This window comes from Solanum lycopersicum, chromosome 12 (genome assembly GCF_036512215.1).
Source record: "Solanum lycopersicum chromosome 12, SLM_r2.1".
NCBI lineage: Eukaryota > Viridiplantae > Streptophyta > Magnoliopsida > Solanales > Solanaceae > Solanum > Solanum lycopersicum.
Genome location: NC_090811.1, coordinates 35,114,466 through 35,186,554, shown reverse-complemented (window position 1 = coordinate 35,186,554; position 72,089 = coordinate 35,114,466). Strand labels below are relative to the sequence as shown.

Genomic DNA, 72,089 nt, shown 5'->3' with positions numbered 1-72,089 from the left:
AATGTAATAACCCGACTGTACAAGGAATAGTGAAAGCACCCATATCTTCTTTCTTTTATTCTAGAAATCTTGTAACAATGGCACTACAGTGTTGCATTCTATCATCATCCTCAAAAGTGACTGATCTTTTCTTCGTAACCAAATCTTTCATAAACTTGGCATAACCGGGCATTTGTTCAAGAGCTTCTACCAAACGGACTGATAGAAAGTTGTTTCCACATCGTTATAAAATGTTGGTATTTACCATCCTCGGTCTTTTTTACTAGCCTTCGTGGGAAAGCAGGTGGTGGTCTAGGCATGGGGGTAACCTTTTGGGGCACCTCAACATCTTTTACTACTTTATATTGTAACTCACCACTAACCTCCACCACTGTATTATCATCTCTTTTCACCTTTTCTACACCAGACGGATTAGGTGGATCAATAATTTGTTTACCACCCCGAGTAGTGATTATCATACAATGCCCATCATGTTTTTGATTTTGGACAGTGTTGCTAGGAAGAGTGCCCGGTAAAGTTGCGGACAATTGGGCTATTTGCAACTCATGATTCTTAATCGAGATTGCATGTGTATCAACTTTCTTCCCTATACCTGCTAAGTCATTCATTAACTTTTTAGTGTGCTCATCACTAGCATCGAACCTCCTCATCATATTTGGCATCATATCTACATCCACCATCCCTAGGAACAACTTCACGATTTTGAGGTGGAATATGGGGTCCACTCCTATCATTTCTCTTACTATAGTTACCCAGGTTGTAGTTTTTGTCGCGGTGGTAATTCCCATCTCGGACATAATAACCCTTGCGGTTATAATTACAATAGTTCCGACCTTGGTTCCTTGACCATGGCGCCAGTTATCCTGATCGGAGCCTTGGGCATTGGGTTGGATACCCCCCGTCTGATCATTCACAGCATATGAGTCCTCCTCATAGTAATATTCATCATTTGGCGGTTGTGGTTTAGACAACTAGTTTACCGCATTTACCTTTTTTGCACCCCCAACAACATGTTTCAACACTATTCCAAACTCAGTTCTTATTTGAGCCATCTCCTCACGGAGATCATCTGTGATTGAGTTGTGTGCGGATTGGACTATGAAGTTGTTTCTTCCAGTATCTAACTTTCTAATAGTCCAAGCTTTATTATTTCGGGAGATTTTCTCCAACTGTTCAGCAATCTCGACATAAGGACACTCCCCATAAGAACCACCTGCTATTGTATCCAACCCCTCTTTGTTATTATCATCTTGTTCCAGATAGAAATACTCTTTCAGAGACTCATCATTTATGCAGTGATTTGGAACACTTCGCAAGAATGAAGTGAACCTATCCCAAGAACTGCTAACTGACTCTCTCAGTAGTGCCACAAAGTTGTTCACTCTATCTTTGTGGTTTAGTTTCTTAGACACTGGGTAGTAGCGTGCTAAGAAAGCATCCCTCAGTTGATTCAAAGTGAAGATTGAGTTATAGGGGAACTCAGTAAACAAGATAGCTGCCTCTTCTGTCGGTGATAGAGGAAAACCTCTTATCTTGATTATATCCATATTCAAATCGGGCCTCTCTACACAACTTTTGCACACTGCCCTTACCTTAGCGATGTGGGCATGTGTATGCTCAAAAGGTACCCTTGAAAAAAAACCTCTTGCAGTGAGCATTTGCATAAGACTACTAGTTACCACAAAATTGTGTCCGTGTGGTAGAGGGGGCAAGACGAGTGGCACACCAGAGTCTGCGTTATTTTCATAGCCCCTATAGTAAACTTAAGGGAGTGGAGCGGGAGGTTGTATCCGTATTTCACCTTCCCCACAAATACCAGGTAATCCAGGGTCACGAGTGTCGACCAATGGTGCCATTTGCGGGTTGACCTCATCACCTTGGATGCCCAAATTCTGATTCATTATTCTTAAAGTATGCTCTAGTTCGGGGTCAAGTTCAAGTACGGGTATTTCTCTACTCCAATTGTTTGGCATGTAAAAAATTTAGACCTCCAAGAGACAAAAACAAAAAGAAAAAGTAAAATTAGGAAAATGTTGACTAAATTTAGTAATAAGCTTAAAGTTAATCTCAAACCCACATTACCCGGCAGCGGCGTCAAAATTTGATACGCTCAAATTTACTTCTCAAAATGAAGTAAAAGCGGTCGCATCAAGTAATGAACCCAACTAGTGAGGTTGGGTTCGTTCTCACGAGGAAAATGGTTCACAATTAACTTTATTCTGTTATTACTTCTATTTAGTCAATTATTTCCCGAAAACAAATAACTAAAGGGGGGTTTTGATAAATAAAAGCAATTAGCTATATTAATGTAAACAAGTGACATGTTCAAGTATTGGATTTTAATCAAGTAATGAGAGTAACTAGGGCGTAAGTGTTCTTCACAGACTCCTAACTTGCTAATTCTAGCTATAACAATCCTTTCCTAGAATCTTGCATGCAAAGTGATAAGTTAGGTATGTCTAAATCCTTGTTCCGGCATCTAGAGAATTTCACTCCGCACCTTGTTCCGTCTATGTGTGTTGCTTTCCTAAACCTTATATTTACCTTATATTAAGCATCATATTCGATATTTGACTAAGTTGTTACTTCGTACCAACCGACACTGGCCCATTAGATAGTATACACTAAATATATGTTGATAATTCTTTTCCTATTATCTACCTCCTTGGTCCGGCAAGTAGTAATAAGGAGAGTTCTAACGTTGGCCATCCGTTAAAAAGATTTCTAAGCAAAAGAATAGTAATACATGCAAGACGCTATTCTAGGATTGTTATTTAATGGACTCAAGCTCAAATTCACAATTAGAGAACTGTGCAACAACTCTCTTTCTTTCGAAGTCTTAAGGACTATTCTAAGAAGACGATAACAAATGTATCTAAATAATTTTTGAAGACTCGATTCATAAGGTCCGCTGTAACAACCCGTATCCTAGATAGACCAGAATTCATATTTTTAAGAAGTGCAAGTGCCATCTACGGAGGCCACCTACGGGCTGTAGGTGGACCAAGTTTGTCGATTTTGATCCATTGAAAATCCAATGATCTCAAATGATGACAAAGACCTACTTACCATAGGTTAGACCATGGTCCATGGACCAATTCCGTCGACCTTGGTCCTTAGAACCCATTATCTGAATAAAACAACAAGGGAACAGGACATACCGTAGACTGGACCATGGTCTGTGGACCAGGATCATTGATCTTAGTCCTCAGAACCCATTCTCTGAGTCAAACAACAAAGGAACATGACAGACTGTAGGTGTGACCACGATCCGTGGACAAGGTCCACTGATCTTGGTCCACAGAACCATTCTCTAAACCAAACGATAGGAAGGACCATAGGTAGAACCATAGTGTATGGACCAGGTCCATCAATCTTGTTATACAGACGGTGGATAGGACCTATGGACCGTGGACCAGGTCTGTCGATCACTCCGATAACAGTTAAGTTAGGGGTCTTTTGGTATTTCCCAACATCATTGGACCCCTAATATGCGTCGCTTAGACTCTAAATCATGAGATTTTAGTTAGTTCAACCCTGAAAACATAACCAGAACTTAATTACTATGTTAAATCATTAATTAAAACTTATAAAATTAGAAGCAAGAGAGGTGAAAAAGGTCAAGAACCCTAGTTCAAGAACATAACAAGGTTCCATTAGTTCCAGCCCCGTAATCTAAATATTTGTCTGTGGAATTCATCACTAGGTATGTGGGATTTCACTAGTGGGTTCCTTTCACCCATTAGGTCCCTAGTTTTAAGTCAGTTTCTTGATTCCCATATCATGACTAGACTTAGTGTTTCTTGAATTTTAGAATTATTTAGCTTTTAAAAATTAGAATAATCATAATCAAATTAATAAGGTAATATTCAGTTTATCGCATGAATTTCAGAACCCTAGCCATGTATTTATTTACTTCTTGAATTAGACATGTTGTGTCAGATATTTTAGTAACTTCAGATACACATGCCTCAATTATTAATGCATCATTATCAGATTTATTTTTTTGTTATCTGTTTGCATATTTAGTTTGAGCTATCCAGCATTTACAAAAATTTAGTCACTATCAGTTAAACACAAAATTAGTTGGGAGTAGCATAATACCTAGTTGGACTATGAAAGCATACATAAATAGTCTCAAAACTACTAGCCAAGTTGGTTGTAAGTCCACTCTATGGGTATTAGTTTAGTGTCACGCAATCATACCTTTATACCTTTGGCATGGTATATTGGGTCCTCTCGATGAGGCGTATACATCGGATTCCACATTTAGCTCATGTGGTTTTACTATAATTTATTAGTAGCTCTCATAGTTTAGTCAGACTCAATTTCATTGACCGTATGTATAGTTCAGTTAGTAATCAGTCTCAATATGTTATAAATTTTTTTCATTGCATCTAATTAGCTCAACATTAAGTATATTATGTTCAGAATATTATACTTGTTTTTGTTCTAGTTCAGTTATGTTTTATTGCATTTGTACTCTATATGCATGCTCAATAACATTTAAGTACTGACTCATACATGCGCTACAGATTTTCATGATGTAGGTTCAGGTTCTTAGGATCTAAATCACGCTTAGATTGGTTCCTGATCTCTAGTTCAGCAAAATTAGTGGTGACGCCTCATTCTCCGAGGATAATAATCATGAGTTTCTTTTCAATATTTTATTCATTTAGTCTCAGTTTTGCTAGACTTAGTTGGGCCTTTCCTAGCATTTCTAGTCATCTAGAGGCTTTTTTTCAGACATAGTTAGATTCAGCTTGGTATTGAGTGAATATCTTTTTTGTATTAAACTCATCAAGTTTCATTTATCTCGGTTATAGTATATGGGTATTCCCTATCTTTTCATTTTATTTATGATTTATCTTTCGCATAAGTTTACTATCTTTAGTATGGTCATGATCATACGAATAGGGTTAGCTTGGGATCAATTGTGGTCCTAGGTACACTGTCCTCATCTCGGGGGTAGGTCGAGGCATGACAAACTTTGTATCATAGAACTAGTTTTAAGAGTCATAGGATATCTGAAATATCGCACTAAGTAGAGTCATGATCATTGGTGTGAAGTGCACCACATCTACAAAGTGTTTTAGGAAAGCTTCATTTTCTTATTACTCTTATCGTGTGTAAGGTATGATCTAATTCCATTCTAACTCAATGTTCTACATTTCAGATCCTTCCTCCTTGTAGAGCTAACGCCAGGAATGCAAACGCACATCCTCATGTTCCAGATCAGGAAGTCTCCAATGCTGAGATCAGGATTGCTATTCAGATGGTGTACTTCGCTACGAGGGTAGATTCTTTTTTTCTTGATGTAGGCAAGTTGAGCCAACATATTCTTGTAGAAGCCCATAACTCCAGATTTTCTACTCATCCAGGGTGCCACTAAGATGTACCATGATCTAAAGGAAGTCTATTGATTGAATTTCATGAAGAGAGATATAGTAGATTTTGTGAGTAAGTGCCCCAATCGCAAGCAAGTTAAGGTAGAACATCTGAAACCAGGGGGTATGACTCAAGAGATCGATATTCCTACATGGAGGTGATCAATATAGATTATATTATAGGGTTACCTTGTACTCTCAGACAACATGACTCTATTTGGGTGATAGTTGAAAGGATGACTAAGTCTTCTTGCTTTTTGGAGGTAAAGACTACGAATTCGGTGGAGGACTATGCAAAACTTTACACTAGTGAAATTGTGAGTTTGCATGGGATTCCTTTTTCTATTATCTCAGATAATGTCCTCAATTTACCTCTCATTATTGGAAGTCATTTCAGAAGGGTCTTGGTACTCAGTTTTACCTTAGCACATCATTTCATTCGTAGACGGATGGACAGACAAAGCATACCATTAAGACCCTAGAGGATATGTTTGCTATGAAAAAATTGCAACTCATTAAAGATAGACTTCATACCACCCAAACTCGTCAGAAATCTTAAGCAGATGCAAGGAGAAGGGAACTAGAGTTTCAAGTTGATGGTAGAGTTTTCCTGAAAGTATTACCTATAAAGGGGCTGATGAGATGTGGCAAGAAAGGGAAGCTCAGTCCTATATATGTATGCCCTTAGAACATCTTAAAAAGGGTAGGCAAAGTGTCATGTGAGTCAGAGTTGCCAACAGAATAAGCAGTAGTGAATCCAATTTTTCACATCTCGTTCTTGAAGAAGTGTGTGGGTGATCAATCCTCTATAGTGCCCTTAGAGAGTGTAACTGTGAAAGATAGTCTTTCTTAGGAAGATGTACCAGTTGAGATTATTGACCCACAGGTTAGAAGGTTGAGAAACAAAAAAGTCGCTTTAGTCAAGGTTTTGTGGTGGAGTAAATCTGTCAAGGGAATTACCTGGGGAAGAAGAAGGAGCCATGAATGTCATGTATCATCACCTTTTTCCTTCCGATTCCACTCCAGATTGAGGTTATAGTTCCTCTTCAGTTTTTGAGGCATTCATGTGTGATTTCAGCCTTAGAATAATGTTCCCTCAATTTGTACTTGTATTTTCATCGTATTTGACTGTTTTTGGAACTTAGTTCAGTCAAAAATTTAGTTCTCAATGTTTAGTTGTAGGGATTAAAGCCCTCTCTCTCCATCTCATCTAGTTTATTCTTCATTTTAGGATGAATGTTCTCAAGGGAGAAAAAATGTAACAATTCGTATCCTAGATAAACCAGATATTAGATTTTTCAAAAGTGTAGGTGCCATCTACAAACCATAGGTAGAACCATGGTCCATGGACAAGGTCCATCAATGCTGGTCCACAAAAAATCAAAAGATCCCAAATAACGACCAGGACCTACGCACAGCAGGTTGGACCACAATCTGTGGACCAGGTACGTCGATCTTGGTCCTCAAAACATATTTTTTGAATCAAACGACAAAGGAACAGGATGGGTCGTAGCTTTGACCACATTCAATGGAAAAGGTTCATCGATCATAGTCCTCATAAACCATTCTCTGAATCAAACGATGATGTAACTAGATGAACTGTAATTGGGACCACGGTCGATGGACCAGGTTCATCTATATTTGTCCACAACCCATTCTTCGAACCAAACGAAGTCCAAGACCTATGGCCGTAAGTAGAAGCATGGTCTGTGGACTAGGTCCCTCGATCTGGGTCCACAGACGACGACCTAGACTTATTGGATCATAGGTAATACCAGACTCGATGGACCAGGTCCGTTGGTAATTTTGATAGCACTTAAGTCAGGGTTTTTTAGTCTTTTTCTACATTGTTGGATCCCTAAGATACATCGTTTAGATCCTAAATCATGAGGCTTTAGTCTATAACCCTAGAAACATAACTAGAACTTACTTAAGTCAAATAATTAATCCAAACTTAGTAAATTAGAAGTAAGAGGGGAGAAAAAGGTCAAAAACTCTAGTTCAAAAACAAAATAAGGTTCCATCAATTCCAACCCCGTAATCTAAAGATTTTTCTATGAAATTCATCACCAGGCATGTGAGATTTCACTAATGAGATCCTTTCTCCCATTAGGTCCCTAGTTATTATTCTGTTTCTTGATTCCCGTATCATGACTAGACTTAGGGTTTCTGGAATGGTAGAATTATTGGGTTCTTGATATAGAATGATCCAAATCATATTATAATGTTAATATTTAGTTTATCGCATAAATTTCAAAACCCTAGCTATATATAGGTCATACATTTTAGATACTTCAGATATACATTCCTCATTTATTAATGCATCATTATTGGATTAATTGTTGGATTCTCAGTTTGCATGTTCAGTTTGAGCTATCCAATATTTACATAAATTTGTCATAATCAATTTAACACAAAATTCATTCGAAGTAGCATAATATCCAGTTGGACTAGGGTTCAGCTACCCAAATTGTCCCATAACTACTAGTCAAGTAGGTTGTAAGTCCCGTCTATGGGCATCAGTTTAGTGATCAGATCAGCATGTCTTTATACCTTTGGCAGGGTAGATTGGGTCCTCGATATGGGGTGTATACATCGGACTTCACATTTAGCTAATGTTGTTTTATTATCGCTTATTAGTAGCTCCCACAGTAAAGTAAGACTTTATTGCATTAACCATATTTATAGTTCAGTTAGTAATCAGTCTCGGCATGTTATAAATTTTGTCATTGCATCATGTTAGCTCAACATTGAGTATATCATGTTCAAAACATTATACTTGCTTTTGTGCTTGTTCAGTTATGTTTTATTTTAGATTTACTCTATCGTACGTGATCAATACCTTTCAAGTATTGTAGCATACGTGTGCTATATCTTCGTGTTATGTTGGTTCAGGTTCTCATCATACAGATCACGCTTAGATCGGTTCCCGATCTCCAATTCAGCAAAATTAGTAGTGACTCCTCATTATTTGAGGACAATAGTGATGATTTTAGTTTCATTATTTTAGTTTTTTAGTTTCAGTTTTTCTAGAATTGGCTGGGGCTTGTCCTAGCATTTCTAGTCAGTTAGAGGTCATTTTCAGAGATAGTAAGTTTCATCTCGGTATTAAGTTAATATCTTCTTTGTATGAAACTCATAGATTTTCATATATCTCAGTTATATTATATGAGTATTCCCCATCTTTTAATTTTATTTATCATTTACTTTTCGTATCAATTTATTATCTTTAGTATGTTCATGATCATGCTAACAAGGTTATCGTGGGATTACCTATGGGCCTAGTTCCCGTGTCTGCGTTTCGGGATAGCTCGGGGCGTGACATCTAGAACGCCGCTGGTGCATTTGTCAAACCAAAGGACATGAAAAAAAACTCATAATGACCATATCGGATTTTTAAAGTTTTCTTTGGAATATCAATTTCCCTAACTTTCAACTGATGTAGCCCAACCTGAGGTCAGTTTTTGAGAACGAACAAGCACCTTCAAGCTGATGAAAAAGATCATTAATCCTCGAAAGGGATACTTATTCTTTATGGTAACCTTGTTTAACAAACAATAGTCTATACACATTGTAAGTGAACCATTTTTCTTTCTCAGAAATAGGACAGAAGGGAGCCAAGGTGAGACACTTGGTTGAATAAAGCCTTTCTCTAAAAGGTCTTTCAACTACTCTGTTAACTCTTTAAACTCTATTTGGCTATTCTATATGGCGGAATATATAAAAGACGAGTATCTCAAACCAAATCTATACTGAGTCTATCTCTCTCTTTATATGGACTCTTGGAAGATAATCAGGAAAGACTTCTTGAAACGCTTTTACTACTGGGACTCACTAAATATGAGGTACCTCAACGCTTGAGTCATTAACTCAAACTAAGTGATAGAAACACCTCTTAGAAACGAACTTCCTTTCCTTAAGGTACGAAATGAAATGATCCTTAGGCACTATTGAACTGTTTTTCCACTGTAAGACTGGCTCATTTTGAAACATAAACTTGACTACTCAAGTTCTACAATCAAGTGAGGCATAACAAATGTGAAACCAGTCCATACTAAGAATGACATCAAAATCTACTATGTCTAACTCAATTGATCAGCCATGGTACCTTGTAATTGACAAAAATGTGACAATCACGATAGACTCTCTCTACTAAAATTGAATAACCAACAGGTGTAGAAACACTGAATGGTTAACTAAGTTACTCAGGAATAATATTAAAGTCATAGCAACATATGGAGTTACAAGAGATAAACTCACTCCTAAGTCTAGAAAAGCATAAAAAGTAAGGTCAAACACTTGAATCATACCATGGAAAACATCATGTAAATCCTCTTTCAATTGGCGATTGTTGAGAGCATACAAGCGGTTTGTTCCTCCGCCAGCACTGGAAGTAGCTCCTCTAGGTGCAACCCTATATGGAAGAGCAACTAATTATGACTGGGATCTATTGCCCCCATTACCATTTCTCTTCTTATTCTTTGGACATTCTCAAATGAAATGTCATGTTTGACCATACTTGAAACAAGCATTGAAGCCCTCATGACAAATACCTTAGTTGTTTCTACCACACTTTGTGCAGGCAGGAGGCTTACTACCCCCTTGCGCCACGCTACCCAGTGAATATGAAGGTTTAACAATGGAATTATAACCATAGTACTCACCCTTCTTCTTAAGTGCAGGTGCACTAGAAGATGAGCGAACAGGACCCTTCTGTGCTTTTTTTGGGGGGGGGAGGATTACCTATTGGCATTTCTCTTTTGCTGCCCGAACTCATTTTGTATCTTAGCCCTTTTGTTCTTGAGCTCCTTTCTATCTCTCATCTTTCTTCCTCTACCTGCTTCACATATATCATAAATCTCATAATGTACATGTCCCCGATAAGCATGGATGTTCGGTCCTCTTTGCTTTATAGACGACCCAACTCAGCAACAAATAAAATCATTCTACTTATCATGTCCTTAACTATTTTTGGAGCAAAACGAGACAGTTGGGTGAACTTCAACCCAAAATTACGCACACTTAGAGTATACTTCTTAAGTGTGAGGAACTCATGTACCTTGGCCTCTTTCAGTTCTCAGGGAAAGAAACGCCCCAAGAAAGCTTCCTCAAAATAGGACCAACACGCCAATGATGCATTCCCATCCCTACCCTCTTTCAACAGATCAATCATAGTTCTAGCAACACCCTTGATGTACGAGTAATTGAGTTGGAATTCTAATACAACATAGGCTTGAAAGATATTTGAAAAACTTACCTGGCTCAACTTAATTCAATATAACTGGACTTATTTCAATATAAAAGATTTTAAAAGTATGTGCAATATAAAGAAAAGTTCATTAAAATATTATGTCAACACTGTGTCTATACAAGAATACAACATAACCCTTAAATGTATATAAAAATATAATAAAATGATGTATATAAAAATAGGATTAACTTCTGTGGAGTTTCTCTAAATGACAATCATCACATTAGTGTAATATAGATGGTACAACGATCTACCTCATGCTGCCAACGCATCCTATATTGTGCCAAAGGTATAATACTTGAACTGCCTAATAGATATACTAGTCTACTTTTAAAAGGATTCATCCAAAAAGTATGAACTTTTTCTACCCATGATGACTACATGGTTTTACAGAGACGTGAGTTATCTGAACTCATGCTAGTCCCCAGTTCGGTGCTCAATACTACTCCCAAAATATATTGTCTCTTATTTTTTTTAAACATACTTCTTCTGTGATTTGAGATTAGAGCTCAGAAACTTATCTCGAAGCCTATCTTTGACTTTTATGTTTTCTTGCTTTCTTCATTTAGAAAGATATTACTCTTTTTTTTAAAACTAGCCCAAAGGCTCTTTGGAAATCTCATTTCTTTCTTATCTAAATGTGAAAACATTTTTATAAATCTTTGTGAATGTCATATACTTCTTTGAAGAAAAGACACCGACTTTACTTTGTAGTGAACTTAAAACTTAAGACTTAAAATAGTTTAATTGTTTGTGAAAGACTTAGGAAAACTTGAAATGAACTTATTTTACTTGAATCTTGACTTCTCTTTACCTCGATATTAGCTGTTCTTGACATGACTCTCAATTAATTTTTGACTTGAATAATGGATTTAAGGATTAAGATTTGTGTCTTCAAAGATCTCATGTTTTTTAGGAATTATTTTAGATAGCTACACATGAGAAAAGACTTCAAATCAAGACATAGAGGTGGGTCCGCGACGCGTAGGAACAACTAATATTTGGTTTCAGAAACTTCTTTTTAAGGCAGAACAGCCTGTGTCAGCTCCGTGACGTAGAGTAAAATTTTCATTTCATGGAACAGGTCGTGCGACACGCTCCCACATTCAAATCTCACCCCCTCAAAATTTTGTTCTTTGTTTTCCTTTCCCAATCCACCCAAACACGATTCATTTTCTTAAATAATTTTTAGATATAGATACCCAATAAATATACATAAGAGTCTAACTTGAAACGACTCTATAACACAACGTAACAAACTCAGAATGTTCTCAACTCGGGCAAATTAGAGAATAACATGTGAATTCAAGAAAATAGGCATCAAGATCATCAATATTCAAACACTTTTTGGATGAATCCAAACTGAAATAATATGCTTGGCACGTGGGAGAACGATCCCAACATTCTGAGAGCCTCACATAGGGAGTCAACCAAATTTCATTATGTTTTTTAACTATTTTTTTTCTAAAAATATAATAAATTGTTATATTGCGTTCTTAAGCTTCTTTTTTATGTAATTTTAAAATATATAACAAATTACAAATTAAAATGAAGAATTAAAGTTTTCAAATCATTATATTTCTATATTAAAATGTTCAAATCATTAAACCTCCACATATATGCACAAATTAATAGAAGGAAGCCAAACAATTTTCAAAAAAAATAATAATATATTAAAGTTCATTTCAATAATAACCCACATATTTTATTTTTAATATATGACTCCCTCCTTTTCGATTTATATGGACTTATTTTTATTTCATTTTTAAAAGAAAACAACTTCTGAATTTTAATTTTTTTTATATAGCATATTTAAGATCATAAAATTAAAAAAAATATCAATACAGAAAATATATGTATACATATAAATTTTAATTTTAATTTCGATAGATTCCACCTAATGTTATACTTGATACATAATTATTAAGAGCTAGGTGTAATCATTATTTATTCACTTTCATATAATAAATAGATATCCAATAACTCATAAAAAATGAAGAAATAACAAAAATAAGGTAATATTAATAATAATAACTAAAGATGTTTCTAGAACTATTTAAGTTTCTTGTTATCATTCTTGGTAGATTTTTTCTTGCATGAAGTTAAATTTTTACCTTTGATCATCATTAATTTTATATATAGAAAGACGTTTCTAGAATTATTTATTCTTGATAGATTTGTTAAAATTACATTTTATTCTTGGTCATCTTTAATACAAATTTATCATCCTATTCATTTTTATTTGTAAAGTTACTTTTTAACATCTTTTTCTTTAATTTCAATCTAATGTATACTATTAATTTGATCACAATATTTTATTTTCAAGTATATTAATAAGAGTCAAAATAAAGATTGAAATAAGTAATTTATTTTTTATATATAAAAAGTAGGGTTTTTTTATAAGCATAATGACTATCACTATAACTCACAAAAGATAAGAAAAAGAAAGTGAACTAATAACCAAATAAGTTAATGGTAATAATAATTAGTTAAGATGTTTCTAGAACTATTTTATTTTTTTGTTATCATTCTTGATAAATTTTTGTTAGCATGAAATTACATTTTTTCCCTTGATCAATATTCACTTTATATATATAAAGATAATTCTAAAATTATTTATATTTGTCGTCCTAATTCATCACTCTTTGGTGGTCCTAATTCATCACTCTTCTATATAGTAGTAAAAAGAATCCATGCGTATAAATTGGGTATCAAAGAGAAAATAGGACTAAATAATATTTTTTTACACAAACAAATAAAATTGTATATATAAATTGTGGTCCAAAAATTGAAAAATACTCAATTTATGGGGAAAAAAAGAAAGAAAAGCACTGAAGATAAAAAAAAATCAAACGAGAAAAAGAAACTTACTTGAGAAGAAATTGAGAAAACAATGAAGAGTGAGCAGTGACGAAAAGAGAGAAGGTCTCTTTATTTGTGTCTAAAGTGTAATTCTAGAAAATTCTTATTTATAGTCATATAGGTAGATATTATTTAGTGGTAAAAGCTACTTTTACCCTTGGTCATTCTTGGGCTTCTCTTTCTAGAAAATTCCCTTTTAGTGTCTGATGTATAGTTAGTAGAGATTAATAGTAAAAGACTATTTTACCCTTGGTCGTCCTAATTCATCACTCTTCTATATAGTAATAGTAAGATACTATTTTACCCTTGGTCATCCTAATTCATCATTCTTTTATATAGTAGTAATTTGTTTTTAGTGTGTGTGATATATAGTTAATAGATATTATTTAATAGTAAAAGATTATTTTCCCTTGGTCGTGTCACGACCCAAATCGAGCCGCGACTGGCACCCACACTTACCCTCCTATGTGAGCGAACCAATCAATCTGAACCCCAACATTTCAAACATAATTAACATAATATAATGCGGAAGACTTAAACTCATTAATGAAAATCAATAATCAACTTCTAAAACTGAAACTTATCATTATCCCCAAAATCTGGAAGTCATCATCACAAGAACATCTATCCTCAAATTACTAATCTAAGAGTATCTAAGAAGCTAAAATACATAAAAAGCTAGTCCATGCCGGAACTTCAAGGCATCAAGACATGAAGAGGAAGATCCAGTCAAAGCTAGAAGCATTAGCTCACCCTGAAATCCGGAGTAATGAAGACTGGCTAGAGTTGCGGTTGAGTTGAAGACGACGGCACGTTTGCTGCACTCCACAAATAACAAGGAAAGAAACATACAAGTAGGGGTCAGTACAAAACACGGGTACTGAGTAGATATCATCGGCCAACTCAAAATAGAAAACAATATATATCAGATCATATCATAAATCAACTACAATACTCAATCTGTAGCAACAACATGTACAAGAATCTTTGATAAATAACGTCAAGTACACTCATGAGGACTCAAGCCTCCATATCATACTCATTTGGGAAATAAGTTCTTTTCACACTAATTTATTAACTTAATTCCAAGATTCATTATCTTTATTCCTCTTGTGTCGGCACGTGACACTCCGCTCCCCTACTACTATGTGTCGGAATGTGACACTCTGATCCCCTAATTCTACGTGTCGGTTCGTGACACCCGATCCCCTAGTTCTACGTGTCGGTTCATGACACCCGATCTCCTAGTTCTACGTGTCAGTTCGTGACACCCGATACCCTAATTCTACGTGTCGGTTCGTGACACCCGATCCCCTAATTCTACGTGTCGGTTCGTGACACCCGATCCCCTAGTTCTACGTGTCGGTTCGTGACACCCGATCCCCTAGTTCTACGTGTCGGTTCGTGACACCCGATCCCCTAATCTCATTCTGTAATTAATCAAGCCTTCTTTTATACCAAAGTATCATCAATCTCATTACTTAAGTTCATCAAGCCTTCTTTTATACCAAGGCATCATCAATCCCATTACTTTAGTTCATCAAGCCTTCTTTTATACCAAGGCATCATCAATCTCATTACTTTAGTTCATCAAGCCTTCTTTTATACCAAGGCATCATCATTAACAAGGGGTTTTCAAGGTTGGAGTTTTCAAGATTTGGGATTCAATAGCTTCATCATGCTTATTTAATCAAAATTATATAATCATATTCATGCAAGCATACAATTAAGCATATACAAGACTTTATAATTCAACCCAACACATATCATTGCTATTAAGAGTTAACTACGAATAGTATAAAAACCATAACCTACCTCCACCGAAGAATTGTGATCCAGCAAGCTAATCCTCAAAATCTTTGCTTTCTTCTACGTTTCTCCTCTCTCTCGATCGTTTCTCCCTCTCTTTCTGTTCTTTTCTTTTTCTTATTCAAACTCTCTTTCTTTTACCCTAATTAGCATATAATTAAGTATTAAATATGGTGAATTAACCCATTAATTAATTCAAGGTTACCTCTTTTAATCCTCAAGTAGTTAAATTATTAACATTAACCCACTAAATTTATAATTTTAGCAGGAATAGTCCAAAACGTCCCTTAAAACATTTAAAAAAATCTGACCCCGCCCGGGATTACGCAGCCTGTGACGGGCCGTCGTGCCTGCGACGGTCCGTCCTGCTGCTCCGTCACAGAGTTCAGAGACTTCATTCCATTAAAAGGTCTGTGACGGTCCGTCGTGCCCACGACGGTCTGTCCTGCCATTCCGTTACGAAGTTCAGAGAGTCGATTTCAGTACCCAATTTTTAGAATTCTAAGTATTTTGGAACAAGACACCCTCGACGGTCCGTCGTGCCCATGACGGTACGTCGTGGGTTCCGTCGTCTCAGCCAGTTTTTCCAGAAATAAAATCTGCTGCTCAAAACGAATAAACAGGTCGTTACAATAGATACCAATTTACCCATCGTTCATCCCCGAACGATCGTAAGAAGAAAAACAAGGGCGAAAAGGAGTACCTGAAGCTGTAAACAGGTGTGGGTATCTTTCTTGCATGTCAGCCTCTTTCTCCCAAGTGGCTTCTTCAACGGGTTGATTCTTCCATTGAACTTTGATGGATGCAATCTCCCTTGACCTCAACTTGCGAACTTCTCTATCAAAAATAGCAACAGGCTCCTCATTATAAGACAAATTTTCATCAAGCAGCACTGAATCCCAACGAATGATGTAGTTTCCATCCCCATGGTATTTTTTTAACATAGACACATGAAATACCGGATGTACTCCGGACAGCCCTGGAGGCAAGGCTAATTCATAAGCCACCTCCCCTACTCGCTTAAGTACTTCGAATGGTCCAATATACCTTGGTCTTAGCTTACCTCTTTTCCCAAACCGCATCACCCCTTTCATGGGCGAAACCTTCAGCAAGACTTGCTCACCCTCCATGAACTCCAAGTCTCTAACCTTTCGATCTGCATATTCCTTTTGCCTGCTTTGAGCCACTAAAAGCTTTTCTTGAATAGATTTCACCTTCTCTAATGAATCCCTCAGAAGGTCAATACCCCAAGGTCTAACCTCGAATGCATTAAACCAACCAATGGGAGACCTACATATCCTCCCATACAATGCTTCAAATGGGGCCATATCAATACTTGAGTGATAGCTATTGTTGTAGGAGAACTCTGCTAAGGGTAAGAAGTTATCCCAATGACCACCAAATTCTATCACACATGCACGAAGCATATCCTCCAACACTTGAATCGTTCGCTCAAACTGACCATCGGTCTGAGGATGGAACGCAGTACTAAGGTCCAACCTAGTACCTAATTCAGCATGCAATGTTCTCCAAAACTTAGAAGTAAACTGCGTACCTCTATCTGATATGATGGAGAGTGGAACTCCATGCAATCGAACGATTTCTGAGATATAGATTCTGGCTAACTTCTCTGCATTGTAGGTTACCTTGACCGGAATGAAGTGAGCAGACTTAGTTAACCTATCAACGATTACCCAAATGGAGTCAAACTTCCCCAATGTCTTTGGAAGACCAACCACGAAGTCCATTGCAATTCTCCTCCACTTCCATTCAGGAATGGTCATTCTCTGAAGTGTTCCTCTGGTGTTCATACTTTACTTGCTGACAATTTGGACATTTGGCAACAAAATCAACAATGTCGCACTTCATTCTACTCCACCAAAAAAGTTGCTTTAGGTCACGGTACATCTTGGTTGCACCAGGATGTATAGAATATCCGGAACTATGAGCCTCTGTAAGAATAGTGTTGATCAAATCATCAACACGGGGCACACATACCCTTCCCTTAATTCTCAAAACACCTTCCTCATCCATTATTGCCTCTTTAGCCTCTCCTCGCAACATCATATCCCGAATTCAGCTTAGTTTCTCATCATCAAACTTTTTCCCCTTGATCGTGTCAAGAAAAGAAGATCTCGCCTCCACACAAGACAACAATCCTCCCTTCTCATTTACTTCTAACCTCATCAAGTCGTTAGCCAGAGTCTGAACCTCTCTAGCCAATAGACGTCTAGAAACTTGCAAGTGAGCTAGACTTCCCATGCTCCCTGCCTTTCTACTTAAGGCGTCTGCCACAACATTAGCCTTTCCCGGATGATACAAGATAGTGATATCGTAGTCCTTCAGTAGTTCCATCCATCTCCTCTGTCTCAAATTCAAATCTTTTTGAGTAAAGACATACTGTAGGCTACGATGATCCGTGTATACTTCACACTTAACCCCATATAGATAGTGTCTCCATTGCTTTAAGGCAAACACTACCGCAGCCAATTCCAAATCATGGGTCGGATAATTACGTTCGTGCACATTTAATTGCCTTGAAGCATAAGAAATTACGTTCTTCTCTTGCATTAGCACTGCACCCAAACCCGAATAGGATGCATCACAATCGACAATGAAATTCTTACCTTCCGCTGGCAGGGTAAGGATTAGTGCAGTAGTCAACAAGGTCTTGAGTTTCTGAAAGCTTTCCTCACATTCGTCCGACCATCCAAATGGAACATTCTATTTAGTCAAGTTCGTCAATTGGGAAGCAATAGAGAAGAATCCCTTGACAAATCGACGGTAATAGCTAGCTAAACCAACAAAGCTCCTTATTTCTGACAAATTAGTAGGTCTTACCCAATTCTTCACTGTCTCAATCTTAGAAGGATCCACCATCACCCCATCCTTAGAAACCACATGTCCCAAGAAGGACACTGCATCTAGCCAAAACTCACACTTGGAGAATTTGGCATAAAGTTTTTTCTCCCTCAACATTTCCAATACAATTCTCAAGTGCTCCTCATGTTCCTTCTTGCTCTTTGAGTATACCAATATATCATCAATAAATACGATCACAAAGAGATCCAGATATGGCTTAAAAATCTCGTTCATCAAGCTCATGAAAGCAGCAGGGGCATTCGTAAGACCAAAAGACATCACTACAAATTCGTAATGCCCATACCTGGTCCGAAAAGCAGTCTTTGGCACATCCGTTGCCCATATTTTCAATTGATGATAACCGGATCTCAAGTCAATCTTAGAGAAGACACAAGCACCTTGTAACTGATCGAACAAATCATCAACGCGAGGAAGAGGATACTTGTTCCTAACCGTTACCTTATTTAGTTGTCTGTACTCTATACACATCCTAAAACTTCCATCCTTCTTCTTCAAAAACAAAACCGGAGCACCCCAAAGGGATGCACTTGGTCTAATGAAGTCTTTGCTCAACAACTCTGGTAGTTGGGCCTTCAACTCTCTTAACTCCACGGGAGCCATTCTATAAGTGGGTATAGAAATGGGGCGAGTACCCGGTTCAAGGTCAATGCAGAAGTCAATATCTCTATCCGGTGGCATACCGGGAAGGTCTGCAGGAAACACATCTAAAAACTCACGAACTATCGAAACCGACTCAATTGGAGGTACTTGGGTAGTATCATCCCTGAGATGTGCCAAGAACGCTAAACAACCCTTACTAACCATTTTCTTAGCACGAAGAAAGGAGATGACATGAACCGGATTGGAAGTGTAGTCACCCTCCCACACTAACGGATCTGTCCCAGGCTTGGCTAACGTCACAGTTTTAGCATTACAATCCAAGATCGCAAAATTCGAAGAAAGCCAAGTCATACCTAGAATTACATCAAAATCAACCATTTCTAAGATAACCAAGTCTACATAAGTATTTCTCCCCACAAAAGTCACCAGACCAAACCTATATACTTTTTCAACTATCACAGACTCACCCACCGGAGTAGAAACACGAATAGGCATGTCAAGCAATTGACAATGTAAATTAAGACCATTAGCAAATGCGAAAGATACATATGAAAATGTAGAGCCAGGGTCAAATAATACAGAAGCCATACAATCACAAACCAAAAGATTACCTGTGATGACAGCATCTGATGTCTCCGCTTCCGACCGCCCAAGGAAAGCGTAACAATGGGCCCTATTACCAGTCTGTCCGTTGCCTCTAACAGGTTGCGTTGCAGTAGTTCCCATTTGTCCGTCACCCCGGCCGTTTTGATGACCACCATTACCTCGGCCACCACGTCCTCCAGAATAACGGCCTCTACCATGACCACCTCTACCTCTAGCTATTGGGGGTCTATAACTCTGTTTTGGACAATTCCTCCTAATATGTCCAGTCTCCCCACATCCATAACACTCTCTGGAATCAGGTGTAGGTCTCTCAAAGAAGTGTTGACCGGTCTGAGGTGGACCCCCAGCTACATTCTGTAGTGAAGACTTAATTGGTCGGACTGAGTAACCTCCTGAACCCTTTCCTCTAGAGTAAGAACCATTAAACTCACCTCCCTTTCGAAATCTTTTTGATGTCGATGCCATGATGAAGTCATATGGCTTCACTCCTTCCACCTCTATCACTAAGTCTACCACTTCTTGAAAGGATTTTGCCGTAGCCGCTACTTGTAAGGCTGAAATCCGCAGTTCTGACCTCAACCCCTTCACAAAACAGCGAATCCGCTCTTGTGGACTGAAACAAAGTTGGGTGGCATACCTGGATAATGCACGAAACTTAGCCTCATATGCGGTAATCGACATCCTACCTTGCTCTAAGCTCAAGAACTCATCTCTTTTCCTATCCCTCAAAGTACGGGGGATATACTTCTCCATAAACAAGCTAGAGAATGATGCCCAAGTCATAGGTGGTGCCTCTGTTGGTTGACACTCAACATGTGACCGCCACCACATTTTGGTGTTCCCTTGAAACTGATAAGTCACAAACTCAACACCAAACCGTTCTACTATACCCATCTTGTGTAGTAGCTCATGACAGTCAACCAAAAAATCATAAGCATCCTCAGATTCAGCACCCTTGAAGACTGGAGGTTTCAATTTCAAGAACTTACTGAAAAGTTCATGCTGATCATTTGTCATTATAGGCCCTGTAGTCAGATGAGGAAACATGTCTATTTCCAATGAGGCACCCATGCGGGGAGCCACAGTAGCCGCATGTTGTACCTCCGGAGCCTGAGGTGCTGGTTTAGGAAACACTGGAGGCGCTTGGCCTTGATCAGATAACCCGCTAAGATAAGCAAGAACCTGATTGATCATCTCAGAGGTAGGTTGGGGTGGTAATTCCTCATTCTGTGCTTGTTCATTTTCCCCATCCTCCCCTTCTCTTACTACTTCCTCGGTCGGTGGAGGAGTCACCGCCCTAGTACCAGATGGGCTAGATGCTTGTCCTCTTCCACTAGAGGACATCCTCCCACGACCTCCTCCACGGCCTCTTGCCACTACTCCTCTTCGAGCTACAGCCTCAGTGGCTGGCTCAGATGCATCTTGTCTTGCTAATGTTGATGTTGGCGTGGTTGTTGCTCTAGTTCTAACCATCTGCGAAATAGAGTGAAGATGGTCAAATACCAATTTGTATCACCTAAATACCAATTGGATCCAAGTAATAGCATGAAAGAAAGAAAGAAAGAATGGAATTTTCCTAAAGTCTTATAGCCTCTCAAAGAAAAGTAAAGGCGTCCCCCTACCGTTCCTTAAGACTCTACTAGACTCGTTCTTGTGTGATGAGACCAACGAACCTAATGCTTTGATACCAAGTTTGTCACGACCCAAATCGAGCCGCGACTGGCACCCACACTTACCCTCCTATGTAAGCGAACCAATCAATCTGAACCCCAACATTTCAAACATAATTAACATAATATAATGCGGAAGACTTAAACTCATTAATGAAAATCAATAATCAACTTCTAAAACTCAAACTTATCATTATCCCCAAAATCTGGAAGTCATCATCACAAGAACATCTATCCTCAAATTACTAATCTAAGAGTATCTAAGAAGCTAAAATACATAAAAAGCTAGTCCATGCCGGAACTTCAAGGCATCAAGACATGAAGAGGAAGATCCAGTCCAAGCTAGAAGCATTAGCTCACCCTGAAATTCGGAGTAATGGACTGGCTAGAGTTGCGGTTGAGTTGAAGACGACGGCACGTTTGCTGCACTCCACAAATAACAAGGAAAGAAACATACAAGTAGGGGTCACTACAAAACACGGGTACTGAGTAGATATCATCGGCCAACTCAAAATAGAAAACAATATATATCAGATCATATCATAAATCAACTACAATACTCAATCTGTAGCAACAACATGTACAAGAATCTTTGATAAATAACGTCAAGTACACTCATGAGGACTCAAGCCTCCATATCATACTCATTTGGGATATAAGTTCTTTTCATTCGAATTTATTAACATAATTCTAAGAGTCATTATCTTTATTCCTCTTCTGTCGACACGTGACACTCCGCTCCCCTACTACTATGTGTCAGAACGTGACACTCCGATCCCCTAATTTTACGTGTCGGTTCGTGACACCCGATCCCCTAGTTCTACGTGTCGGTTTGTGACACCCGATCCCCTAGTTCTACGTGTCAGTTCGTGACACCCGATCCCCTAATTCTACGTGTCGATTCGTGACACCCGATCCCCTAATTCTACGTGTTGGTTCGTGACACCCAATCCCCTAGTTCTACGTGTCGGTTCGTGACACCCGATCCCCTAGTTCTATGTGTCGGTTCGTGACACCCGATCCCCTAATCTCATTTTGTAATTCATCAAGCCTTCTTTTATACCAAAGCTTCATCAATCTCATTACTTTAGTTCATCAAGCCTTCTTTTATACCAAGGCATCATCAATCTCATTACTTTAGTTCATCAAGCCTTCTTTTATACCAAGGAATCATCAATCTCATTACTTTAGTTCATCAAGCCTTCTTTTATACCAAGGCATCATCATTAACAAGGGGTTTTCAAGGTTGGAGTTTTCAAGATTTGGGATTCAATAGCTTCATCATGCTTTTTTCATCACAATTATATAATCATATTCATGCAAGCATACAATTAAGCATATAGAAGACTTTACAATACAACCCAACACATATCATTCGCTATTAAGAGTTAACTACGAATAGTATAAAAACCATAACCTACGTCCACCGAAGAATTGTGATCAAGCAAGCTAATCCTCAAAATCTTTGCTTTCTTCTTCGTTTCTCCTCTCTCTCTCGATCGTTTCTCCCTCTCTTTCTGTTCTTTTCTTTTTCTTATTCAAACCCTCTTTCTTTTACCCTAATTAGCATATAATTAAGTATAAAAGATGGTGAATTAACCCATTAATTAATTCAAGGTTATCTCTTTTAACCCTCAAGTAGTTAAATTATTAATATTAACCCACTAAATTTATAATTTTAGCAGGAATAGTCCAAAACGTCCCTTAAAACATTTAAAGAAATCTGACCCCGACTGGGATTATGCAGCCTGTGACGGGCCGTCGTGCCTACGACGGTTCGTCCTGCTGCTCCGTCACAGAGTTCAGAGACTTCATTCCATTAAAGGGTCTGTGACGGTCCGTCGTGCCCACGACATTCCATCCTGCTATTCCGTTACGAAGTTCAGAGAGTTGATTTCAGTACCCAATTTTCAGAATTCTAAGTATTTTGGAACGAGACACCCTCGACGGTCCGTCGTGCCCATGACGGTCCGTCGTGGGTTCCGTCGTCTCAGCCAGTTTTTCCAGAAATAAAATTTGCTGCTCAAAACGACTAAACAGGTCGTTACAGGTCGTTCTAATTCATCACTCTTCTATATAGTAGTAAAAAGAATCCATACATATAAATTAGGTATCAAAGAGAAAATAGAACTAAATAATAGTTTTTACACAAACAAGTCAAATTGTATGTATAAATTGTGGTCTAAAAGTTGAAAATTATTCAATTTATGAAAAAATATGAAAGAAGAGCATAGAAGATAAAAAAATCAGAAGAGAAAAAGACACTTACTGGAGAAGAAACTGAGACAACAATGAAGAGTGAACATTGATGGAAAGAGAGAAGGTCTCTTTATTTGTTTCTAAAGTGTAATTCTAGAAAATTCCTATTTATAGTCATATAGGTAGATATTATTAAGTGGTAAAAGACACTTTTACCCTTGGTCATTCTTGGGCTTCTCATTCTAAAAAAATTTCTTTTAGTGTGTGATAGAAAATTCTTGGGCGTACCATAGACTCTGTCCTTCAAGAACTATTTATTGGATCATTTGCATCTTAATTAAAATAATGGGTCAGCAAATATTTCTGGCAAATTACTTGCAATATTTTGAAAATGAATTATCTTTTGAATTTCAAGTTCACATTTTTTTAATGAGAATCTAGATAATTCACCCACACATAATCTTCAGCTGCTACACATATCTCCCCATAGTGTTAGGAAATCTAACATTCACCCTTAACCTCATTTGGGGATCCATCTTGGTGCGTGGAGCAATAAAATCATATGTACACACATCAAATTTTGAGATGGAAATTATTAGGTTCCTAATCGTGAACCAATTTGTTGGGAGAACCTTGTTGGCTTGATGCATACATGCTAAATGAATTCATCTCATACCAAATTTTATTTGAGAGATATGTACTCATCATCAGTGATCTAGCTATAATTGGAGGCATACAATTTCCACTAAATCAACCGGCATTAACAACATGACTTTATAGTTTGGAACTATGCTCTTAATTTTGTAATTGAAGTAAACAACCTTATAAAAACCAAATTGTAAGTTAATATAAATGCACATTTGACCATACCATAGATGCATCTATTATTTAAAACAGCAAGCGGTTACATGGAAGGTAAACGGACCCATATTCACCTTTTTATATGTTTCAAATAATTTTACGGATACGATCCCAACCTTAGCTGGTACAATGATCATTTTATCATGAGGACAAGCTACAAAAGAGAATTCTTGAAGAATCTTTTATTTCTTCAACATATAACCATGTGAATTCTCAATTTCTTTTGCATCACATTTGAATCTGAATGGCCAACCGATTATGTCAACTTATATTTAATCAAGTAAACTTCTAGTTTACTTTTGCATGTGATTCCATCACCATGCCCGTATTTGTATACAACAAACAACGGAACAAAATAGGATAATCTTATACGTAAATATTTATTTACCCACTTTGATTGTAGTAATTTGAAAATATTAAATCTTCCCATAATTTATAGTCTCAATATAATATTTTTTTCATTCTTCTGAAACTTGAAAATCTTCTTTTGAGACTTACTACAACCACAATATTATGAAGAATTTCATTCCTTCAAGTAGTAACAATTAGCCCTTTCGAAACTATTAATGAATTTTGTGTACGACTACAATTTTCACAATGTCATTCTTATGGTAACCATCTCCTTCAAGGAGAAAATTTTTATATTGTAATGATTAATATTATTACATTCAACACTTATTTCTTGATAACTAATGACAAATTTGTGTTGCCACACAACAATATTTATATTTATAATGGTCACAACATTTACAGAAAAAAGTTTTTCTTTCTTTTGTTCTCCTATAGTTCATTTTAAAATATACCACAATATTTGTGTAATACTCAAAATATATATATGACCAAAATAACTATTTATGTCAAAAGATTTTCTTTCAATCTCCCAAACCTCCCGTAGATGTGAGATGTGACATTTATCCAACAATACATGAACATGTTCTTATCCATACGAACACAAGTCACATTTTCTTCAAAAAATGGACCATAACCATTTGTACATTTTTCATAAGTTTTTATTAGAAAATCATTATCATGTTTTGACATTATGTAACTCACCTCAACATCACTTTAAGAGGTCAAATGTACCTAATGTACTACCACTTTGTATTCATTTATTTTGATGGAGGATTTATAGAACTTTTTAAATTAGGTTGCACCAACAACAACGTGCCCAACTTCTCATACCACTTTGATGGATAAAAATTACCTTTGACAATTACCTTCACATTTGAAGGACCATCTTAAGTACAATGTGTCCAATAACCTTTTATAAAATTTTAATGGACAAAATTGTCTTCACATTTGAAGGAACGTCTTAAGAACCCATATTGTTCTTCCTTTTAATTACCACAGTGATGACCATTAACTTTTTACCATACCTATATTCATACAATCAACCACTTGTCATTTTTCAGACATATATGCATTGCTATCACATTCACAGAAGAGAATGGAGCAAATTAATGGGTAAATTTCATGACTTTCAATCAAAAGTATAGAACTTTATGTTAGTCATCATCATATAAACATTATAGTGAATTAGGACTTAAATTCAATATATTGCCCATATAAAGACGCATTTGGTCATAAATCGACGAGACTTGAACCCAACTTCTAATTATCTTGGTGCACCGAGACTTTACTCGATGTCTTACCCACTTGGTGCGGTGAAACCTGAATTTACCATTTTACCCTCAACCAATGTCTTATAAATCAAATACATTACCAAAAATAAATAAATATTATATATCATAAATATAACCTAAATTTGACATAAATTATTGAACAAAACTATTAATTAGAAGAACATGTTAGAATCATAACTCCCAGGTAAAGTAAATTAAAATATTGTACCTCACAATATTGTTGTGAAGATTATCATAATTTATTAACCATTATCGAATAACCACAAAACAAACTCTATTAGTACAAATAATATATTAAATATGAAGTATACTTTGTATGAAAAATTACTAGGACAATTCATTAAAGAAAAATAAAGAAATACCTACCATTGATTTTTGTACGGAGAATGAAAAACTCGTGATGATAACGTGTTGTAAAACTAAAGAACAATATAGGATGAAGAGAAGAAGAATATAAGACAAGAGGAACAATATAAGATCACTTTCTTTCTTTAAAGTATTCGCCAAATCTTCATGTGTATACAATATGAAATCTTATGCCTCTATTTATAGTGTAACATAGATTACAAAAGGTTAGTCATAAACATGACATTAACATGGATATAATGCAGAGGTTATGAAAGTTATGATCATCTTCATAATGAGGAAAATAGTGGGATAATGGATGAGTAACTTCTTGGTGTAGTGGACATCCACACTATATATTTTATAACAGTTTCTAGAATAATCATGTAACTTATGCAGGAAATTTAGCCACTTGAAAAAATATTTTGACAAAATTAAAAATACAATTTATAGAATTTTAATATATGAAATGACAATATTATCCTTGATTTCCCTCAACTTCATAGTTTTATATAATAGAAAAGTATAAAATTTTGACCCGCCAACTTTAAATTTAAATTAAACTTACATTACTCTTCAGGTTAATATATATGAAATCAAATAAAAGTAAAATTTTGATTATATATTTTAATGAAGAACTGCTCATTTTTAATCTAGTAAACATATTTAGTTTACTTTAATGCAAATATATCATCATATTAATTTTATTTGTAAAGCTGCTCTTAGACAGTTTTTAAAATATTATTTTTTAATACCACAACTAATTTTATTTATTCTTTAATATCAATCTAATATTATTATTAATTTATTACATTTAATTATTTCTTTTTAGGTATATTAGTTACAGCAAAAATAAAATTAAATATAATTAATCATAGTTTTTAGATAATGAATTTTTATATTAAATTGGCATTTGTAATAAGTATAATGAATAGAAAAAAATATCAATAATTAACTTAAAGTGATAGTAAAATAGAGTAATGAGTAAATATCACAATAAGTCATTAAAAAATGAAGTAATAACAAAATGAGTTAGCGGTAATCATAATAACCAAAAAATATTTCTAGAACTATTCAGTTTTCTTGTTATCATTCTTGATAGATTTTTGTTTGCGTAAATTTATATTTTTACTTTTAATCACCATTCGCTTTATATATAGAAAGATGTTTCTAGAGTTATTCGTTGTTCTTGCTATTTTTCTCAATATATTTTTGATAGAATGAAGTTATATTTTTATTCGTGGTCGTCTTAAATACAAATATATCATCCAATTCATTTTATTTGTAAAATTATTTTTAACATCTTTTTCTTTATTCCAATCTAATATATATTATTAATTTGTCACACTTATTTATTTTCAAGTATATTAATTAGAGTCAAAATAAATTTGAAAATAATTATTTCATAATGTATTTTTATATTAAAATAGGCATTTTTGATAAGCATAATGAATAGAAAAAATATTAAGAGTAAAATTAAAGTAATAGTAAAATAGAGTAATGAATAGATATTACAATGACTAGTAAGAAAATTGAAGTAATAACAAAATAAATTAACAGTAATAACAGTAACAAAGATGTTTCTAGAATTATTTGATTTTCTTGTTATCATTATTGATACATATTTGTTAGGGTGAAATTACATTTTTACCCTTAATCATTATTCACTTTATATATAGAAAGATGTTTCTAGAGTTATTACTATCTTTTTTAAGATATTTTTATTAGAATAAAATTACATGTTTACCCTTGGTTGTCCTACCACTTCACTCTTCTATATGCATCATTGATATATGGACGCGTACAACAATTTGGAAAACCTGATATCTTCTGATAGTGACATGTAATCCTTCATGGCCAGAAATCCAAGATTTCTTATTACCAGCTATTGAAGTTCAAAACAGACCAAATTCAATAAACCAAATATCTAGAGCAAAGATTGAAGAATTAAAGAACACATATTTTTAACTGATATAATTGATTATTAATCATTACTTAACAAATATTAAAAGGTATTTCTCATTCTGATCAAAATTAATTAACATTGATCCTGATTCCAGGTTAAAAAAAATTAGTATAACAAAATAATAACTATAGTAATTTGATGTAGTGCATCACTGCATTAAATAGTGTTCTTCCTGATTTATTAAGTATTTTTGAGTTTTGAATATAATTATTTTAATAGGGAGCAGTATATTTGAATAGGCCCTATTTCGGCACACATTAAAATTAGAATTAATCTAACTCTAATATAAATATCGAATATTGAATTAAAAAAAATAGTAAACTAAATAACCCAAAAATACTTTTTAAGTATAATTGGTAAACAACGAGTAGATTTAATTTTAAGTTGTAGAATACTCAAGTCTAATATTTAATTTATTTACTTTTTATTATGCCGACACAAACTTATTAGGATTCAAAGTTAATTTGTTTGTTAGATGAAAAATTGTCTTATATAAAAATCATGAATCATTATATATTATCATCTTGAAATTTACCCTATTCGTTTCAATTAATCTATCATATTTTTCTTTATAATTTGTTAAAAAATAATGTTCATTTGCTTTTTTTAGTTCTAACTCCGCATAACATATTTAAGATCACAAGCTTAAAAGTTTAGGATATTTCACATATTTTTAAGGGAAAATGCATAAGTACCACCCCTTCAACCTATGCCCTAAATTTCAGAGACACACTTATACTATACTAAGGTTCTATTACCCTCATGAACTTATTTTAAAAGTAATTTTCTATCCCTTTTCGGCCGACGTGGCACTAGCTTGAAAAAAAAAGTCAACAAGTGTTGGGCCCACAAGATAGTGTCACGTACGCCGAAAAGGGGTAGAAAATTATTTATAAATAAGTTTAGGGGGTAATAGGACCTTAGTATAGTATAAATGTGTCTTTGAGATTTCGGGCATAGATTGAGGGGGTACTTGTGCATTATCCCTATTTTTAATTTAAAACTACAAAATTTAAAAATCTTTTTTAATTTCTCTAACTTTATGTCAAATCAAAATAAAACAAACAAATTAAAATTAGAACTAACATGCATGTTCATTATCACATGAAGTTCTATATATGTATATATAATTTATCTTACAATGTGTTTTTCGTTCTCTTTTGTCATGTACAATAACTTATAAAAAATATATATTTAGAATTAAACGTTAAATTAACATGATATTTTCATACATTAGTCATTACATTACATATTGATTCCTTTACCCATATATGTTTATCTTATTCCAAAGTTTATTTATAATTTTTAAAATTACTATTACACATTTGCTATTTTTTTCATTGCTTTCTAAATATTAATCTCTTTAAACTTTTATAATTGTTGTATTGATTTTCATGTGTTTCGTTTCTTAACTTATTATTTCAGACAAAAGAATACTAATATTAAGTAAATAAAATAAACAATCTATTATAATTAATTAAATATTAATATGCATAATTTTAAAATTTAAAATAATCTATTATAAAAAAATGTTCCTATTATTAGTGTACGGAAATATTTAATATTTGATTCGAAAATTTAAAATTATTTGTGACTCTCTCAATTTACTTTAGTTTCATTTAATTTATCTATCCATTTTATTTATTAATTTTGTTTTCATTCTACCTCATTAAATCATTTTTATTTTTACTTAAATATTTAATACATTTTAAAACCATTTTTGTTTCTTTTTTATATTTATTTTCGTGCAAAAAGTAAAGGTGTTAAACTGTTACGGTAATATAAATTGATATAAAAAATGGGTTCCACCATTTTTAGATAATATGATTACATATGATATTTATCGTGCTTTTTATGACAAGAAGTACATGTAGCTATCGTTTAGTTGTGTATTTAGAATATTCAATCCTTTAAAAGCAGAAAGTACAACTATTTTAACACAATAGTTTTACTAAAATGACAAAAGTGCCCTTAGTAATCCTAGACTTCACTCTTCTATATATACTATATTAGTGCAGTTCGTGCTATGCACGGGCCAAACAAATTGATTAAGGAATTCTTTTAATACATTTTACTTGAGAAAATTTTTATTATTATGAGATAGTTGAAATAAATTATTTTTATACCAAATTACAAAGAATGAAAAGTTATATTTACAAATATACTACAAAATTGCCTCCTAGGTAGGGAGGAATGCGAATAGCCCTTTATTGTTTGTATGCTCAACCAATGTTTGTTCCTCGGATCAAAAGACATGTTGAACATGAGATGTACATGGTTAAAAATTAATTAAATCTTATTCCCTTGTCTTATTATTTTCTTTAATAAAGTCTCTTGTTTGTCACAAGAAAACGAAAAATCTATCTTGTATATCCAATTGATGTTGCCTACTTTTCAGAACCAGCGAATGATACACACATCATTGTCCCCGCTGCGAGAAATAAGAAATGAATATAATTGTTATGATTATAGCATCAAAAAGTGTCTAGGATAATTCACATGTGTTCAGGCCCAGGGCCACTAACAAAATGGATACTCTTAAATCATAACTGTAATTATAATTATATAGACTATGATTCCATACCAGAAATTTTTTTTAATTCCTTTTCGGTTTTGGAGTTCTCAACAACAAATACCGTCACATAGTTACAAACCCAAACAAACAATAAAAGCTAAATGGAAAAAGAAAGGAGTTTAGAACGAAACTATTTTTGACTTGGAAGACTCCTCCTAAATTGCATTGATTTATCCTAAAGATTTCATTTCAATTGGAATTTGGTTATTCACCATGTACGAGGATCCCCGCTAAGCATCCATGGCTGAATGGTTAAAGCGCCCAACTCATAATTGGCAAATTCGTAGGTTCAATTCCTACTGGATGCACGCCAATGGGACCCTCCAATAAGTCTATTGGAATTGGCTCTGGCCATGTATTAGCAGATGATATATACATGGGTTCACGATGTATTGCCACTAGAAACCAAGCCATTGGCATTGGACTTGTAAATCGATTCATAACCTTTCGGGCACAACCAATCTCTATTCGAACTCCTTGGTTGGTGAGAGAATTTTCGCATTCATTTGATTGATAGATGCAAAGAATTCACCTAACTAGAACTCCGCGAGTGAACGCAAAGAAGCAAACCAGACTAGACGGATTTATTGTTTCTTACGGTCAATGCAGTGTTCACATACTCGAAAAAATCTGAACAGATGATCAAACATTGGAGCCCCAATATTAAGCTCTCAATATACCTATAATGATGTTCGCTTAAGCGGATACAACAGAAGCATTGTTGAACAAGTGATTTCGCCTATGTCTCAAAGTTTGATGCAACAATATAACTTGTTCAACAATGGTTATGTTGTCCACAAATTTGTAATTTAGCATATAGTCAGATTCAATGATTATTTTGCAAGGGAAAAAATTACTTGTTCACTAATTAAATATGAATATTTTGTCTTGTGAAAAAAATGTAGAAAGCAAATTAGGTAGTTCAATTATCTAATATCGGGATTTTTTTAAGTAACTGATAGAATTTTGGGATATGAAATGAAACAACAATAATTTGATAAAGATACGAAGAGTTTTATAATATTATTTGTTATCAGTAAGCTTATAGCATTATTACTACAAAAATTATACAAAGCATTTTGATTAACTAAGCCATGAGCGCACAAATATCAACAAAAATTGAAGTTTATGTCCCATTGAAGAGAGGAGCAGAGATATGTTTCATTGCACAAGTAGAGGAGAAACAGATTTCACTAACTTATTTGAATCCTAGTAAGAAAAAAACAGAAACTTACTTGACTATTAAGTACAGAATTACCTACATGACTTTATTAGTTTTGAACTTCTGGTTCTCACAATTGTAGAACATAATAACATGTATAAATTTCATATATTAGTAATAAGAATGAACGCAAATAGCAAACATCATGCCGACCTTGTTATGAATACACACGTAGTCAGACATCACCCACGTGCTTTCTTCCAAGTAATAATAGTTTTAATGTCAGTGGTGGAGACAAAATTTCAAAATAATACAAGTAAAAACTCATGAATAGATTAAAGGGGGTTCAACATCTACTATATATACATAAAAAAATATTTTTATAATGTATAAATAATGTAATTTTCTACCGATGAACCACTTGAGGAAACGTTATCAAATGAAATATGTAATCAGAGAGAATTATTATTTTGTAGAAGCAATATTCATAATCTAGCGTAGAGTTTTGTTGATTTCTTGACTTGTATATTATTTCTAAAATAATTAAATTAAATTTTTATGAACACAATACTTCTTATAGATATGAAATTCCAAGAAATGTACTACTTTCATAAAAAAAATGAATCAATATATACACCATTATTCTTATAACAAAATATTTAAATTGGTTGAATATAAAATAGGGAATAGACACTCAAATCACTTGCACATATAGTGTCAATACATGTATTTGATTGGACACATGCATTTGGGCTCACACCAACAATTTCACCTCTTGAATAACACAATGACAAAAAAATTTGTCTACAACACGCACATGAAAATTCATTCAGCTCCTCCAAAATTTTCGGAAGATAGGAGGCTAGCAACATATTCAGTGAAATCCAATCAGTGAGGTATAAGAACGTTAGAATGTAAGCTAACCTTACCACTAACTCGTTAAACAAAAAATTGTGTCATATTTGTGGAAGTATGAGTCTTCACATCAAAGGGCATCTCTTGTGGCCTGCACGGTATATCTATTGGTGACTTCAAAATCATGTAAAACAAAATACACTGGCAATATCTCGATCCTATTCTAATGATCCTTACGAGGTAATTTGTCACTATTAAGTTGAATGCAATTAGTTTCTATACTTGCTAATGATATCATTGACATAATGTCGTGTTGGTTGTGGATCAAATTCAAATAGTTAAAGTATGGAGAACATGAATCCATACATTAACCCTCATTATCAACTCAACTAATTAAAATAATAAAATCAAATTCAGAGAAGTAAAATAATTAGCTTCAAGTTGTAGAGCATCAAAGAAAAACTATTCATTTATTTTGGGTGTATTATCAAAAATCTTTATTGCATCATTTGCTCATTTAATGGATCTTTTCTAATATCATTTGAAAAATCTAGATTGGCGTATCTAAAATGTATCAAAAGTTTCAGGACAAATTTATCAAAGTTAGTATTATTTTATCTTATTTGGGAGCAGGGATAAATTAGTCCTAGAAGTATAACCTCAAGATAATTTTGTCCGCGAACAAAACAATAGTCCAGGAGAAGAACAATACATAGGACTTCAAACAGGATTCCTTCCTCTCTTCGCTTTCCAAGTTTTGATCCAATACACAGAGCCGTAATCATAAAATGTTTAAAACACTATTATTAATTACTGAGTTTCGTATGAACATAAAAAAATTTATTATATTTTTAGAAAAAGGTCGAGCAGAAAATATATTTATAACCTTCCGCTCTGTGGGATTATTCATGGCAACAGACCATGTAGAGAAATCCAACAAAACACTGAAGGCTTCTTGTCAAGCTAGATGAAGCCATGAATATTAAAATACAACAATGAGAATCTTCAAAATTCAAACGATACAACTATGTAAACTAAATAGATCTACTCAAGAAGGCAGGAGCAAGAAGAAATACCAGCTTATGAAGCTTTTGATAGTAGGAACTACCTTTTTAAAAGATTTTTGATAATGCTAACTAGTACAATTAAACCAATGAGACATAAATTTTTGTAGCATCTCTTTTTCAATACCATTGAATTGGTTTCCAAAGTTAAGTCCCTCCTTCTTTCTCTTTTACCTCTACAACGAAAAGAAGACATATTATCCAAAAACATACGTAATAGTAATCCATTGAATAGCCAATCAAGCATATTTGAGTTGTCTGATCCCTTTGAAACTTGAGTGAAATGTAATACTTATTATTATTGAAATGCTAAAAAAGATTGAAAAAATTAAGAATGATCGAGAAAATGGTAGAAGACGAAAATACACTTAATTTTATTTTAAATAGCTAAACTTAAAACTTTGTACAACATTTCCTGCACAATGTACAATAACATTAAGTTGTGGTCGTCCTCTTCTTCAGTCTTCTATATAATAGAAACAAAATTTAAGAACAAAATATTTATTATTTAAACACATTTAATTTTAAATTAGTTCAAAATTTTCTTTTAAAAACATGTCAAAACAAGTTTAATTAGCGTTTATTATTGTTTATAAAAGGTTAATAAACAGAAACTCTTCATTTTAATACAATTATAAAAATATCTTTATGGGCGAATTTTAAAAGTAAAGACATTTACGAATTCTTTTAGATTTTTGTTTTTGTCATTAATTATACAATTATTATTCCCCCCCCCCCCCTATATTTTTGGTTTAATGAAAGTTTCACACTACAAAATAAAAAGAAAAAAAATCAATAGAAAATGTGAGTCCAATAAATGTAAAATCAATAGGATACACATGACATTAAAGAAAATATATTTGATTGTATTGTCATTATAAATTCATTATCACTTTTTTGATGCCATAACATAAAAATAAACATTCTAGAATATTTATGAAATGACAAATTTGCCCTTGATCGTCCTCAACTTGCCTCTTCTCTTTCTCAATACCATTGAATTAGTTTCCAAATTTAAGTCCCTCCTTGTTTCTCTTTTACCTCTACAATGAAAAGAAGGCATATTAGTCAAAAACATATATAATAGTAATCCATTGAATAGCCAATTAAGCATATTTGAGTTGTCTGATCACTAGAGAACTAGAGTGAAATGTAATATGTATTATTATTGAAATGCTAAAAAAGATTGAAAAAATTAAGAATGATCGAGAAAATGGTAGAATACAAGAACATAATAATAAGACAAAAATACGCTTACTTTTATTTTAAATAACTAAACCTAAGATTTTGTACAACATTTCCTGCACAATGTACAATAACATTAAGTTGTGGTCGTCCTCTTCTTCATTCTTCTGCATAATAGAAATAAAATTTAGGAAAAAAATATTAACTATTCAAACACATTCTATTTTTAAATTAGTTCAAAATTTTCTTTCAAAAACAGGTTAAGACAAGCTTAATTAGTGTTTTTTATTGTTTGTAAAAAGTTAATTAACAAAAACTCTTCATTTTAATACACTTATAAAAATATCTTTATGGGTGAATTTTAAAAGTAAAGATATGTATGAATTCTTTTAGATTTTTGTTTTTGTCATTAATTATATAATTATTATTTCGTCCTATATTTTTGGTTTAATGAAAGTTTCACACTACAAAATTAAAAGAAAAAAACGTGATAGAAAATGTGAGTCCTATAAAATCACATCATTAGGGCATTTAAGAAAATATATTTGATTATATTGTCATTATAAATCCATTACCACTTTTTTGATGCCATAACATAAAAATAAACATTCTAGAATATTTATGAAATGACAAATTTGTTCTTGATCGTCCTCAGCTTGGCTCTTCTCTTTTTCAATACCATTGAATTGTTTTCCAAATTTAAGTCCCTCCTTGTTTCTCTTTTACCTCTACAATGAAAAGAAGGCATATTAACCAAAAACATACATAATAGTAATCCATTGAATAGCCAATCAAGCATATTTGAGTTGTCTGATCCCTTTGGAACTTGAGTGAAATGTAATATTTATTATTATTGAAATGCTAAAAAAGATTGAAAAAGTTAAGAATGATCGAGAAAATTATAGAAGACAAGAACAGAATAAAAAGACAAATATACGCTTACTTTTATTTTAAATAACTAAACCTAAAATTTTGTACAACATTTTCTGCACAATGTACAATAAGATTAAGTTGTGGTCGTCCTCTTCTTCATGCTTCTATATGATAGAAATCAAATTTAGGAACAAAATATTAACTATTCAAACACATTTTATTTTAAATGAATTCAAAATTTTCTTTCAAAAGCATGTCAAAACAAGCTTAATTAGCGTTTATTCTTGTTTGTAAAAAAGTTAATTAACAGAAACTCTTTAATTTAACACAATTATAAAATTATCTTTATGGGAAAATTTTAAAAGTAAAGATATGTATGGATTCTTTTAGATTTTCATTTTTGTCATTAGTTATACAATTATTATTTCTCCCTATATTTTTGGTTTGATGAAAGTTTCACACTACAAAATAAAAAGAACAAAAAATCTATAGAAAATGTGATTGAAAATGTGAGTCCATATAAATGTCATATCATTAGGATACATATGTCATTTAAGAAAATATATTTGGTTGTATTATCATTATAAATCCATTACCACTTTTTTGATGCCATAACATAAAAATAAACATTCTAGAATATTTATGAAATGATAAATTTGCCCTTGGTCGTCCTCAACTTGGCTCTTCTATATAATACTAAAAAATTATTTTGACCACTAATTATGCAATTATAAAGTTATAAATTTGCCCATAAATAATATTTAAAATTACAATATTGTCATTCACAATTTAAATTATCATAATCCTCTCTCACATATATTCTTATTCCCTCCGGATACATCCACCCTCTCTCGAATACATAGATATCCCCTCTTGAATGCATCCCTCCCATGAAGTAATATATATATCATTAGTAATATATCATACAATCAAGGAATGTATTCGAGAGCAATGAAAAGTATGAGATTTTTGTAATTAAGAAAACTTCTGGGATAGGATGTAATTAGCCTCTAAATATATAAGAGTTCTATGTTTTATATAAAAAAATTTACAGTTTACAAGTTCAATATATTACTTAATAATATTTTGCATATGTTCATATGACATAAATGCGTCAATTATAAAAATATCTTTATGGGTCAACTTTAAAAGTAAAGACATGTATGGATTCTTCTAGATTTTCATTTTGGTCATTTAAAATACAATTATTATTTCACCCTTAAATAATCTAAAATTACTAAAATGTCATTCTTTAATAGATATTTTTGGTTAAATGAAAATTTCACACACAATTTTTTTTTATTTATAGAAAATGTGGATCCAAATTAAATGTCATATTATTATGATACACATGTCATTTAAGAAAAGATATTTAGTTGTATTGTTATTATAAATCTATTACCACTTTTTTGATGTCATAGCATAAAACAAACATTCAAAAATATTTGTAAAATGACAAAATTGCCCTTGGTCGTCCTCAACTTCACTCTATATGAGATTTCTATGTTTTATATAATTTTTTTTACAGTTTACAACTTCAATATATTACTTAATAATATTTTGCATATGTTTATATGACATAAATGCGTCGTTTACAATCCAAATTGAAAAAGTTGAATTTCGAAATTTATATGCAGCAAGAAAATAGAGAATTACATTAAATTATGAGTTAAAACTTTTCTTTAAAGTATTTTTAGGAAATAAAATATTAACTATTTAAACACATTATAGTTTAAATTAGTTCAAAATTTTATTTCAAAAACATGTCAAAACAAGCTTAGCATTTATTATTTTTTGTAAAAAGTTAATTAATTGAAACACTTCATTTTAACACAATTATAAAAATATCTTTATGGGTCAACTTTAAAAGTAAAGACATGTATGGATTCTTCTAGATTTTCATTTTGGTTATTTATTATACAATTATTATTTCACACTTAAATAATCTAAAATTACTAAAATGTCATTGTTTAATAGATATTTTTGGTTTAATAAAAATTTAACACAATTTTTTTTATTTATAGAAAATGTGGATCCAAATTAATTGTCATATGATTATGATACATATGTCATTTAAGAAAAGATATTTGGTTGTATTGTTATTATAAATCTATTACCACTTTTTTGATGTCATAGCATAAAACAAACATTCAAAAATATTTGTGAAATGACAAAATTGCCCTTGGTCGTCCTCAACTTGGCTCTTCTATATAATAGAAATACTAGATATTAGGTGCCCGCGCCAATGCGGGTCCAACGTATGTTAGTTCTTTTCTTCAAATTTATGTGATACAACTGAAATTTAAAAAAGTAAACTAAATTTGTTATATGCGTTTTTGTTTAAAATATTTTGAATTGTTGATTTATGTACCTTTTATGTCAATTTTCAAATAATATATGTTACTCCATCCGTTTCATTTTATATGATACAAGTGATTTTAGGAAAGTCAACATAATTTCTTATATGATTCTCACATATTTTTAATTGTCATTTTTCTGTGATTTTTAGTTCTTACGTCATTTTCAAATGATATATGAAATTTTCTTTTGTTTCGATAAAAATAAGGGAATCAACCAAATTTCATTATGATTTTTAATTATGTTTTTTAAAAAATATCTTGAACTGTTACATTGAGAATTTAAGTTTTTTTAATGTAATTTTTAAATATGTAAACAATTAGAAATTAAAACAAAGAATTAAAGTTTTCAAATCATTATATTTTTATATTAAAATATCCAAATCTTTAAAACTCCATATATATGCACAAATTAATAGGAGGAAACCGAAAGAATTTTAATAAAAAAAATATATGAAAGCTCATTTTAATAATAACACATATATATTTAATTTTAATATATGATTCCTCTTTTTCATTTTATATGAACTTATTTTTCTTATTTCATCTCAAAAAGAAAATAACTTCTAATTTTTGATTTTTTTATATAGCATATTTACGATCACAAAATCTAAAAATATTTTAATACACAAAATTTAAATAAATATATTAATTTTAATTTTAATTTTAATTGATTACACCTAATATTATACTCGATATATAATTACTAAGAGCTAATTGACACCTATTTTGATAATTAATGAAAAAATTTAAAATTAATGGTTAGTTTAGACATTTATTTGTTTGAACAAACAAAATAAATAATCTTAATTAGTTATTAATAATTTTAATTTTGTAGAAAAGCAAATATACCTACTTTATTTGTTGTTTGTTTTCTTCTTTAGTTGTTGTAACGACCTGTTTAGTCGTTTTGAGCAGCAGATTTTATTTCTGGAAAAACTATCTTGGTCGACGGATCCCACGATGGACCGTCATGGGCACGACGGACCGTCGAGGGGGTCTCATTCCAAAACACTTAGAATTTTGAAATTTGAATACTGAAATCGACTCTATGAACTTCGTGATGACATGGCAGGACGGACCGTCGCAGGCACGACGGACCGTCACAGACTCTTCAAGGAATTGAGTCTCTGAACTCTGTGACGACTCAGCAGGACGGACCGTCGCAGGCACGACGGCCCGTCACAGACTGCGTAATCCCAGGCTGGATCGCATTTCTTTAAATGTTTTAAAGGACGTTTTGGACTATTCCCGCTATAATTATAAATTTAGTGGGCTAATGTTAATAATTTAACTACTTGAGGGTTAAAAGAGATAACCTTGAATTAATGGGTTAATTCATCATCTTTCATACTTAATTATATGTTAATTAGGGTAAAAGAAAGAGGGTTTGAATAAGAAAAATAGAAAGAACAAGGAGAGGGAAAGAGAACGATCGAGAGAAGAGGGAAACGAAGAGGAAACAAAGCTTTGGAAAATTGCTTGCTTGATCACGAATCTTCGGTTGAGGTAGGTTATGGTTTTTATGCTATTCGTAGTAGACTCTTAATAGCGAATGATATGTGTTGGGTAGTATTATAAAACCTTCTATATGCTTAATTGTGTGCTTACATGATGTGATTATATAATTGTGATGAATAAGCATGATGAGTCTATTGAATCTCTAATCCTAAATTTACCTTGTTAATGATGATGCCTTGGTATAAAAAAAGGCTTGATGAACTAAAGTAATGAGATTGATGATGCCTTGTTATAAAAGAAGGCTTGATGAACTAAAGTAATAAGATTGATGATGCCTTGGTATAAAAGAAGGCTTGATGAACTAAAGTAATGAGATTGATGATGCCTTGGTATAAAAGAAGGCGTGATGAATTAATAGAATGAGATTAGTGGAGCGGGTGTCACGAACTGACAAGTAGAATTAGGGGATCATGTGTCACGAACCGATACGTAGAATTAGGGGATCGGGTGTCACGAACCGACACGTAGAATTAGGGGATCGGGTGTCACGAACCGACACGCAGATTTAGGGGATCGGGTGTCACGAACTGACACATAGAAATTAGGGGATCGGGTGTCACCAATCGACACGTAGAATTAGGGGATCGGGTGTCACGAACCGACACGTAAAATTAGGGGATCGGAGTGTCACGTACCGACACAAGAGGAATAAAGATAATGAATCTTGAAATTATGTTAATAAATTCGAATAAAAAGAACCTATATCCCAAATGAGTATAATGGGGAGGCGTGAGTCCTCATTGATGTACTTGGTGTTGTGACCAAGGGTTATGGTACATGTAAATTGCCACATGTTGAGTATTGTAGTTGAATTTGTGATATTATCTGATATATACTGTTTCTATTTTGAGTTGGCCGATGATATCTACTCAGTACTTGTGTTTGTACTGACCCCTACTTGTAATTTTTTTCCTTTGTTATTTGTGGAGTGCAGCAAACGTACCGTCATCTTCAACTCAACCGCAACTCTAGCTAGTCTTCGTCACACCAGATTTCAGGGTGACCTAATGCTTCTAGCTTGGACTGGATCTTTTTCTTCATGTCTTGATGCCTTGAACTTTCGGCATGGACTAGATTTTTACTTATTTTAGCTTCTTAGATACTCTTAGATTAGTAATTTGAGGATAGATGTTCTTGTGACGATGACTTCCAGATTTTGGGAATAATGATAAGTTTTGAGTTTTAGAAGTTGATTATTGATTTTGTTAATGAGTTTTAAGTCTTTCGCATTGTTTTCTATTTATTATGTTTGAAATGTTGGGGTTTAGATTGGTTGGTTCTCTCACATAGGAGGATAAATGTGGGTTCCACTCACGATGCGCTTTGGGTCATGACAAACTTGGTATCAGAGCATTAGGTTCGTTGGTCTCATCACACAAGAACGAGTTTAGTAGAGTCTTAAGGAACGGTAGGGGGACGCCTTTACTTTTCCTTGAGAGGCTATAAGACTTTAGGAAAATTCCATTCTTTGTTTCTTTCTTTCGTGCTATTACTTGGGTCCAATTGGTATCTAGGTGATACAAATTGGTATCTGACCATCTTCACTCTATTTCGCAGATGGTTAGAACTAGAGCAAAGACTGCGCCAACACCAACACCGGCAAGACAAGAAGAGTCTGAGCCAGCCACTGGGGCTGTAGCTCGAAGAGGAGTAGTGGCAAGAGGCCGTGGAAGAGGTCGTGGGAGGACGTCCTCTAGAGGAAGAGGACAAGCACCTAGCCCATCTGGTACTAGGGCGGTGACTCCTCCACCGACTGAGGAAGTGGTAAGAGAGGGTGAGGAAGGGGAGAATGAACAAGTACAGAATGAGGGGTTTCCACCCCAACCTACCCTAGAGATGATCAATCAGGTTCTTGCTTATCTTAGCGGGTTATCTGATCAGGGCCAGACACCTCCAGTGTTTTCTGCACCAGCACCTCAGGTTCCGGAGGTACAACATGCAGCTACTGTGGCTCCCCGCATGGATGCCTCATTGGAAATAGGCACGTTTCCTCGTCTGACTACAGGGCCTATAATGACAAATGATCAGCATGAACTTTTCAGCAAGTTCTTGAAATTGAAACCTCCAGTCTTCAAGGGTGCTGAATCTGAGGATGCCTATGATTTTCTAGTTGACTGTCATGAGCTACTACTCAAGATGGGTATAGTAGAACGGTTTGATGTTGAGTTTGTGACTTATCAGTTTCAAGGGAACGCCAAAATATGGTGGCGGTCACATGTTGAGTGTCAACCAACAGAGGCACCACCTATGACTTGGGCATCATTCTCTAGCTTGTTTATGGAGAAGTATATCCCCCAGACTTTGAGGGATAGGAAAAGAGATGAGTTCTTGATCCTATAGCAAGGTAGGATGTCGGTTACTGCATATGAGGCTAAGTTTCGTGCATTATCTAGGTATGCCACCCAATTTTGTTTCACTCCACAAGAGCGGATTCGCCATTTTGTAAAGGGGTTGAGGTCAGAATTGCGGATTTCAGCCTTACAGGTAGCGGCTACGGCAAAATCCTTTCAAGAAGTGGTAGACTTCGTGATAGAGGTGGAAGGAGTGAAGCCAGTGACTTCACCATGGCATCCACATCAAAAAGGTTTCGAAAGGGATGTGAGTTTATTGGTTCTTACTATAGAGGACAGAGTTCAGGAGGTTACTCAGTCTGACCAATTCAGTATTCACTACAGACTGTAGTTGGGGGTCCACCTCATACCGGTCAACACTTCTCTAAGAGACCTATGCTTGACTCCAGAGAGTGTTATGGACATGGGGAGACTGGACATATTAGGAGGAATTGTCCAAAACAGAGTTATAGCCCCCAATAGCTAGAGGTAGAGGTGGTCATGGTAGAGGTCGTTATTCTGGAGGACGTGGTGGCCGAGGTAATGGTGGTCACCAAAACGGCCGGGGTGACGGACAAATGGGAACTACTGCAGCGCAACATGGTAGGGGCAACGGGCAAACAGGTGATAGGTCCCATTGTTACGCTTTTCCTGGGCGGTCGAAAGCGGAGACATCAGATGTTGTTATCACAGGTAATCTTTTGGTTTGTGATTGAATGGCTTCTGTATTATTTGATCCCGACTCCACATTTTCATATGTATCTTCCTCATTTGCTACTGGTCTTAATTTACATTGTGAATTGCTTGACATACCTATTCGTGTGTCTACTCCGGTGGGTGAGTCTGTGATAGTTGAAAAAGTATATAGGTCTTGTTTGGTGACTTTTGTGGGGAGCAATACTTATGTAGACTTGGTTATCTTAGAAATGGTTGATTTTGATGTAATTCTGGGTATGACTTGGCTTTCTCCGAATTTTGCGATCTTGGATTGTAATGCTAAAATTGTGACGCTAGCCAAGCCTGGGACAGATCCGTTAGTGTGGGAGGGTGACTACACTTCCAATCCGGTTCGTATCATCTCCTTTCTTCGTGCTAAGAAAATGGTTAGTAAGGGTTGTTTAGCGTTCTTGGCACATCTCAGGGATGATACTACCCAAGTACCTTCAATTGAGTCGGTTTCGATAGTTCGCGAGTTTTTAGATGTGTTTCCTGCAGACCTTCCTGGTATGCCACCGGATAGAGATATTGACTTCTGCATCGATCTTGAACCGGGTACTCGCCCCATTTCTATACCCCCTTATAGAATGGCTCCCGCTGAGTTAAGGGAGTTAAAGGCCCAACTTCAAGAGTTGTTGAGCAAAGGCTTCATTAGACCAAGTGCGTCTCCTTGGGGTGCTCCTGTTTTGTTTGTGAAGAAGAAGGATGGAAGCTTTCGGATGTGCATAGACTACAGACAGTTGAACAAGGTAACTACTAAGAACAAGTATCCTCTTCCTCGCATTGATGATTTGTTCGATCAGTTACAAGGTGCTTGTACCTTCTCAAAAATCGATTTGAGGTCTGGTGATCATCAACTGAAAATACGGGCAACGGATGTGCCCAAGACTGCTTTTCGGACCAGATACGGACATTATGAGTTCTTAGTAATGTCTTTTGGGCTTACGAATGCCCCTGCTGCGTTCATGAGTTTAATGAACGGAATTTTTAAGACCTATTTGGATCTCTTTGTCATCGTGTTCATTGATGATATACTGGTATACTCAAAGAGAAAGAAAGAACATGAGGAGCACTTGAGAATGGTATTGGAATACTGAGGGAGAGAAAGCTTTATACCAAATTTTCTAAGTGTGAGTTTTGGCTAGATTCAGTGTCCTTCTTGGGGCACGTAGTTTCCAAGGATGGAGTGATGGTGGATCCTTCTAAGATCGAAGCAGCAAAGAGTTGGGAAATACCTACTAATGTGTCAGAAGTAAGGAGCTTTGTTGGTTTAGCTAGCTACTACCGTTGATTTGTCAAGGGGTTCTCTTCTATTGCTTCCCAATTGACAAGCTTGACTAAACAGAATGTTCCATTTGTATGGTCAGACGAGTGTGAAGAAAGCTTTCAGACACTCAAGACCTTGTTGACTACTGCACCAATCCTTACCCTTCCAGTGGAAGGTAAGAATTTCATTGTCTATTGTGATGCATCCTATTCGGGTTTGGGTGCAGTGCTAATGCAAGAGAAGAACGTAATTGCTTATGCTTCAAGGAAATTAAAGGTGCATGAGCGTAATTATCCGACCCATGATTTGGAATTGGCTGCAGTAGTGTTTGCATTAAAGCAATGAAGACATTATTTATATGGGGTTAAGTGTGAAGTCTACACGGATCATCGTAGCCTACAGTATGTCTTTACCCAAAAAGATTTGAACTTGAGACAGAGGAGATGGATGAAACTACTGAAGGACTACGACATCACTATCTTGTATCATCCGTGAAAGGCTAATGTTGTGGCAGACGCCTTAAGTAGAAGGGCAGGAAGCATGGGAAGTCTAGCTCACTTGCAAGTTTCTAGACGCCCATTGGCTAGAGAAGTTCAGACTCTGGCTAATAACTTTATGAGGCTAGAAGTAAATGAGAAGGGAGGATTTTTGGCCAGTGTGGAGGCAAGATCTTCTTTTCTTGACAAAATTAAAGGAAAGCAGTTTACCGATGAGAAACTGATCCGGATCCAAGATAAAGTATTGCGAGGAGAGTCTAAGGAAGCACAAATCAATGAGGAAGGTGTTTTGAGAATCAAGGGAAGGGTATGTGTACCCCGTATTGATAATTTGATCAACACTATTCTGACAGAGGCTCATAGTTCAAGGTACTCTATACATCCTGGTGCAACAAAGATGTATCGTGACCTAAAGCAACATTTTTGGTGGAGTAGAATGAAGCATGACATTGTTGATTTTATTGTCAAATGTCCAAATTGTCAGCAAGTAAAATATGAACACCAGAGGCCCGGAGGAACACTTCAGAGAATGCCCATTCCTGAATGGAAGTGGGAAAGGATTACAATGGACTTCGTGGTTGGTCTTCTAAAGACAATGAGTAAGTATGACTCCATTTGGGTAATCGTTGACAGGTTAACTAAGTCTGCTCACTTCATTCCAGTCAAGGTGACCTACAATGCAGAGAAGTTAGCCAAAATCTATATCTCAGAAATCGTTCGATTGCATGGAGTTCCACTCTCCATCATATCAGATAGAGGTACGCAGTTTACTTCTAAGTTTTGGAGAACATTGCATGCTGAATTAGGTACTAGGTTGGACCATAGTACTGCATTTCACCCTCAGAACGATAGTCAGTCTGAGCGAATGATTCAAGTGTTGGAGGATATTCTTCGTGCATGTGTGATAGAATTTGGTGGTCATTGGGATAACTTCTTACCCTTAGCGGAGTTTTCATACAATAATATCTATCACTCAAGTATTGATATGGCTCCATTCAAAGCATTGTATGGGAGGAGATGTAGGTCTCCCATTGGTTGGTTTGATGCATTTGAGGTTAGACCTTGGGGTACTGACCTTTTGAGGGATTCATTAGAGAAAGTGAAATCTATTCAAGAAAAGCTTTTAGCGGCGCAAAGTAGGCAAAAGAAATATGCCGATCGAAAGGTTAGAGACTTGGAGTTTATGGAGGGTGAGCAAGTCTTGCTGAAGGTTTCGCCCATGAAAGGGGTGATGCAGTTTGGTAAAAGAGGTAAGCTAAGCCCAAGGTATATTGGACCATTTGAAGTACTTAAGCGAGTAGGGGAGGTGGCTTATGAATTAGCCTTGCCTCCAGGACTGTCAGGAGTGCATCCGGTGTTTCATGTGTCTATGTTGAAAAGATACCATGGGGATGGAAACTACATTATCCGTTGGGATTCAGTTTTGCTTGATGAGAATTTTTCTTATGAGGAGGAACCTGTTGCTATTTTAGATAGAGAAGTTCGCAAGCTGAGGTCAAGGGAGATTACATCCATCAAAGTTCAATGGAAGAATCGACCAGTTGAAGAAGCCACTTGGGAGAAGGAGGCAGATATGCAAGAAAGATACTCACACCTGTTTACATATTCAGGTACTCCTTTTCGCCCTTGATTTTCTTCTAATGATCGTTTGAGGACGAACGATGGGTAAATTGGTATCTATTGTAACGACCTGTTTAGTCATTTTGAGCAGCAGATTTTATTTCTGGAAAAACTGTCTTGGTCGACGGATCCCACGACGGACCGTCATGGGCACGACGGACCGTCGAGGGGGTCTCGTTCCAAAACACTTAGAATTTCTGAAATTTGGATACTGAAATCGACTCTCTGAACTTCGTGACGACATGGCAGGACGGACCGTCGTGGGCACGACGGACCATCACACACTCTTCAAGGAATTGAGTCTCTAAACTCTGTGACGACTCAGCAGGACGGACCGTCGCAGGCACGACGGCCCGTCACAGGCTGCGTAATCCCAGGCTGGGTCGGATTTCTTTAAATGTTTTAAGGGACGTTTTGGACTATTCCTGCTATAATTATAAATTTAGTGGGCTAATGTTAATAATTTAACTACTTGAGGGTTAAAGGAGATAACCTTGAATTAATTAATGGGTTAATTAATCATCTTTCATACTTAATTATATGTTAATTAGGGTAAAAGAAAGAGGGTTTGAATAAGAAAAATAGAAAGAACAAGGAGAGGGAAAGAGAACGATCGAGAGAATAGGGAAACGAAGAGGAAACAAAGCTTTGGGAAATTGCTTGCTTGATCACGAATCTTCGGTGGAGGTAGGTTATGGTTTTTATGCTATTCGTAGTAGACTCTTAATAGCAAATGATATGTGTTGGGTCGTATTATAAAACCTTCTATATGCTTAATTGTGTGCTTACATGATGTGATTATATAATTGTGATGAATAAGCATGATGAGTCTATTGAATCTCTAATCCTAAATTTACCTTGTTAATGATGATGCCTTGGTATAAAAGAAGGCTTGATGAACTAAAGTAATGAGATTGATAATGCCTTCTTATAAAAGAAGGCTTGATGAACTAAAGTAATGAGATTGATGATGCCTTGGTATAAGAGAAGGCTTGATGAACTAAAGTAATGAGATTGATGATGCTTTGGTATAAAGAAGGCTTGATGAATTAATAGAATTAGATTAGTGGAGCGGGTGTCATGAACCGACACGTAGAATTAGGGGATCGGGTGTCACGAACCGACACGTAGAATTAGGGGATCGGGTGTCACGAACCGACACGTAGAATTAGGGGATCGGGTGTCACGAACCGACACGCAGAATTAGGGGATCGGGTGTCACGAACCGACACGTAGAAATTAGGGGATCGGGTGTCACGAACCAACACGTAGAATTAGGGGATCGGGTGTCACGAACCGACACGTAGAATTAGGGGATCGGAGTGTCACGTACCGATACAAAAGGAATAAAGATAATGAATCTTGAAATTATGTTAATAAATTCGAATTAAAAGAACCTATATCCCAAATGAGTATAATGGGGAGGCGTGAGTCCTCATTGATGTGCTTGGTGTTGTGACCAAGGGTTATGGTACTTGTAAATTGCCGCATGTTGAGTATTGTAGTTGAATTTATGATATTATTTGATATATATTGTTTCTATTTGAGTTGGCCGATGATATCTATTCAGTACTTGTGTTTGTACTGACCCCTACTTGTAATTATCTTCCTTTGTTATTTGTGGAGTGCAGCAAACGTACCGTCATCTTCAACTCAACCACAACTCTAGCCAGTCTTCGTCACACCAGATTTCAGGGTGAGCTAATGCTTCTAACTTGGACTGGATCTTCTTTTTCATGTCTTGATGACTTGAACTTCCGGCATGGACTAGCTTTTTACTTATTTTAGCTTCTTAGATACTCTTAGATTAGTAATTTGTGGATAGATGTCTTGTGATGATGACTTCAAGATTTTGGGGATAATGATAATTTTTGAGTTTTAGAAGTTGATTATTGATTTTGTTAATGAGTTTTAAGTCTTCCGCATTGTTTTCTATTTATTATGTTTGAAATGTTGGGGTTTAGATTGGTTGGTTCGCTCACATAGGAAGATAAATGTGGGTGACACTCACGACGCGTTTTGAGTCGTGACATTACTAATACATTATTTAAAGTCAACAGTCAAAGAGAGAAACAAACAACAAATAGTTCTTAAAGATTGGGGACAACCATATAACTCTGTTCTATTTCATATTTGTTACCAATTAACAAGAAGTATTCATCTAAATTAATGCTACAACATAAAATTCAGAGAAAAAAAATGTGCTACACACCAACACAAACAAAATTAAGTTGGAGTGATCAGTTACTGCCTATATAAACTCCCAAGATAATAAGAGACACCGATTGAGATAGATTCACTAAAGTAGTCTACTTTAAATAAATCATATCGACACCATCTCAATAATGTAAATGTGGACACCAGATTTATATAGACAAACTCAACTGAAATGATGTAAATAAAATAAAAAAATAAACATGTTAATCAAACTTTCTTGAAATTATAATTCGTAACAGATAGCTATATGAATCAGAAAGGACAAAAGATATATTACTTCTTATATATATATATATAAGAGAAAGACCAAAAAAATTATGAACAACTTACATGTAATTTAAACAACAGGAGACTACACAAACTTGAACTTGGACTATCTCTGTTGAGAAGAGGAGAAGATGAAGAGTTGTTCAAAGATTGGATGAAAATTTCTACATAAAGATATTTTGTATTGTTAATATTCAACTCGTCCTTGCGGTGTCGTTTCAGTTCCTGCTATCCTCTCTTCATCCCTACGTTATTATTGTGAGAAGCCAAGAACCGGTCAACACTCACAATACTTGACTCTTTTTTTGAGATTTCAATATCTTTAGGGGAGCAAACAATGTTTGGGGGTTGCACTTTTTTTTGAAGTGGGATTATCTGATTCCAGCTTACTTTCCACAGTGTTTGGTGCTTCCAAGTTTTTCCTTTGTAAAATCAAGACAACAAAGCATGTGATCTTAATCAAAGTTCAGCGTTTTTTGGGACTTTGAATGTCATATTATCTTGATTTTTTTCCAGTTGGATATGAGCTATTTTATGTTTTTAATTATCTGGGATTGTTGAAAAATTAAGTATTGGAGAAGTGGGTTGGATATAATATTTTTTGGAAATTTTTGTTGCCCCTATATGTATTTCCTTCTTTGTGAGTGAATTTAAGGAAGTGAGGCGTTGATTATTTGTTTGATTTTAGGGGGGTTTGGTGATTTTAAGGTGAAGGTTGAGAAAAGTTGCCATTTTGTATGTTACATTTATAAGTTTTGTTTTTTTATTATATTAATTAAGAGAGAGAGAAGGAGAAAAGAGGAACATTTGTAGGAAAAAAAGAAAATGAGGAATAGTGAAAATAGTAGCCTACAGTCCTATACCACTTCATCTGTTATTTTGTAAATTAGTGTGTCTTTTCTTTATGACGCATGTCCAATTTATAGTTGTATTTCCTCTTACCAAAAACCACTTTTCCTATCTTCCCCTTTTTTATTTATTTTATTTAAATTAAATATTCAATCAGAAAGGACAAAAAATTAATAAGCATTTTTTGTACATATTTGACTGCTGTTGGTACAAAAATGTGATGAAGTGGTCGTTCATGTGTTAGGCTGTTCTATAAAGTACTAGATATCATGTGCCCACCCAGCGCAGGCCCAACATATATTAGTTTTTTTCCTTCAATTTATGTGAAACAAATGAAATTTAAAAAGGTAAACTAATTTTTTTTATGTGTTTTTTAAAAAATATTTTAAATTGTTAATTTGTGGAGTACCTTTTATGTTATTTTCGAATAATATATGTTGCTCCATCTGTTTTATTTTATGTGATATAAGTGATTTTAGAATAGTAAACGAAATTTCTTATAGGATTCTCACATATTTTTAGTTATTATTTTACTGTGATTCATAGTAACTTTTAGTTCTTACGTTATCTTCAAATAATATATGCAACTTTTTTTGTTTCGATAAAAATAAGGGAATCAACCAAATTGCATTACGTTTTATAAATATATTTTTTTAAAAATATCTTAAATTGTTACATGACGTTTATAAGCTTCTTCTTTTTTATGTAATTTTCAAACATGTGTCAAAGTAGAAAGTAAAACGAAGAATTAAAGTTTTCAGATCATTATAAATTCTAAATTAAAATGTTCAAATCTTTAAAACTCCACATATATGCACAACTTAATAGAAGGAAGCCAAACTATTTTTTTTAAAAAAATAATAATATATGAAAGCTCATTTCAATAATAACACATATATATTTCATTTTCAATATATGACTCTCTCCTTTTTTATTTATATGAACTTGTTTTTTATTTCATTTCAAAAAGAAAATAACTTCTGAATTTTAATCTTTTTATATAGTATATTAAAAATCATAAAATTAAAAAATATTTCAATACACAAAATTTAATGTACATATAAATTTTAATTTTAATTTTGATTGGTTCCACCTAATATTATACTTGATATATAATTATTAAGAGCTAAGTGTAATCATTATTTATTAACTTTCATATAATAAATAAACATCACAATAACTCATAAAAAATGAAGAAATAACAAAAATGAGATAATACTAATAATAATACCTAAAGATGTTTCTAGAATATTTTTCTTGTTATCATTCTTGGTAGATTTTTGCTTGGATGAGTTAAATTATTACCTTTGATCATCATTCACTTCATATATAGAAAGATGTTTGTAAAATTACTTATTCTTGATAGATTTTTGTTAGAATAAAATTACATTTTTATTCGTGGTCATCTTTAATACTAATATATCATCATATTCATTTTTATTTGTAAAGTTACTTTTAACTTATTTTTCATTAATTTCAATATAATATATATTTTTAATTTTATCACACTAATTTATTTTCAAGTATATTAATTAGATCAACATAAAGAATGAAATAATTAATTCATAATATTTTTATGTAAAAACTAGGCTTTTTTATAAGCATAATGAATAGAAAAAAAAACAAGAATTAAATTAAAGTAATAGTAAAATAGAGTAATAATAAAATATATATCATAATAACTCACAAAAGAAATAAGAAAGAAATAAAGTAATAACAAAATAAGTTAATGGTAATAACAATAACTTAAGATGTTTCTAAAACTATATGATTTCTTGGTAGATTTTTGTTTGCATGAAATTAAATTTTTGCCATTGATCATTATTCACTCCATGTATAGAAAGATAATTTTAGAATTATTTATTATCTTTCTTTATAGGATTTTGTTAGACTGAAATTATATTTTTGCCCTTGATCGTCATCCCACTTCCCTCTTCTATATAATAGAAAAAAAATATATTTATAAAAAAAACTAGATGGGTCTTGCCCATGCTTAGCACGGGCCCTAACAATTTTAGATTTTGATACGATTTTATTATGTTTGATCTACCTAGGACATATGTTTAAGACCTAATGTAGCAATAAACACTTTTAAATAATCATAATTTCAAAAACACAACGTACATTATCTAGTAACGAATCATATTTTTAACTTGTACGATTAAAATAAAAGAATCTAAGTCAAATCATATTTTTTAACTTGCATAATAAAAATAAAAGAATCTAAGTCAAACACGAAACAAGCAACGTGCGATATCATTTTTCATTCAAGGCTCAACAATAAATTCAACAGTATGTTGGTCAAACATTCACAATTTAGTATCCCTGTTCAAGGCTTATCGAACATAAATGAGCAATTAAATATCATGGTGCAGATATCAAAAGTGCACTTCAAAATATCTACATATAAAGCACATTCAGTCGCTATTCTTCAAGTACTGATCATTTATGTTATGCTACATAATCGCGAATCGATACATTATAAAGTAACTAGCATTACTACAAAAACGACTTTTCTTACCATCTCAATCAAAATTCAAGAAATGTTGTAACAAATAATGAAGAAGCTGTGATTGTACTCCACAAGATGTGATTAACTTTTGGAGAAGCAGAATTCTCTAAACATACCTTCAACAACCACTTCCATCTTCCCTCTCCAAACAATCATCGACAACCATTTCCATCTTCCCTTGATCAAGCTCAAGCTCATCACATCATTTTCTTCCTCATTATCAAAATGATTGCAAAATACCACGTGTTGAGTTAATTCTCTCTAATATCGAAGCGAAGGTCATAAAAATAATACTACGTCATAACAAACTTCACAACATCAATTCAAATGAAAATACAAATAAGTCATACCTTCCAACTTTATATTTTTTGCATAATTAAGTATGTGAAATGATAGCAGTAAAATAAACATGTGCATCCAACACTTCTTTTCAATTTTAAGACAACACATGTACATTATAAACGTCTTCACTCCAGTCATATGCATCTACCGTCAGATACTCCACTCATGCTAGATTATCAATCCACTTGCGAAGGATATAAAATTTTGCATGCAAATTTGGCTATTAGCCATTACCTGGTACCGAATATCAAATATTTCACAATAGAGAGTAAGAAATCTATAGCTTTCTAGTGCAAATATACGTTGATATCAAATGATACTTCGGTAATGAATGAGAAGCTAAATGCAAATGCAGACAAAGAGCCCGACTAAACACATCTATTCTCTAGAAACAAATTACATCGGGTAGGTTTTCTGCTTTATTTTCTCCTTTGTCTTGGAGAGGCAGATATACGTATGCAATGTAAGTCAAATCTATGGATGAATATCTTACATTAGGGGCTTTAAATGTCAATGATCCGAACCTATATCATTGTGGGCACCGTTAAATATACCAAGTGGAAAGAGAACACCAAAAATTTATTTATATTTTAAAAATTAAATAAATTAAGTTGTAAGCAAATATAGATATCTAGTGAGCTTAGAGCAATAAGCAAAAAGAAATGCACGCACAGGCAAAATAGTTTTTCACTCAAACTCAAAATTTAAATTTAACGAACATGCTTAGTGGGAAAATATCTACTGATAAACTATCCAAAAACATTCACCAAATGAGAGCCTATCACTCTTAAAAGAAGTACTAAACTTTCATTCAAATCTGGAGTACAAGTCCCTTTTTGGAAAAAAAAAACTAAAGGAAATTGAAACGCTAGAACAAAGTCACAATTCAACTCTTTAACAATTCTCATGATTATGCTTCCTCACTAGCCGTGAGAGAGTTTTCTTCAATACAATATGAGACAGATAAGAATCAGAACAAAATGAACAAACTTTGCAGCAATAATGTTTCAAAAGGACCAAATTCATGTAGTCTTTTTCTATACGTACTTGTTGAGACAAATTTAATTTCAGCTATCGATTTGCCTATTTAACTTTGCTGACAATTCTAGAGAAAACAAACTAAAAGAGAAAAGCTCACAAAAGTTGGGGAAACATGGAAGTTCATTTGGCGGAATGCTAACACCACGATGAAAATAATGCTCAAACAACAAACTAAACCTCCTTCCCCCTGAAGGAAACAAAAAGAATCATTAAACAAATTATAGGAGGAGAAAAATTTATTGGAAATGACAACCTTTAGCAAAAAAGAACCTTTTTTCCATCTTATAATTCTCCATTAGCACCGAGACATTGCAGATACTTCATAGCGAGTAGTACAAATCTTAAGAAGATTTTTCTTTTGTCAGGTAAAATCTCCATGGTCAGCAATCTAATATGCTACTTCAGTGAATTATGAAAAACAAGGGGATATGTACAAGCAAATCAACTAAAGTTACACTACACATATGTTGATACCTTAAGTGGTTGCAGTTGTTCTGTTATGCTGCAAAAGTGGCCATACATATTGGATAAGTAAAGTACATCACAAGTGTCATCATAACCACATTATACATTGATGTCAAGTGAGATGAAAAAAAATTTTAATAGCGTTATTTGGGTTAGTTAGGAGTAAATCTTGGTATTCATATCTGTTTTAACAGATGAGAGAACCAGAGAAGTACTTCTGCAACCCTCAAGCACAGAAATTCATAGCGACAATGTTGATATATAGAGAACTAAATTATTAAATTATTTATGGTGTCTTTTCTTTTTTATTTTTATAGAAAATAAAATTCTTTAAATAATAAAAAGATATTAGAAGAGGCACAAAGAGAAACCAAGCACCAACTGTATATACAAGCAAAGTAGTACGTAGTAGCAACTTAACAAAAATTTAAAACATTTCTTTGGATATTTACGTAGTAATTAAAACTGAACAAAAAGGTCTTGTCCACAAGAAAAAAGCAATACTCATAACTTATAAGCTTATTCTTATTCAATAGAGAATATTTCCATATTCATAGAAGAAAAACAAAGTAACAAATATCAAAGAGTACTCTGATTGCCTCATAGATAGACATGTACGGGAATTAAAGTAAATTTCTGAGCTAAAACTTAACAACATCATACAAAATATAATCAATAAAATGGGGTTTGGGGAGGGTTGGCTATATAATGATCCTACCCCTAGGGTAGAAAAACTGTTTCCGATAGATCCTAGACTTGAAAAAACATTAGATGCAAAATTGCAAATATGTCAAGAAGATACAATATCAATCTAAGGTGTCTGGCCAACCTGAATACTATAATCATGTCACGACCCAAAACGAGTCGTGAGTGACATCCACAATTAATCCCCAGGTGGGAGAACCAACGAATTGAACCCCAACTTACAAACTACAAGCATAATGTGAAAGCTCAAAAACTTACTAAATATATTTTTCCAAAACCTGAAAGTCATCACAACAAGGATATATAATCTCCAATTACCAAGTCTAAGAGTATCAAAGACACCAAAATAAATAAAATAAAGTAGCTTATGTCCAAAAACTAAGGACATTAGGTAATGATTGAGAAAATCCAACTCAAAGCTCGAATAAATAGCTCACCCTTAACCTGATATGCCGAGACTTGATAGAGCTGAGGGCGATTCAAATTCGTCGGTACACTTGTTGCACTCCATATAAGGAAAACAAAGAAAAATACAAGTATGGCTCAGTACGAGGCAACAAGTACTGAGTAAGTACCATTGACAAACCCAAAATAGTAACTAATATACAAAGAATAATAGTATAAAATCAACTATAGTACTTAGTAAGTGATAAGCAACAAACAACATGAACAAGTGACAACTAAAGCAAGTACGTAATCAATCACAATATCAAGAACACACGAGGACTCATGCCTCCACACCACATTCGGTGGGGAATGGTTTCTTTGAGATTGAGTACATTAAATTAATTCAATATCTTTTTCCTTTAATGTTATTGTGTCGGACGTGATACTCCCATCCAATTATACCGTGTCGGAAAGTTACATTCGATCCAATTATACCATCTCGGAACGTGACAATCCAATCCAATTATACCATGTTGGAATGTGATACTCGAATCCATGAATACTGTGTTTGAACATGACACTGCAATCTAAGAATAGTGTGTCGGAACATGACACTCCAATCTAGGAATACCGTTAATTTATCTTTTATTATCACCACTTTCAATTCATTGTTATATTATTTCATCAAGCCTTCTTTATTCAAGGTATCACTTAGATAAAGAGGTTCAAGATTATAAGATTCACGGTAGCAGGATTTCAGACCAATCACAAAACACACAACCAAGCCACCTAATCACACAATCAAGTACATAGAGAACTTCACAATATCATTCAATGCATATCAATCACTATTACGAGTTTACTATCAAATAGCATAAACTATAACCTACCTCCAGCGAAGAACTGAAGTCAAGCAAGCTAATTCCACAAACCTTTTCTTTTCTTTAATGCCTTTGAACGTTTTCAATCTATCACGTAAAAAAATAATTATAAGCAAACGAGACACTCATATTACTATATAGTGTAAACTCAATAACCCACTCAAATTTGTAATAGATTTTAAACTCTTGAGGTCAATTAATATGTAAGTATCCTATTTCTTAAACTTTAAGGGGTCGTTTGGTAGGGAGTAATTAGTAGAAATAGTCCAAGTATTATGTGTGATATTATTTAATACTATGTTTGGTATGAATTTTGGGTCAATCCATGGATTAGTTATACACCCCACATGGTATTAGAGGGTATATAACTAATACCTTCCATTTGGTGGTATTAGCTCTAATACCATGGGACTAATCTAGGAAAAGACAAAAATACCCCCTTAAATCCTTTTAATCATCTTGTTTATTTTTTTTGATTTTATATTTTATATTTATACTAATAAATTTATTTAAATAAATTAGCTTACAAAATTATTGTTTAGACATAAATTTTTTGTTTTTAAAATATGAATTATTTAATCTACTAATTATTATTATAAAATATTATAATCCGACTAATATGCTAATGTTGATATATGAATTTAAGAAAAATTCATAAATAAAATATTGTCTCTAATGGAAAGTCCACTAAAATTACACAAGTAGTCTGAAAGAAAAGTGTATACACCCACACACACACATCTCGTCTCGAGTATAAAAATAGTATAAATTATTTTGCTGTGTTTATTTTTTTTTATTTTATTTATGATAAAGAGTCTTTTTAAAATTTATTCATACAAACAAAGTTCTATAAATTTTCTCTATAAATCATTATAGTTGTGTGACCTTTTGAGATATTAACTTCAATTTATTAAGATGACAATTATTCATTCTCAAATAATTTAAGTGAAAAATATTGAACATGACAATAAAATTTCTATTTCCTAGCAAGTTAAAAATGTAATAAAAAGTAATATTCTTCATTAATTATCTACCTTGACTCAATTACATGAAATAGAAAATCTCATAATAACTCTAGGATATAATTGGAAAGAAATTTTTTCGTAAACTTTTAAACCACACACAAAATTAGGTAAGAAATAATAAACGAAACACTTGATAAAAATATTCCCTGCAGTACTAATTCCTGCATTACTAATTCATGCATTACTAATCCCTGCAATAATGATCTTTGTACCAAACGACTTCTAAATATAGGGTTAAGTTTTAACTACTCCAAATAATATAACTCTAATGAAATTCATATATATTATATCATACATTAATATTTAATTAACTATCTCAATATGTTAAAATTTAAATTATAATGTGATGAGTAAAAAAAAATGATAAACATTTAAATTTTAAAGCCACTGATTACCAAATCAATAGCGATACTGCATGAAACCTAAACTAAACTGATCCTTATGTGTCATAATGCACAAAATCAATGGTTGCACTAACATAATCTATTCCTCAATTTCAACAGTACACTACTAATATTGTATAATAATATATGATTGATTTCTTAACATCAGTTAACACCTCAATCTTTAATTTTTTTAATTATAATTTTATTACATTTTGCCATATCTAAATAGCACTAAGTTATAAGCCATTGGTTGAAATTAAATACAATTATTACTACAGTATAATAATATGCATTCCTATCACCAATCAATATGTATAGGATAATATTAAAGTTCGTCACCTCTTACCTGAAGGTAGTCATTTTTTTGATGCCGAACGCCTACTTCCTCTTTCTTTCTTCTACGAATTTTTTAGTACCCTAATTATTATATTTGCTTGATATAAAAATAGTGAAAATGACTCACTACTAATTGTAATATTATTTTCTTCAATCATAAACTAAATAAATTATTAAAATTATTTCACTAATTTCATAATTATAATTATGAATAGTCTAAAACACCAATTTAGAATCTATCGAAAAATATTTTATCAAATAAAAAGCTCTAGTACTTAAAACAACCAAATGGGTTGTTACATTAAATACCAATTTACCCATCTTTCGTCCTCGAACCATCAAAAAAGGTGAGCGTAAGAAGGAATAGTTGTCTCAACAATTCCTTCAAATTATTAGTACCCAAGATCTTGTATCAAATGAATCAACCAACCAATTGGAGATCTACACCTGCTTTCATACTATGCCTCAAATGGGGTCATCTTAATACTCTAATGATAAGTATTATTGTATTTAAACTCGATTAACAACAAAATAATTTTCACTAACCACCAAAGTTAATCGTATTCAATCCTCAACATGTTCTCAAGAACCTTGGCATAACCATTTGGTGAAATGTTTTCTCAAATAACCATTGATAAAATGTCAAAATTAATACGGGCTATAATAAGTAGTGAACTTGAAAATAACCCCACACACTCATAGTGCACACATCATAATAAATCTTATCAATATTGTCTTCTCATAACATAAACTTTTCACGAGCTTAAGTTATAAAAATATAATCTTTAGACATCAGGTACTCATCAAGGGAGAATCAAACTTATCTAATCCAAAGAAAAATTAAAAAAAAAAAAAGAAGAATCAAGTAACCACCCATCGAGCATTACACCGAAGCATACATAACCTCTAACTACATTGTCAAAATGATAGATTAGTAGCTATTATAAACAAACTTTAAGAATAACAAAACTAGACTCAATGGTCCTCACATTCAATCACACATAATTAGAAATGAACTCAATAAGTAGATTAATATTAAGAATGTCCGACAACTGTAAATATTAATGGTAGTGCTCATATAAATTTCCAAGAAAAGTGGTACATGTAGAACCACTAGAATATTTCAATCATATAAATTTCCAAGAAAAGTGGTACATGTAGAACCACTAGAATATTTCAATAACTCCAAGACAATACCATATGTCATCTTAGATAACCAAATCTATTCAAGTATCCTACCCAACCAAGAGGACATCGCATGATCAGTACACTCGACACACCACTAAGGATTAACCCACCAAAGTAAAAATACGTGTGAGCATAACTAAGGAATCATACCCGAAATCATTAACAGATGGAAATAAGTGGTCACATAAAATGTAGGGAACTAAAGTTGAATATTAAAAGATACTCCTTCCATAATTTCCATGTCAAATATTTACATCCATGTAACTCCATCTCTTTGATTTTAACCACCAACAATTAATTTGTCTAGTCCCCATTAATATCGTACATATACTTGATTCATTGAACCCCACAAACTTCTCATAGTACTCCATTAAATCCAATACTCTTGATACTAACAAACATCATAACCACACCCGTCATTTACCTTACTCTCAACCATCACTAGTATCAAAGTTTTCTTAGCAAACACATTATCTCCTCTAAAATTTTTAAGTTATGGCTCCCTCTCTTTCTATTTGAACATTCCATGATAGATACGAGTCACACCCAAGGCTGGTAGAACTAATTTAAAATCTAATAATATTCTTCCATCAAGATAGACCTACTGAACCAAACACAATGTCGACTCTACACAATCTTTCATATACCTAGTTTAAAGTACGATTCAGACCATTATATACCTTATACCAATACTTAACGAATTCTTTATCATTATAATAAGTTTATATACTATTATCACATAACCTCTATTTACTATAAAGTGTCTATGTAACACATCACATCAGTGTGTAGTCCCATTTAAAATAGTAGTTTCAATTCCTTCAATTCGATAACCATGTATAACTGTTGGTCCATACTATTGCACATATACAAGTCACCTACCATTATTTCAATAATTTAGCCCCACATAACAAAACATAATATTACACACATCATTGGATGTCACCAAGACCAAAACTCAATCTTTATTTAAGTCGATGATAAATTCCTAGTATGTTTGTACCGAACTAGTTCACATCTTAAAGCTATATCTAATCTTTTATGCAAAAATCAATACAATCTTCAACTACAAATCAAGGATTATACGAGAGGTCTTATTTCTTTATTTTTCTTAAATTATTTCCATGACACAAAAATTTAAATATCATGAACTCTTTAATACACCAGACTGTAGTTCCTCTTGCTGGCTCGCTTGCCAATCTTATTATGTGGCCAAAACTCTTGACAATTTTTTTTACTTTAGCCTTTAAATCAATACATTACGTGAATCCCCCTTAGGTCGTTCAACCCTCAAAAGTAATCAAATTTTCTACTCAAACTATGCACAAGTCCTTCCAAATGCTCCATACTCAATACAATTGATCATTTCTTATCTTACGATTTCATACCTTGATAAACTACACCACTACAAATGTATACTTACTGTTTGAAATTTTGAATTTTAAATTAAACTACCCCCCTTATCTATCAATATTAGCTCATAACTTGAAGATTTTTATGACTGTGTATCTTAGCTTATTAGCGCCTTTCTATCGACCTTACCATATCCTTCACTAAAAATTCAACCATACTCATTAATAAATTAAACACTACAACATAATTTATCACTCCACTCAAAAGTACATTTTTAGTCCTTGCAATCAGATAAAATATTTCTGCTCTCACCCGTTTTTTAAGGCTACACATTCCATAAATTTTAACTTATTATAATTATGACTAAAGCTCCTTTAAATTCTATCTGAGTGATACCCCTACATGTCCTTAAACTTTTCATACAACCGCATTACCCACTAAATAGTAGAAAATCACAACCTTAGATACTCACAAGTCTTTATTACCATACAAAATTAATTTAAATAAAAAATCCTTATTATATAGTTTCATCTCAATCACTACTCCTCACAAACTCTCTTTTATTTCATCATGCTCAATTCGCCTTTGTCTTCCCCACGAAGTGAACCTTGACACCTTAAACTCAGGTGTACTGATCAAATTTAAGGGACTAACCAAATTTTATAAGCACTTTCTTACTAAAATTTTCAATTTCCTTCACCCAAGTATACTCAATAGGATTTTCTGCCTCGATAAGTTTATCATTTAAGTATCAATCTATCATTTGAAACTTAAGATAAAATCACGTCCTTATTTAGAACCCTCAAGATACATTTCACAACCTAAATGTGTTAATATTTTATCAAAGATCCATCACTAAAATTTTCTAAAAATTAAAATAAAATAATGCTCAATCCAAGCGCACGTAGTAATAAACTAGTTTGTTTCTCAAATATTAAAGAAACACCGAATCTCATTATCTAAACATGACATTTTACTAATAACTCTTTAAGCAGTTAGTATTCACACTTGAAAATTTACGTATTCATTTCCACATCTTACCTACCAAGAAGATCGTACACCAATAGCCAACATATTTCTAGAAATTTAATCAATCCTTAATGAGTTTTTCTAAAGTCCTAAAGCCTCTCGAAGAAAAGTAAAGGCCTCCCCATACCGTTCTGGAAGACTCTACTGTACATGTACTTGTGTCATCAGATCACCGAACCTAATGCTCTAATACCAAGTTTGTCACGACTCAAAATGAGTCGTGAGTGACATCCACACTTAACCCCCAGGTTGGATAACCAACGAATTGAACCCCAACTTACAAACTACAAGCATAATGCGGAAGCTCAAAAACTTACTAAATATCTTTTTCCAAAACCTGAAAGGCATCACAACAAGGACAATTAATCTCCAATTACTAAGTCTAAGAGTATCAAAGACACCAAAATAAATGAAATAAAGTAGTTCATGTGTCCGGAAACTAAGGACATCAGGTAATGACTGAGAGATTCCAATCCAAACTCGAATGAATAGCTCACCCTTGAACCTGATATGCCGAAACTTGATAGAGATGAGGGCTTTTCAAATTTTTTGGTACACTTGTTGCACTCCATATAAGGAAAACAAAGAAAAATACAACTAGGGCTCAGTACGAGGCAACAAGTACTGAGTAAGTACCATCGACAAACTCAAATAGTAACTAATATACAAACAATAATAGTATAAAATCAACTATTGTACTTAATAGCTGATAGGCAACAAACAACATAAACAAGTGACAATTGAAGCATGTACTAATCAATCACAATATCAAGAACACACGAGGACTCATGCCTCCACACCACGTTCGTTGGGGAATTGGTTCTTTGAATTGAGCACATTAAATTAATTCAATATTTTTTCTTTTAATGTTAATGTGTCGGAATGTGACACTCCGATCCAATTATATCGTGTCGGAACGTGACACTCCGATCCAATAATACCGTGTCAGCATGTGACACTCCGATCCAATTAGACAGTGTCGAAATGTGACACTCCGATATAAGAATATTGTATCGGAATGTGACACTTAGATCCAAGAATACTGTGTCGGAACGTGACACTATGATCCAAAAATATCGTGTCAAAACGTGACAGTATGATCCAAGAATACTGTTAATTTATCTTTATTATCACCACTTTCTATTCATTGTTATATTATTTCATCAAACCTTCTTTATTCAAGGCATCACTTCGATAAATGTTCAAGAATATAAGTTTCACGATCTCAGAATTTCAGACCAATCACGAAATACACAACCAAGCCACCTAATCACACAATCGAGTACATAGAGAACTTCACAATATCATTCAATACATATCAATCACTATTAAGAGTTTATATCAAATAGCATAAATCATAACCTACCTCCACCGAAGAACCGAAGTCAAGCAAGCTAATTCCACAAACCTTTTCTTTTTTTCAATGCCTTTAAATGTTTTCAATCTATCACGTAAAAAATATTTATAAGCAAATGAGTCGTACACACTCATATTACTATATAGTGTTAACTCAATAACCCACCCAAATTTGTAATAGATTTTCAACTCTTGAGGTCAATTAATATGTCAAGTCTCCTATTTCTTAAACATTAAATGTAGGGTTAAGTCTTAACTACTCCAAATAATATAACTCTAATGAAATTCATATATATTATATCGTACACTAATATTTAATTAACTATCTTAATATGTAAAAATTTAAATTATAATGTGATAACTAGAAAAAATAATGATAAATATTTAAATTTGAAAGCCACGATCACGAAATCATTAGTGATACTTCATTAAACCTAAACAATAACTCATTCTTATGTGATGTAATGCACAAACTCAATGGTTGCACTAACATAATCTATTTCTCAATATCAACAGTACACTACTAATATTATATATGATGATTTCTTACCATTAGTTAGCAGCTCAATCTTTAGTTTTCTTTTTATTATAAATTTATTTCATTCTGCCATAACTAAATAGCACTAAGTTATTAACCATTGATTGAAATTACATGCAATTATCACTATAATGCATTCCTATCACCAATCAATATGCATAGCATAATATTAAAGCTCGTCACCTCTTATTGAATGTAATCGTTTTGTTGATGCCGAGCGCCTTCTTCCTCTTTCTTTCTTCTACGGATTTTTCTACTACCTAATTATTATATTTGTTGGATATAAGAATAGCGAAAGTGACTCAATACTTATTGTAGTATTATTTTCTTTAATCACAAACTAAATAAATTATTAAAACTACCTCACTAATTTCATAATTATAATTATGAATAGTCCAAAACACTCATTTAAAATCTATCAAAGTATTTTATCAAATATAAAGCTCTAGTACTCAAAACAACCAAATGGATTGTGACAAATCATAAGATAAGTTGCCTCATTATATTCGGTTTCAAATAGTTACGATATTACTTTCATTACACATTTTAGTTATATTTTTAATTTAAGAGACAATATGCTATAGGAAGATGTATGCATAGATGTTGCAAGTATCTTTCATCGGCAGGTATAATAGTTCATTTCTCATAAGCGCACATTTTAGTATTTGAGAGGAAGAGAGCTCAATACATCATTATTCTTAATGATAGTGTGCATTTTATTTTAGGAGAATCAAGTAGAAGAAGAGATATGATGTGCAAGTTAAAAGGAATAGTTAATTGTCTAGTTATTGAAAAGTAACACCACAACCAGATAGTCACAACTGAGTATTTCAAATTGTGTCCAAGATAAAAAAAAATATTTTTTTCTGGCAGGATATATTACATATCATTGTTGTAAAAACAACAACTACAGATTGTTTTCTTACATTATAAGAAAAATGAAATCAAACGATTAACTCTAACAATAAAAATCATGCCAATAAGAATCTTTGTTAAAAGGATCATATGTATAAACTACCAGCCTGATTAGACTTTGAGAAGGTCATTTGCTACATAAATTATAGTCTTCAATCACAAGTTTCATCCAGCATTGGAGGATCTCGATCCTGAAAAAATAATGAAATGTCACACATAACTTTTTGAAGCAAGACTTTCTAAGAAAACATTTTATAATGTTTTTTACACTAATATAAGAAATAAGTATATAACATTCCATAACTTTATGAGATGTAATATTGATTATTGTTGGAACATAGAGAAAAGAACTTGTGAACTCAATAGCCCTCACCTATTGTATGACATACTAAGAAAATCGCATAATTGCATGTTGCTTGCTCAAACAAAATATACAACCTATTCTTTCCCGTTTCATTTCAATAAAATTCTGAAAGTCCGCTGCTTCGACTTGAATGACCATGTAATTGTGCGAGAAAGATGCAGACCAGCTAGAGCAACTGAACTAGGTCAGTAAAATCATGGCGATGTTAATATCTACGGGACTACAACAACATGAACATCAATAAGTTACAAAGTATTTGACTCAAAGAGGCAAGATTGAAAAATTAGGCGGTACACATATTCACAAACAACTTGTTATTGACAACAAATACAAAGGTAGGTTTTTGTCTATCAACATTAACGTATCAAGATCAAGTCTTTTACCATATTTCAGTTTTAAAAAAAAGATTATATCACCAACAAATTATTAATACATAATAAGATTAATAAAAAGATAAGAACCAAAAAAGAAGATCTCAAGAAAAATAAAAGAAAGGTTGCCAAAGAAATAGCGGCACAACCCTTGCTAAGAAAACAAAGCAAAGAAAGAAGGTGTCCATTTTTCCGCTGCTTAGTAGCTAGAAACTGAAAAGCCACTGCTACATATAAATTTTGTCCCGTGATTTATGACAAACTTAATGGTAGACTCTTTACACACTCATATAGTTAAATCTCTAAAGTTCATTCATCACCTCTATTATTTGTAGTTGATGATGTAACAAACTCAGGGACCTTGTGAAGGTACCTGGTTCTCAACTTGAATAGTTCGTTGACTGCCAGCTGGAGAAGGTATAGAAAGTTGGTGCACAGTTCCCAACTACGTCAGAAACGTCAGACCTTTTCAACCAATGGCAGGGGTTTAAGGAAATTGACTTGTCTATACAATGTCATCTTTCCACACATTGCTCTTTAGTTTTGCAACTTGAAAAAGCACATTCAAGAACTCTTTCAAAGGTTTAAGAAAATCAATGAGAAGAATCATTCGAGAACAACCTAAACTCAGGCGTAGATTGTGCAGTTGTTTGAGAATATATTTTTTCGGTCTTACATTGTAATCTGATCCTAAATCTATAAAGGAATCAATGTAGTTTGATTTGAAATTCTAAGATAGTTAGTTGAACCAATTTAGTGGGTAACCGTTGTGTTGCTTAGAAAATTCTAAGTTGTCTAGAGTGATAACTTAGTGGGTAGAATAACATCTACTTAGGCTCATCAAGCAATAGAGTTATTGCTTATTGGTGAGATTAAAAACTTTTTCTCACATTTGTGCAACCGGTTTACTTTTGCTTGTGAAGATTAGTGAAGCGGTTGTGAAAATCCTGTGAGACAGGTCGTGATTTTACTCCCTTGAGCAATGAGGTTTCCACGTAAAACTCCTCCATTGTTAAACTGTATTTACCTTATGTTATATCCTTATTTTTGTGTCAATGGACCTGGTCCATTGACTGATAATGGACAAACATATTCTAACAAGTGGTATCAGAGCAGGTACTCTCTATCTGGTTAACACCAAGAGAGTGAATACTGTTGTAGAATGGCTGCTCCACTTAATATGGAAGAGGGTCAGTCTTCAACAATACTCCCTCGTTTCAATGACCACCTTTATAGTTGGTCGAAGTGAGAATGCATGACTTCCTTATGGCTGAAGACAGTGAACTATGGGACATTGTCTTAGATGGACCCTTCATCCCTATGATTGCAGAGAAAGATGGTGAAAACACTAGGCTTGTTCCAAAGCCTAGACGAAAATATGATGAAGTTGATAGGAAGAATATTGAAAAGGGGTACAAAACAAAGAAACTTCTTGTCTGTGGTATAGGACCTGATGAGTTCAATCGTGTCTCAGCTTGTAAATCTACAAAAGAGATCTGGGATTGCATAAAAACAAACCATGAGGGAACTAAACAAGTAAAAGAGTCAAAGATTGATATGCTCACATCTTTGTATGAAAATTTCAAAATGAGAGAAGGTGAAACTATTCATGAATTGTTCACTAAACTGTCATCCATCACAAATGAGTTGAGAAGTCTTGGAGAACCTATCAGTATGAGTAAGCAAGTTAGGAAAGTGCTTCAATCCTTCCCAAGTCTTGGGAAAGTAAGGTTGATGTTATTACTGAAGGAAAGGACCTGAAAGTGTTAACAATGGATACTCTCATTGGAAATCTAAAGACTCATGAGATGAACCGAAGTCATAATCAGTCAAAGAAGGAAGTCAAGAAAGATAAGTCCTTGATGCGGAAATACAGATCTGAAGAGGACTCCAGTGATGATGATGATATGACTTACCTCATCAAGAGGTTTCAGAAGATTGTGAGGAAAAACAAAGGTTTTAGAAAGGGAGCAAATGTTTCTCGAACTGCAACTCAAAATTATACTTGTTACAAGTGTGGAAAAGCTGGACACTTTATAAGAGAGTGTCCATTACTCAAATCTAAAAACAAAGAATATCAAAAACCAATAGGTGCTAAAGAAAAGCGAAGGGACCTGGTAGTCAGTAAGAATGATCGAAAAGCTGCTGCTGACTATGTGGTCAAGAAAGCTCTTGCTGCATGGGGAGACTCTTCAAGTGACTCAGAAGATCTTGATGAACCAAATGATGTGTCAATGGTTGTGGTTCATGAAGAGGAAACCATATTCAATGAGATGTTTGCTTCCATGGCTCATTCAGAAAATGAAGATGATGAGGATAAGGTAACTCTTCTGGATATGAAACATGATCTGAATACCGATTCTCTTAAAAATTGAGAACATTAGCAAATGTTATGATTGATTCAGTTATTGAGTTAAATTCTGAAAGAGATATTATGAATGTTGAGCTTGAAAGTTTAAATGAAATAGAGATAAAATGGATAAGAAAATGCTGAAAATTGAAGATAAAATAGTTGTTCTGGAATTTGACAAAAATGAACTTAAAAAACAGTTTCATCTGATAAATGAGAAAGCTGAAAAGCAAAAAAGAAAGTCTAATGGTTTAGAAGTTGAGCTTGAAGAAAAACTGAAAACCTCTGAGACTAATCTTGGTTTGGCTTTGGAAAGGAGCAATATCTTAGAAAGAGATATTGTCAAACTTAAAGATGAACTTGAAAAATCTCTTAAGTGGAAAAAATCTTCTAAGCTACTTTCAAACATAACAAATCAAGTTAATTTCAACAAGAAGGGTCTAGGAAGTTTGAATATTACTCCTCCTTTCAATCCTCACAACAAATATGTATTTGTGTCTGTCAATTTGTTGTGCCTTCATTTGTGGTAAAAATGGGAATTTAAAAGAAGAGTGTACTGCCTGAAGAAAGTCACATGAAAGACTTTCAAAGTATACAAAAAAGCCAATGGTTTCAAAAGAGAGACCTTGTCCCACAAAACAATTCTCAACCAAAAGCTTTTCAAAGAAAGGACTTGATTCTGCTAAAAGATCCTTTGTCAAAAAGAACCTGAAACTACCTCATTGGGATAGAAACACTTTGATCACTTCTTTGTCTGCTTTTTGGGAACTCAAATTTAAATGGGTTCCCAAGCCTAACAAGTGATTCTTGTTGTAGGTGAGTGAGAGGAGCAGCAGGCAGTGTTCATACATGGACAGTGGATGCTCTAAACATATGACTGGTGATATAAAAAAATTCCTCTCACTCAAGGCATTTCAACGAGGAGGTGTCTGTTTTGGTGATGGAAAGAAGGGGTACATTTTAGGTGTTGGTAAAGTAAGATAATCGCTTGGGGAATCAATTGACAACGTGTATCATGTCAGTGGGTTGAAGTATAGTCTTTTGAGTGTGTCTCAAATTTTTGACAAGGGAAATGAAGTGATGTTTACATCTGAGAAGTGCACTGTAGTTAATCTAACTACAAAGAAAGTGGTTCTTACTGCTCATAGAAGTAAAAACATGTATGTGGCTAACTTAAAACATCTCATGGAGATGATCTGACATGTCTTAGTGCTCAAAATGAAAATGTCGATCTGTGGCATCGAAGACTGGGGCATGTGAGCTCATCTTTATTGAATAAACTGATTTCTAAGGACCTCGTCCTGGGTCTGCCAAAGTTGAAATTTTGTGAAAGTAAAATTTGTGAAACCTATGTCAAAGGAAAACAAATCAGATCATCCTTCAAGCCAAAGAAGCAAGTAACCTCATCGAGAGTATTGGAGCTTCTACACATGGATTTATGTGGACCTTTGAAGGTTCAAAGTAGAAGTGGAAAGAAATACATTCGGGTGATAGTTAATGACTACTCAAGGTACACATGGACAAGGTTCTTAAGATCAAAAGCAGAAACACCGGAAGAATTGATAGTGTTTTTCAAAATGATTCAGACAAAGTTGAATCAAGTGATTGTTGGAACTAGGTCTGATCATGGAACTGAGTTTGAAAACTCAAAAATTGATCAATTATGTATGAAAAATGGCACGAGTCACAAGTTTTTTGCTCCAAGAACTCCCCAGCAAAATGGAGTAGTGGAAAGGAAAAACAAAACCTTGGTAAATATTGCAAGGACCATGATTATTGAGTCAAATCTTCCTCAAAGTTTTTGGGTTGAAGCAATCAACACAGCATGTCATGTGACTAACAGATTTGATAAGGTCTTCACTGAATAAGACTCCCTGTTAATTACTCAACAACAGAAAACCTATGTTGATCTACCTTAGGGCATTTGGATCAAATGTTTTCTTTTGAACAATGGAAAGGATGATCTAGGAAAGTTTGATTCTAGAAGTGATTAAGGAGTGTTTGTAGGATATTCTTCATCAAGTAAAGAATACAGAGTTTTCAACAAGAGAACTCAATGTATTGAAGAAAGTATTCATGTTGTGTTTGATGAAGATGAAATCTGAAAGGTGCTGCATCAAATGATGAAGATGAGTTAATTGAGCTGTTTAATTCTCAGAAAATTGAAGAAAGTGAAGCTGATGTAAATGAACAGTTGGGGATTAACAATGCTGATCAAAGCTCATCTGAGAAGGCTGATGAAGTTGAAAATGTGAAGAGGAACCTGGTACCATTGTGAACTCAAGTCAGAATATATCAAACTCTCTATAAAATGAAGAATTCCTTGAAGAAGAGGAGCATACTGATCAACTAAACCAGTTGACCTTGAGACCAGGATGGAAACACAGCTCATCACATCCACTTGATAATCTCTTCTCACCTCTGAACTCTAGAATTCCCACTAGATCAAAAACAAGAAATCTAGTTTCATTCTTAGCGTTTATATCATCAATTGAGCCTAAGAATGTGAAAGAGGCATTAGGTGATGCATATTGGATAAATTCAATGCAAGAAGAACTCCATCATCTTAAAAGAAGTAAGGTGTGGTACCTGGTTCCTCGACCTATTGACAAAACAGTTATAGGAACCAGATGTGTTTTTTAGAAACAAACTTGATGAAAATGGTATGATTACTAGAAAAAAATCCAGATTAGTTGTTCAAGGATACAATCACTTGGAAGGTATATACTATGATTTAACCTTTGTTCCTGGTGCAAGGATGGAGGCTATCAGAATTCTCATAGCCTTTGCACCATTCATGGGATTCAAGCTATATCAAATGGATGTCAAGAGTCCTTTCCTATATGGAGACTTCATAGAGGAGGTGTTTTTTAAACAACCTCTTGGGTTTGAGGATGCTGAGTTACCAGATCATGTGTTCAAATTGAATAAGGCTCTGTATGGTTTAAAACAAGCTCCTAGATCTTGGTATGAATGACTGTCAAAGTTTCTATTGATAAATGGGTTCAAAAGAGGGAAAATAGATAGTACCTTGTTCTTATTAAAAAGAGAACAGGAATTGCTTATTATACAGGTATATGTGGATGATATTATCTTTGGAGCTACACCGAAGCATTTGTGTGAAGAATTTTCATCATTAATGGGAAATGAGTTTGAGATGAGCATGATGGGTGAATTGACCTTCTTTCGTGGGCTACAAATAAAGCAATCATCAAATGGAATCTCAATAAGTCAGGAGAAGTACATTAACAATCTGTTGAAGAAATTCAATATGTTTGATTCTAAATCTATCGATACTCATACGGGAACAAACTCCAAGATTATAGCAGATGAATCTGATTCTCTTGTGAATCAAACCATGTATACGGGAATCATAGGATCCTTTTATTGTATCTGACTGCTAGCAGACTTGATATCATATATAGTGTTGGAATGTGTGCTAGATTCCAAGAATGTCCTCGTGATTCACATTTGAAGGCTGCAAATAGGATTCTAAGATATTTGAAGAAGATAGGGGACCTGGTCCTTTTCTACCCAGAAGGTGACACTTTTAATATTATTGGTTTTGCAGATGCTGATTTCGCTGGTTATCAAGTTGACAGGAAAAGCACTTCAGGGATGTCTCATTTTCTTGGATCTTCACTTATGGATAACTAAGAAACAGAATTTAGTATCTCTTTCAACAGCTGAAGCTAAATATGTAGCAGCTGTTGCATGTTGTTCACAATTGTTGTGGATCAAACAACACTTAGAGGATTTAAGAGTAATCATCAAGGTCATACCTCTTATGTGTGACAATACTAGTGTAGTCAGTATGGGAAAGAATCCTGTTCACCACAAGAGAACACATTGATGTTAGACATCATTTTTTGATAGACAGTGTTGAAAAAGGAAACATTGTGCTTACATATTGTCCAATGGAGGAACAAATTGCATATATCTTCACCAAGGCTCTTAGAAAAGATCAATTTGAGAGTAATAGGTGAAAGTTGGACATGATGAACAATCTATAAAGTGGAAGGTTGAAAAGAGATATGTAAGTGCATATAAAAAGGGAAAAGAGAAAGTGGTGGGAGACGTGTCTAAAAGGAGACCTATTACTAGATCTGATGCCAAAAAGATGATGGTTGATGCTCTGAAAGCCAGTGCTGAGTCTACAGCAGAAAACAGGAGTACTAGAACGTTCAAAGTGTCCAATTTTAAACTGCCTGAATCTGGTGTGATAGATGTGTCTTCTGAAGAAATAGAAAAGGGATACAGGAAGAAGAGGTCAGAAAAGACAAAACCAAGAGGAACCAAACAAGCTGAGCAAACAAAATCCACAAAGGAGACTGCTAAAGCATATAGGAAAAGGTCACAGGGACCTGGTACACAAGGGAAAATTGAAGAGCAGGTCAACAAACAAAAGATTGTTGAAAATCTGAGGAAGCAGTCTCTACTAGATGGCAGGGTTTTTGATATGGGTATAATTAATCTTTCTAGAATGGACTCACTTCATGACATGGTTCAGATTCAGTCTTGGATGCATCTTTTCTATCAAAAATCTCCCATTCTTCATGAAGAGGAAATGTGAGAATTTTACCGTAACATTCAATTGCAGGAAGACGGAAGTGTCAATACCAGATTAAATGACATTGTTGTTCACCTTGACGAGACTCTGTTGGGAAAAATTCTTAGGGTACCTCGAGATGGTACCAGGTCTGTGGTAGGGAAAATGTCTTCTGTTGAATTTGTGACACTATGTTTGAAGCTTCCTACTACAAAATGTGCAGGGCTATTTAAGGAAGTGATGAAAAAGGAGTATTAGTTAGTTTTTGAATTTGTCAACAAAACTCTCCTTACGTGAACTGAAAAGAGGACCTCAACAACTTCTATTTATTTGTATAGGATATGGATACTTTCTCACTGAAGTATTCAAATACTTTAACATTCCGCTGGGTGTGGGAAAGGTCAGTACAGTGAAGCAAGCCTTTTCATAGACAACCTTGGTTGAATGTGAGTGCATTAAAGGGAAGGGAAATCCCAAGAGCAAAATGACTCAACTCATTGAAGAACAGGACCAACTCAAGCATGAAGTTGAAGAACTAACTATGAGGCTGAGTGGCAA

General features: G+C 33.8%; 3 protein-coding genes, 2 long non-coding RNA genes and 1 other non-coding gene across 6 annotated transcripts; 3 read left to right on the top strand and 3 right to left on the bottom strand.

Annotated features, from left to right (window-relative positions):
* Positions 1 to 55: 55 nt before the first annotated feature.
* On the bottom strand, positions 56 to 1,547 carry LOC138340336 (uncharacterized). Its single transcript, XM_069292051.1, has 3 exons — positions 990 to 1,547; positions 245 to 902; positions 56 to 198 (listed from the first exon to the last, which is right to left on the bottom strand). The coding sequence occupies exons 1-3, from the start codon at positions 1,545 to 1,547 to the stop codon at positions 56 to 58; spliced, it is 1,359 nt and encodes a 452-aa protein (XP_069148152.1).
* Positions 1,548 to 30,891: 29,344 nt separating this feature from the next.
* TRNAM-CAU (transfer RNA methionine (anticodon CAU)) lies at positions 30,892 to 30,965 on the top strand. Its single transcript has one exon. It is a non-coding gene; the product is annotated as a tRNA-Met (tRNA).
* Positions 30,966 to 35,427: 4,462 nt separating this feature from the next.
* LOC138340632 (uncharacterized) lies at positions 35,428 to 49,306 on the bottom strand. The gene is made up of 2 exons (XR_011213324.1): positions 48,653 to 49,306; positions 35,428 to 35,651 (listed from the first exon to the last, which is right to left on the bottom strand). It is a non-coding gene; the product is annotated as an uncharacterized lncRNA (long non-coding RNA).
* Positions 49,307 to 51,780: 2,474 nt separating this feature from the next.
* Positions 51,781 to 53,801, bottom strand: LOC104645148 (uncharacterized). Its single transcript, XR_739014.3, has 2 exons — positions 53,604 to 53,801; positions 51,781 to 53,520 (listed from the first exon to the last, which is right to left on the bottom strand). It is a non-coding gene; the product is annotated as an uncharacterized lncRNA (long non-coding RNA).
* A 12,082-nt stretch (positions 53,802 to 65,883) lies between these two features.
* On the top strand, positions 65,884 to 66,393 carry LOC138340335 (uncharacterized). Its single transcript, XM_069292050.1, has one exon. The coding sequence runs from the start codon at positions 65,884 to 65,886 to the stop codon at positions 66,391 to 66,393; it is 510 nt and encodes a 169-aa protein (XP_069148151.1).
* An 11-nt stretch (positions 66,394 to 66,404) lies between these two features.
* Positions 66,405 to 67,007, top strand: LOC138340334 (uncharacterized). Its single transcript, XM_069292049.1, has one exon. The coding sequence runs from the start codon at positions 66,405 to 66,407 to the stop codon at positions 67,005 to 67,007; it is 603 nt and encodes a 200-aa protein (XP_069148150.1).
* Positions 67,008 to 72,089: the final 5,082 nt, after the last annotated feature.

Bases quoted from the DNA above. Each gene is read 5' to 3' on its own strand.
- LOC138340336 (XM_069292051.1), bottom strand. From the start codon at position 1,547: ATGGATATAATCAAGATAAGAGGTTTTCCTCTATCACCGACAGAAGAG. The intron at 903-989 runs GTAAATGCGGTA...GTGAATGATCAG, and splicing joins TTGTTGGGGGTGCAAAAAAG to ACGGGGGGTATCCAACCCAA. The intron at 199-244 runs GTAAATACCAAC...ACTTTCTATCAG, and splicing joins AGTAAAAAAGACCGAGGATG to TCCGTTTGGTAGAAGCTCTT.
- LOC138340335 (XM_069292050.1), top strand. From the start codon at position 65,884: ATGCATGACTTCCTTATGGCTGAAGACAGTGAACTATGGGACATTGTC.
- LOC138340334 (XM_069292049.1), top strand. From the start codon at position 66,405: ATGGATACTCTCATTGGAAATCTAAAGACTCATGAGATGAACCGAAGT.